At 42.9% G+C, this 72,089-nt stretch overlaps 1 protein-coding gene and 1 pseudogene across 3 annotated transcripts in view; both read left to right on the top strand.

Annotated features, from left to right (window-relative positions):
* Positions 1-25,904: 25,904 nt before the first annotated feature.
* Positions 25,905-56,389, top strand: ILDR1 (immunoglobulin like domain containing receptor 1; the record flags this gene model as incomplete). 2 transcript variants are annotated; one of them, XM_080918745.1, is made up of 8 exons in its annotated part: positions 25,905-25,959; positions 38,788-38,958; positions 40,024-40,173; positions 44,992-45,111; positions 45,914-46,060; positions 51,559-51,690; positions 51,898-52,679; positions 56,348-56,389. In XM_080918745.1, the coding sequence occupies 8 exons, from the start codon at positions 25,905-25,907 to the stop codon at positions 56,387-56,389; spliced, it is 1,599 nt and encodes a 532-aa protein (XP_080774871.1). The 2 variants fall into 2 exon arrangements, with proteins under 2 accessions (XP_080774871.1, XP_080774872.1); XM_080918746.1 differs by lacking the exon at positions 51,559-51,690.
* Positions 56,390-70,310: 13,921 nt separating this feature from the next.
* The window catches only part of LOC308422340 (mRNA-capping enzyme-like), a 1,782-nt pseudogene continuing 3 nt past the window's right edge, over positions 70,311-72,089 (top strand). The window contains exon 1 of the transcript in view: positions 70,311-72,089. This exon is cut by the window's right edge and continues 3 nt beyond it. The product of the transcript in view is annotated as an mRNA-capping enzyme-like (transcript).

Below are 72,089 nucleotides of genomic sequence, written 5' to 3'. Positions count from 1 at the left end.
GTCTATGTGGGTTATGGTATTCAAATATACAGTAAGCGCCAAAACCAAAAGAGCATAATTCAAAACAAAACACTGAATTCCTTGGCAGAGGGTTGCAACAGAATTTGAGTGGTCACAGACACCTGAAAGTCAGTGTTGCCGCTGGTTTCTTCTTCTTCTTCTTCTTCTTCTTCTTCTTCTTCTTCTTCTTCTTCTTCTTCTTCTTCTTCTTCTTCTTTTTCTTTCTTTCTTTTTTTTAATTCTACTTTTAATTTTCTCCCTACAGAAATGGTCAAGGCTGAAAGCAAACAGTGAAGAGTAAAAGCCCTCACACGCCTGGTGAATATTGTACAAGCACACATACCGCTTACAAAACAGATAGCACCATACCTCCTGCTTTTTCCGTGAGCTAAGCACATTACAGACTGCTCTTCGGTCGAGTTTCTCTTTTTAAAATGATTGCATAATATTCCATTATGGGTGTTTCGCAAATAGCCATTCATCTATTTTTAAACAATTGTTTCTAAGATTGTCCACATTATAAAAACTAGCAAGAAAAATATCCATGTCATGGAAGCTTTACTAACATATATCATCGTGTAGCAAAAAATGAACCATTTTTATCAAACAGCATCTAACCTTGAGGTTAGCTACTGTATTTCAGCAGAGTTTTGCTCAGAGGAAATACATAACCATTAAGGGACAATATAGTTATATATTCTTCTCTCCTTAGTAACACGGGCAATTCTTGTTTGCTTTTGAAATTTAACATTTGTCATTTTGACCAAAAAAAAAAAAAAAAAAAAAAAAAAAAAACCCTGATAATTGACTGTTATGACTTGCATCACTTTTATTTCTAAGCCCAACATTGTTTATTGCTGTTTATGGCTCATAACTGGGGCATTGGAACAAAGAACATCTTAAACAAGCATCATATAGACAGCAGTGGCCCTATAGCAGTCCCAGCACAATCAGTACCGCTCACTTCTACAGTTCCGTGAAAGCTCTAAGTTATGAACGTTTTTATCAATATTTCTACATGAAAATTTTAAACTATTCTGGCTAGGAAAGATTTTTTTAAACTTGGAAATTAATCTCTAATCTTTTGAAATAAAAGCAGCAAAAGCCCTTCTCAAACCGGCTGGTGCTGGGTAAAGAAGAGAATCTCAAAGTGCAGTAACAAAGGATGACGACAAAGAACCAAGCCGGCCAGCTGCGGAGACAAAAGAAGGGCAGGCATGGCCGCCTCCAGGAGACAAAAGAAGGGCAGGCATGGCCGCCTCCCATAAGCCTGTGCCCTGGGAAGCTGCCACAGCAAAGTAGACAAGAAGGATTTCACTTCCATCCTCAGGAGCCCCGGAGCCTAGCATGATCTGCGGCTTCGCTTGGCTCAGCTATTAATTAACAACGATACCGCCTGACCTGACACTACTGTGACATTAATAAAGCAACACCAGTAAGGCGCATAGTGTGGCAGCATCCCACAGACCCCGAGTAGCTGAGTTACTCCCATCGCCCTTTTGTGTCTTAATTTTTTGTTGCTGTTTTCTTGCATGAGGTCATCCTTGAGAGCTGCACAAACGCCAACATCTTCGGTACTCAGGCTCCCGGTATAAAGTGAGGCGGTAATTTGCATATTCCCTTGTACTTTAAATTATCCCTAGATTACATACAATGCATACACAATTACATATAATCACACATGCAACATAAACGAATGACAACAAAAGCCCTGAGCCTGTTCGGTATAGGCACTGCGGTCGGAGCCACATTTCTATCACAGGTCCGTGGATGTGGAACTGGTACATTCAAGGAACTGGCTGTGCCCTTTCTCTGCATTAAAAAAAAAAAAAAAAAAAAAAAAAAAAAAAAAAGTGTCTCCTCTCTTTTCTTGTACTTATACAGACATTAAAAACCCCATTCCAGACTTAAAAATCAATGACTGTAGATATTCAATATCTGAAACACAAATCAATCACCTTTGGGGAAAAAAAACCTTAGAACTATCAGCTGCTTTGATACCTCAGGTAAGTCTTACCCCCAAGAATGAAAAAGAAGTCATTGCAGAAAAAAAGAAGAAAGGGGGGAGGGAGAGAAAGGAAGGAAGAAAGAAAAGAAAAGAAGAGAAAAGAAAAGGAAAAGAAAAGAAAAGAAAAGAAAAGAAAAGAAAAGAAAAGAAAAGAGAAAAGCTTCCTGACGTGGGAGCCATTGGCAGTTGCCCGATTCACATAAATAGCACCCTCCCTTCTTGGCGGTCTTATTGTGAGTCATCAAATTGACATATTGCGCGTGAGAGCGGTCCAAAGACTTAAGTGAGATCGGAGTCTCCAGTCTCAGCCTCCCGCTGAGGTCGTAATTCATAAGCCACAATGCAAAGAGTAGAAGCAATCGCTCACCCTCTGAGATCGATCTCGGGACTTCTGCACCTTCTGGAACACGGCTACCGCGAGTCTGGCTGCTCGGGAACTGCTGCCACAAGGAGCCACTCTGACGCGTCTGCGTGCTCCTCTCTTCCTCAGCAATGACTGTGTACCCGTTGACTTTTTCTTATGAGTTGTTCCTCTTTTCTTAGACTTGAGGAAGATATTTTTAACCCTTTCTTTGCTTTGCAGATTATTTGAGTTCAGTTTAAATCTTGAGGTTTTTTTGGTTTTTTTTTTTTTTTGTTTTGTTTTGTTTTGTTTTGTTTTTAAACAATTCAGTGCTTTGAGTGCTCGATGTTCAAAAGAAACTGAGAAGCCCAAGATAAGCAATGCTGTGAAATCAAATCACCAACTTTGTCTAGATAAAGTGTCCACTTCCTAGAGTGTCTACCGCAGGCCCTAGACATAACTTGGAGAAGCCTAGTATGGCTGAGAATTGCTTAGGTGAGTGTCCCTAGCCCAGATGAGGGGTGTAGGAATGCGGAAACAGACTTGCTAAAAGTGACTTGTATAACAATAAAGAGGCTTCTGCAAAGCAGTTCTGGAACTCAGTGCACCAGAGCCGCTCCACCCTGCAGCCTAGAAGCCTATCACATCCTGCAGTGTCCTTCTGGCAAAACTAAGAAGACTGACCGTTTCTTAATGCCATCTCTTTTCATTCACACAAGGAAACTTCATCTTACATGGTTTCTGCTTTTTTTTTTTTTTTTTTTTTTTAACCTATATACCTATTGATTTTACAACATCGCTTGTCTTGGACTTCTTAGTTTCTTTAGAACATCCTGCCTGAACTCATGGCACTAAATTGTTTACAAACAAAACAAAAGTCAAGATTTAAATCAAACATAGCGTTACAAAAATGCAATAAGACCAGGCACAAAACCTCTTGTCAAGACTGGACAAGGCAACCCCGTAGGAGGGAAACAGCCCATGAGTAAGCAAAAGAGTTGGGGACAACTGTACTTCCACTCTTAGGAGTCCCACAAGAACCCCAAGATAAACGACCACAGCACGTAGGCTGAGCACCTTAGCAAAGACCCAGACAGGTCCAGGATTGTTGCTTCAAGTCTCTGTGAGCCCCCATGAGCCCTGCTTAGTTGATTCTGTGAGCTATGTTCTCCTGGTGTCCTTGACTCCCCTGACTTCTAAAAGGTCCCTCTTCTAAGCGATTGCATGAGTTCCTCCTAATGTTTGGAGTGGGTCTCTGTTTCTGCTCCCACGAGCTGCTGGTGGAAATGTCTGACAGTGATTGGGCTAGGCACCAATGCGTTAGTATAGCAGATAATCATTAGGAATCATCTCATTGACTTGGGTTTTGCTTTGGTTTGGTTTGGTTTTTTTTTTTTTTTTTTGTTTGTTTTTGTTTTTGTTTTTTGTCAGTCATGTTTGGCTCTATCCTAGGGCTCTGTGCTATGAGTTTCTGGCCCTCCAGGCCCAAGGTTTCTCTCCTAGCTTGGTCCTCAAGTTGGACCAGTCATTGGTTGGCCACTCTCACAAACTCTGAGCCTTCACTGCCCCAGCACATCTTGCAGGAGGGACAGGTTGTATATAGAAGGTTTTATGTCTATGTGGGTGTCCCAGCCCCACCACTGGAAGTCTTGTCTGGTTACAGAGCACGGCTGGTTCAGGCCCCATATCCTCCATTTCTCAGAGTCCTTGCTCTGGTCATCCTTACAGGTTTCAGGAAGTTTTTACTGTGCTAGGTTTGCATATGGCCACCTAAATGCCCCCTCTGTTCCCGTCATCTCTTGCTATACTCTCTCCCTTCCTCCTCCACCCAATCCCTCCTGTTCCCATGCCCATCTACAGCCAGTCCACCATCAACATCTTGTAAGACCCCGACCCTCGATCAGTGGTACTTACTTCGGGGATGCCCCTTGAGTGAGACACCAAGACGCAGATCAATGCAAAATCAAGAGGTTTATTTCCCAGTGCGTCGGGGTCGACGACCCTCAATCAGTCCCTCAAGAGGAGTGACTAGAAAGTGGTCCCAAATGGCTATCACAAGAAGTTTTTATACTTTTTAGGGGGACAGGTTACATCAGCAACATTACAGCTCAAACGTATTGGCTAAGCATATTGACCTTTAAATCTATTGACTAGCAAGCATCAGTCAGCATATTCTGAGAATTTTCTACTGAAGAATGTTCCTTTGGGTGGAGAATGGAACTTGGTCTAGCCTTGACTCAAGGCAGGAAGCTGGTACCTGGCCTAGCTGAGGTGGGTGGGTGTAAGGTTGGTGAAAGTCCCTAGGGTCCTTCAATCTATTCTATTTTCTCTTCCTGGGGAGACCCATGTGTGCTCCTAGAGCCCTCCTTGTTACTTAGCCTCTCTGGATCTATGGATCATAGTGTGATTATCTTTCACTTAACAGCTAATATCTACTTATAAGTGAGTACATATCATGTTTGTCTTTCTGAGTCTTGTCTCACTCAGGGTTTTTTGTTTTGTTTTGTTTTTGTTTTTGTTTTTCTAGTTCCATTCACTTATCTACAAATTTTATAATGTAATCTTCTTCCTAACAGCTGAGTAACACTCCACTTTGTAAATGTACCACTTTTCATTATCCATTCTTCAGTTGAGGGACATCTAGGTTGTTTACAGTGTCTGGGTATTATGAATGAAGCTGCTATGAACATAGTTGGAGCAGCTTTGAGGTTTGTGGAGTGTATACCCAAGGATGGTAGAGCTGGGTCTTGAGGTCGATTGATTCCCAGTTTCCTGAGAAACTGCCATATTGATTTCCATAGTGGTGGTACAAGCTTGCACTCCCTCTAGTGATGGAGAAGTGTTCCCCTTGCTCCACATCCTCACCAGCATAAGTTGTTACTTACATTATGGATCTTAGCCATCCTGACAGTTGTGAGATGGAACTCCAGAGTCATTTTTATTTGCATTTACCTGATGGTTAAGGGTGTTGAACATTTCTTTAAGTGTTTCTCAGCCATTAGAGTTTCCTCTACTAGGAACTCTAGGAAGTGAAATCTTAACTAGGCAAAGTTGGTTAGTTGACCATGTGGTCATTGTTGTGTTCCATAAGCATTACAGCTCGGCAAGTGTATTAACTGCTTTCCTCCTTGGAAGCAATGCATAGCACCTCTGACACCAGGAAAACCAGTCCTCAGGTCAGATCCAGTTAGGCTCTTACATTGTGCCCAAAGTGCTTGTTTTCATCAACAGGGGACTTCATCTTCAGCCTCTGAGAGGCAACCAAGAGCAACAACAGCAACCCCCTATATTGTTTGGGGGTTTCTTGGACTGCTCTGGGCAATTAGAAATGGGTTTCTCATGCCTGACATTGGGAATTTTGCTAGGTAGTTTATGGTTCTGGTGGGGATTACTGTCAGGTGAAATAACTTCAATTGTGTGTGTGTGTGTGTGTGTGTGTGTATGTGCATAGACTTACATATATGCAATTATAGGTAAATAAATAATAATATGGTTTCTTAATTTATTTGAAATGTATTTCACCATTTTTATATATTTTTAAAATAGGCTGAAATATAGATGAAATTACCAAATTTAGCTTTCCCATGTATTAGTTTGAAGAAAGAAAGCAAGCTATTGCTTCTTTATTCATTCCAGCTAGCAGTGATGAGTTTTTAAATATATTAAAATAGTATAGCTAGCTCACTTCGAACATTCTCTTGCATTCTGGATGAGATTTACAATAACAATTCCCCCACCCACACCTTTAACTCAGCAGTTTCAGTTTTGTTTCTGTTCTGCTCCAGCTTCTTCATCTTAAAGCTTTCTATTTTAAACCTCTTAGGTCGGTTTTGTTAGTGTAAAAGAGACTAGAAGAAATTGAATTGATGTCACAACGTTGATGTCACTGGTAGCTTTGCTTAAGTTACGCAAAGCAGAATCTGACTTAAAGATCACTGCCTCCAAAATACCCCAGAAGTAAGTATTCTGCTAACCAGCCATTAGGGTCCATTCCTATAACAAAAGGAGAGAACTCTGACTCTATCTCCTTTTCCCTACCTGAGGACAAGCCTCAGCAGGCCTCCAGTGGCAACTCAATGGTGCAGCACTTGGTGACAATCCTTATTAAGTCCTATCCTGTCATAAAGCCCCAGTTCTTTACTTGAGAAAAGGGTAATGCTGCTAAGTGGGCAAGATGACCCTGGGTAACAACTACTTGAAAAAGAGTAACACTTAAAGCATTCTGGCTGTGGGCTGTGTGATCTACCATCTGCCCAAGTGGCCAGGCTTGTGTGTCTTGTCTCTGTTTAAATTGTTCAAAGAATAAATTAGGGGCAGTACCCAAGAGAGATTAAGGATGACAGCATATATGGAATGCATAAGCCTAAGGTATGCATGTACGTTAGTAAAAAGTTCTATTTGTTCCTCTTTAGACAGTAGCTAGATCATCACTTCTCAATCAATGGGTCATGATCTCTTTGGATGGTGGGGTGTGTTCCAACGACCCTATTACAGGGCTTTCATATCAGATATCCCACATATTAGATATTTACATTAAGATTCATAACTAGCAAAAGTTATGAAGTTATGAAGTAGCAATGAAAATAATTTTATGGTTGGAGGAGGGATGGGTCACCATAATATGAGGAACTGTATTAAAGGGTTCCAGCATTAGGAAGGCACTGAGCTGGGCCCAGACTCGTGATATTATTAATGAATATTATTTTTTCCTGAGTGTGTGGAGTAAATTCTCACTGTGGAGAGGGGCATGGTTTTGCTATATTAATATATTTTTTAAAAGATAGTATCTATCATAGGTGGTCTGGGGCAGGCCTTGAACTTGCTATGTAGCTGAGAATGACTGGAACCCCAGTCTTTCCAGCCTCCACATTTCACAACTTCATCCCTACTTCCAGCTTCCCTGAAACACACCCTCAGATGATTTAGGAGGAATACTGGCAAAAAGATTTGTTGTAGGTTTTTCACCAGCTTGGTGATATATTGCTAACAGCTTCACACTTGCCAGGCATTTCATGTAGGTAAAGAGTCGGTAACTCAGAAGTATAGATACTTTCCTGTTGTTTCTGCCACTTGGGGTTGAATGAAAGGCCAAGTTGTCATAAGGAGGGAAATTGTGCCTGGTACCGGAAATCTTCCCGACTACATGAGGTTAGTGGGGTCACAAATCTTAGAGCAAAGTCTCCTAGTACCACGTCATTCAACCAGCACTGATCCTGACTAAACTTTCCTTACCCTCGTGCATACAGGTGAGTGAAATTTCTCTTTGCAACAGAGAGCATTACAGAAAACAAGTGATTTGCGGATGTAGAGACCCAACGGATACGTGTACAACACAACTCCTACACCTACAGGATCCTAGAAGAGTGTAAGAGCCGAACACTAGGATCAACTTTGGGCGAGTGTGTGTGTCTCATGGAGATGATAGGGAAGTTTCATCCACCAGACCCAACAAAATGGCTGCCTAAGCGAGAGCTAAAGAGGTATACTGATAGTCATACTAACAGGGAAGTGAGCAATCTCACAGGGCTCCACACATAGCTACAGGTAACTAAGAAATGTTAAAAGCAGGAGAAATGGCTTTCTCCTAGCTCCCCAACTCATTATCCAGTATTAAGTGGTCAGTCCCAGGGGTGTGTATATATATATATATATATGTGTGTGTGTGTGTGTGTGTGTGTGTGTGTGTGTGTGTGTGTGTGTATACAAACACACTCACTCTCTCACACACACATATACACATACATATTTATATAAATATGTATTGCTACACATATATGCATATATATACATATACACATACATATGTGTGTAACAATAACAATCATTGGCTAAAAAGGACCTAGATTTCAAGAGGGAATGGGAGAAGGGGCACAGGAGAGGTATTGGAGAGAAGAAAGGGAAGGGGAAATGATATAATTTTATTTTAATTTTTAAATATTTTAAAATTCGGCTGGTGCATGGCTTTAATTTCAGCACTCAGGTGGATTTCTGTGAGTTTGAGACCATTCTGATCTACACACCAAGTTTCAGAATAGCAAGGGCCATGTAGAGAAACCCTGTCTCAAAAAAAAATTTTTTTAATGAAAAGATAGCAAAATACATTTTAACATGCTTGTATACCTTCCAATTTATTGAAGGAGAATGAATAAAAATGTATATGTAACTAAATGACATTGGATATAAAATAAAATATCATAACAAAATAACCCAAAAAGTTCATCTATACTTTGTTATAAATACTAAAAAATAAATTTTTTCAGTTTCTTAGCATTAATCTATAATTTTATTTAAGACTGAATAATCATCTTCTCATAATATTATAAACCTCTTGGTAGTTTTGAGGTAGTTTATTAATTGTTGTGGTCTGACATAAAATGTCTCCCGTAGACTTATACATTTAAATACTTAGTCTACAGATTGGAAACATTTGGGAGGAACAGCCCTGAGGGAGGAAATGGGCCGCTGGGGTCAGCTTTGGGTGTTCACAGTCTAGCCCGTCTCTCTATTTTCCGTTTGTGGTTGAATATATATATGTTCTCTCAGCTTTCTCCTTCCACCACCATGTTTGTGTCTGTGCCTGCACTTACTGCCATGCCTCCTTGCCGTGACAGATTCTTATCCATCTGGAACTGGAGCCAAAACAAACTTTTTTTTTCTATAAGTCGACTTGCCATGGTGTTTTATTACAGCAACAGAAAAGTAGCTAAGAGGACAGTGTATCAAATAGAAATATCATAGTAAAATTCTCCTCCGAATGTCAGGCAGTATATAGCTTCTAATATTTCTCAATATTAATTTTATTAAGATATTTTTGTATGAACTTCCATGTCAGCCATTGCCATGTAAACAGATTATTCTAAAAGTTAGTTGCTCAAATCCAGTAATGTTTAGGGACTGATATCCAGAATAGATTCAGTTTTAGAATAACGGGCTTGAACAGCTATTTCTCTAAGGAAGATATACAGATAGCCAATAAACACATGGAAACATGTTTCATGACTACTAGTCATCATGGGACGGTAAACCAAAACCACAGTGAATGTCAGCAAGATGGCAGAATAGGAAGCTTCAGCCCTCCTTCCTCCCACAGAGATGTCCATTCAAGACTATCACACATGGGCTGGCTGAGGAGGCTCAGAAAGTAAATGTGATTCTTTGTGGAAGGAAAGGAGCAACTCTAGAAAGCTGTCTTCTGACCCTCACACAAATGCCAAAACACACATGCATTACACACACACACACACACACACACACACACACACACACTACACACATACACACTACAGATAATAATAATAATAATAATAATAATAATAATAATAATAATAATAAGTTTAAGCAATAATTGTAAATCACAGTTCTCTGTGTGAGAAAATCTGGAAGTCAGTTACGGAGCTCCTTCATACGTGAGCACAAACCCAGCACTACATCAAAGCCAGAGGGAACATTTGCAGCACACTGGTGTAGGAATTTGGTTGTTTAGTGGAGCGCCACACAGTTGGAATGATTTCCTAATACTTGGATAACCCTAGGAGAGACAGAGATGGACCGCGCATGCTCTAACTCAGGGGAAGGACTACATGAGGAAACCGCTTCTGCCTTGTCCATCTCACAGATCCGAGCTCTCACAGACCCAGAATGCTTTAAATGACCGGACACAGAGAGCAGAGCGGTGACCCACTACTTCAGAGTGCCCTCAACACACCAGCCACTGGCAGAGATTGCATCAGACTTGCCCTCACGGAGAAGCCTAGAGCAAGTGTCTAGTTTCTATTTTGTGGGGGATGGGTATTGGCGAGGTTTGGGTTTCCTTTATGAAAGCCCTTGAGCACTAACAGGACCTAGCGTACTGTAGATAGATACTGAGGGTAGCTGGGAAGAAATAAACAGGTCGCGCTGTTCCAGCAGACATGGGGTACAGCGGGGAAGGGGGGTGCAGCCTGGGGCCCCCTTCTTTGCGGGAAATAATAGAGTATGTATTCTGATAGTTTATGAGTCTGGCCAAGACACTCTGTATTAATTAATTTTCTTACTGTTTTAACCAAGACCCCAGAGGGGAAAACTTCAAGGAAGAATAGTTTATTCCTGACTCATGATTCTAGTTCTGATTCCTTAGCGTTGTGTACTTCAGTAGACCATGTTGACGGTGGGAGAACAAGTGGGGAGCTGTTAATTTTACAAGGGACAGAAAACAGAGTAAAGGATGATACTGGAAGAGACCAGGGCAAGATATACCTCTAAGATATGTTGCAGTGTCTTACATTCCCCAACGAGGTCACAACCTCTTACCTTACGGCCCCGGCATGACGGTCTGTAGGTGATATTTCATATTCAAGCCACAATACTGCATCCCTGACCCCAAAGGCTCACGTTCATATCATGCTGCAAACATGTATTCGGTTTATCCCTACACATCTCCATAAACACACAGCTCCACCTTTTCTCAAAATTCCAAGTTCAAAGTCTCCTTAGAGACCAACTTTTAACTGTGATCCTCTGTTAAAAAAAAAAAATTACATGCTTCCAACATATAGGGAAAACATCTCTGTCATAAAGAGAGCCAGGCATAATGGTACCTGGACATAAGCATTATCAAGCGGTTGAAGCAGACACCTGTGAAGGAAATCCCCTTTTCAGACACATGAACGGTTTCCTTCTTAATTTCTTACTTTGTACTCTCTACTTTTACTTTCAGCACCCCCTCACTCCTGCCTACCCCTCCCCCCCAGAAAAAAATTCGAGTTAAAATGACAGGATACTTTCACAGCCAGTTAATACTTCCCCTAAAGATGTCTGCCTCCCTTAGGGACGAGTAAATCACCAGTCCTCTAACATTTTATTCCTCACCTTTGAGGGGTGCTGGAATAGAGATTATTTTTCTGAAATTACTTCTATCTGACTGGGGTTGGTGGTGGGTCTGCCGCATCTTCCTAACATAGAAGGATGATGAAATGTCACAGTGCTGACGTGAAGATTTAGGAGAGTCTGGAACAATGGGCAGCATCATAGTGAGAGTTCTCTTGGCTATAACAAATCATCCTGCTCCTCTGGAAACAGTTTTCTGTGTTGGTTACATTTACATTTCTGTGTGAACTACAAGAGGAAATAATCTGAAGCCTCAGTTTCGGAAGGCCCAGGCTGTGTGCACCTTGTAGTACTGGGCATGCATGGTAGGGGAGTTCCTTCAGGTCATAGCAGCAGGAAACAAAAACCAGCCAGGAAGAGGAACATGAAAAAAAAGATGGAGTCACTTAGCATACTGTGAGCTGCTTCTCCAGACACACCTCACCCCTAATGTTCTCAGAGCTTCTGAAAACAATGGGCATTATGTACTATGATCATTTTTATATGTTCTTTGTCAAGTATGCTGACATTAAAATCCTGACTTTTTTTTTCCCCAGCCTCCCTTTGTCTAGCAGAGTCTTTTGTTCTTGGTTAGAAATGTAACTTTTTAATTTCTAGTTTCTGAGATTACACTTCAGCATGCAGTTTAGCTCCTGGGATGTTGGCCTCACTACCTGGCCATGTTAAGGGATAACTAAGTTCTTAAGTTGGAAGCCATTTCTCCCGGCTTTCTCGTCCACTGACTTAAAGCACTTCCTTACTAATGGAATAAAATCTTTCATTCAGACAATATTAGAGGGCTTTCTGTTCATTTACACTCAAAGCTGCATTCTGGTTGCTGTTGCTGGGAATAAGTCCAAAATCTCCCTAGCAATGTCCGTGCTGGGGTACAGGCCACTTACCCAAGCTGTTCTCTGAATGTTGTCTTGGCTTTGGGTTCCTCTGTATTTTTTTTTTCTGAGCCTTCACTTTGCAGTGCTCCCATAATTCTGAAAGAATCTGAATCCCATAATCTATCTAATTGCACCCCTTTCCTCCTAGTTAGGATGGTTATCTGACGCAGTTTATTTCAAAGAATCAGTCTTAAGGATCAGAAACTCTTGTGCTTGATCTAGGTTTTTATTGAAGTTGTCAGCTATACTTTTTTTTTAAAAAGTGTTCTATTGAATTCTTCAGCTGGTGATATTTCAGTCTGTTTTTTTTTTTTTTTTTTTTTTTTTTTTTTTTTTTTTTATGATCTCTACCTCTGTGCTTAAGTTTCAATTCTGATCACTTTCCTGATGTTTAATTCAGATGTATTTTCTGGTGCTGTTGAATTGTGTGTTCCGTTTGGTCTTGAAATGTTTTCTTGGGGGCTGGAGAGATGGCTCAGTGGTTAAGACTGCTCTTCCAGATGTTCTGAGTTTAATTCCCAGCAACCACACAGTGGCTTATATCCATCTGTAATGGAATCTGATGCCCTTTTCTGGTGTGTCCGAAGACAGGGATAATGTACTCACATAAAATAAATTAATTTTTAAAAATTCCTAATTGAATTAAAATTTTTTAAAGAAATGTTTTCTTGGACTTCTTATTTTGAATTATTTCCAGGCATTTTTATGAATGTCTTTTTTTCTTTTGTCTGTCCCTCGAGTTACTGAGCTCCATCTGAGGTGCTAATGGATTTTTGAGGGTTCTAGTGTCAATGAATTAGCATTTGGACACCTGGCTGACCCGTTATCTATATGAATTTTCTAGGGTGGCTTTCATAGCAAATGGCTGTCTCTTGAAGATTTTAGGGTATCATTTTGGTTGGTTACCTCTTTTGGCTTTAGCTGGACACAGTAATATCATGTCCGTGGCTTCTTTAGCTGCAGTTGCTGGCTTTGGGTGCAGCTTATATAGTAACAGGGCAAAGGAGGCCTTCAGTTTCCACAGGGCGCGCTGGGATAGGATCACCCCAACAGAGCAATACATACAGTACCAGACATTCCGGGGCCCAGACAGCTATAATGCAGCACTCCTAATGGAGAGAACAAATTCCCATTGGCCATGTGGTGTTAGGTGCCACTAAAGGTTTTCTGTCCACAGGCTCCTTGAATGCCTTTGCAAAGCTTTGTGGGTAATGATCTACTTAGATACAGTCTTCCCAGCTCCTTCCCTCAGCTGAGGATGTTGATCAGGGTCACCCAGCTGCTTCCCAAAGGCTGGGTGGTGGGGGTGGGTGGGCTAGTTCTCAAAGGTAAGAAGAGCTTGAGTTAGGTTCTCCTAGGTGGTAGACAGGGCTGACTGAGCTTCTGCAACAGCTTTTGCCTACTGTCTCAGAGGACTGTGAAGAGGCAAGCTCTTAAGATAACACTGCATCAGGGGCCTGGGATGGGGTGGGCACAACATTGCTTTTTCTCCATCCTCAGCAGCATCCCATACTTGGCTAGGGGCCTATGAGTGCAGCAGGCCTCTCCTAAAGCAGCAGGCTCGGGTGTTCTGTAAGAAAAATCTCTTGTGATTCAGACATGGTCCTGACTTGGAGGGTGGGACAGGGACTACTGTGTGTGTCCTTCCCTCGTTTGTAAGGTCACCACGCAGCTCCGTGTTCTGCAGCATCTCTGCCTGGCCTTCGCTGTAGCCGGGTGCCCTGCTACAGACCCTGCCGCAGGATGGGTCTTCTTTGGTTTTGGTCCTTCCTAATTGACGCTATAATGGTTCCTCTTGATTGCCAACTGCCTGACTGGCTCTAGAATCCCTTAGAAGGCAAGCCCCCAGACACACCAGTGAGGGATCATTTAATTTAAGTTAGCTTTTGGGCTTGGCTGTAAGGGATTATCTTGATTAGTTTAACTAAAGTGAGAAGAACCACCTTAACTGGGTCTAGTACCGTAGCTGCCTCGGGATAGAACTTATCCCTTCAAACTGTAAGTTCAAATACATTTGTTTCCTCAAGTTGCTCTTGGGAAGTATTTTGCACCAGAAACAGAAAATGAAACTAACCAGAGAAATTGCACCCGCCATAGCTCATTGTTTATTCTGCTGTGGCTCAGCCCTGTTGGAGTAGCCACAATGGCAAAGGGAGGGTCTCTGATATTCTAGACAGGTTTCCATTTCAACCAGACACTACTTCTTAAAAGCCTCCACTGGTGTTTCTAAACTCTGTTCCTTCCTTTCTCCCGGGTGCAAACACTTTTTCCCTTTTGCTCCTCCCAGTAGCAGTGGGTCTTTAAACTTCCAAAGGAATACAATGTTTCTTTCCACTTGTCTTGCTACTTAGCATTCTGTCCTAGGGGGATACAATAACACCTGATAGACCAGGATTTTTGGCAGAGGTTGGTGGTTACTGTTCTTCTTATCTAACCAAGGAAATTTTTGTGGCTAATGGGGAAAAACTTTCTCAGCGTCTTACATTTTTTCTTGTGAGCTCTCACTAGGATCCTTACAAACAAAATTCTGCAAAAGGGTGTAAACACCATTGAGTTCACTGTTTCCACAGCCACACCCAACTTTTAGCAACTTACTATATATACATTTTTAGGTGAGGAGCTGGAGAGATGGCTCAGTGGTTAAGAGCATTCACTGGCTTATTTTACAGAGGACTCAGGTTCAATTTCCAGTACTCAGATGAGAGCCCACAACGATCTGCAGCTCCAGTTCCAGAGGATTTGATACCCACACACATGAAAACAAATGTTTATTTTTATTTATTTCTTTATCATAATTTCCACGCAGTGTTTGTTGCTGGTTTAGATGACATCTGAAGGAGCCCATGCCTGGTTTCCCAGGTAAGAACTGGTGCCTTCGCAGATGTTGCTAATTTGTTTGGTCTGTGACCTTAGTTCTCTTAAGAACTCAAAGTTTCATTAGCTTGCATTTTTTTCCAACACATTTTTGGAAGGGTGGGAGCAACTCTATTTCTAGCTCTCTATATCTTTAAGATAAAGCCAGAATTAATATCCATGTTTCCCATATATATGAAAAAATATATGGAAATAAATATATAGAAATAAATATGTAAACTGATACAACCACTCTGGAAATCAGTCTGGCGATACCTCAGAAAATTGGACATAGTACTACCTGAAGACCCAGCTATTCCACTTCTGGGCATATACCCCAGAGGCACTTTAATATACAACAAAGATACATGCACCACAATGTTCATAGCAACTCCATTTATAATAGCCAGAAGCTGGAAAGAACCCAGATGTCCTTCAGTAGATGAATGGATACAAAAATTGTGGTACATTTACACAATGGAATACTACTCAGCCACCAGAAACAATGACTTAACCAAATTCTTAAGAAAATGGCTGCATCTAGAGAATATCATCCTGAGTGAGATAACCCAGTCACAAAAGAACAGACATAATATGCAGTCGCTGATAGTGGGATGCTAACCCCAGAGGCTCGCACTGCCCCAGAAACAACTCACAGACTGTGTGAAGTCCAAGAAAAAAAAGAAAAAAAAAAAAAAAGTCATGCTCAATCCTTACACACCAAGAACACATTGACAAATTCCGGGTTACACCATGTATTACATGTACTTTTTGCTCATTGTAAAAAAAAAAAAAAAAAAAAAAAAAAAAAAGCCAAGCACTGACACAGTTGTATTTGTATACATTTATGCAAAAATGTTTAAAAATTTTTTTATCTTTGTTTTTTAAAATAAAGTCTAAAAAAAAATTGTCCTGGATTACAATGAAGTTAGATGCGCGTATATTTTTTTTAGTTCTAGTTCAAGCTGAGAAACTTAAGTGTTGTACAAAAAAAAAAAAAAGAAATAAATATGTAGTAGAAATAAATATATGAATATATATATGTATATATATATTACACCCCCTAAAATCTGACCAAGCATGTTGCATGTCCCTAAATCCTAGTAGAGGCAGTTGCATCTCTGTGGGTTTTAGGATCAGCTTGGTCTACACAATGAGATTGACCGATGAGACCATGCAAAACCTTTTTTGATCAAAAATATATTCTGACACAAGAGTTTTCTGGATACTAAGTCGATGCATAAAATAAGATGTTTAGATGTTTTCAAAAACACAAGAAACAAAGGTTAAATGTCACTAAAACAAAAAGTGTCAGCTCATCAACCAGGATTGGTAAGAAAACAAAAAGGCAAGCCACAACCCAGAGGGCTTTAAAAGACTTATTTTTTTATTTTATATCTATCATCCTTATAGGAAGATAGAAAACTTAATAGAAAAGCCTGCAACAAATGATATCTAAATGTCCAAATCTCAAAAAAAAAAAAAGGATATCTATAAATGCAAAAGCCCAGTTACCACAAAAAATGAACTCAACTTACTTAGTCATCAGAAAAATGCAAATTATAACCACCATGTAGTATAGTTCACACACCCTATAGGGCTAAAACTAAAAATTCTGTTGGTTTTGAAACAGTGCATAGACAAAATCTCAAACACAACTGATTGAAGAAAAAACAATATATCCACTAAGGTTTGAATGTGAACATAAAAAGCATTCGGGTAGCAAACTACTCCACAGCTTAGTGACTGAAAACAGTGCATGTGTGTTCTCACTGTTTCTGTGTGTCAGGACTATATAAGAGGCTCAGCTGCATGCTTTGGGGCTAATACTCTCTCATGAGTTTTCAATAGATATCTGCTCTTCTTCAGACTTGAATATAGTTGGAGACCTTGCTTTTGAGATGACTCAGTCACATGACAATCCCCAGAAGGCCTCTCTAAAGACCAGCTCAAATGTTCTCCTGAAATGACAACTGGTTTCCCACAGCTACAATGCCTATTTGATCTAGTATTTACACAACACACCATGGCTTCTATCCTGTTCATTAGAAATGAGTCACTACAGCTCATATGTGAGGGTTATGTATTTGGAAAGCTTCTGAAGGGAGGAAGATTGAAGAATTTATGGGCTTACCTTAAAATTACCACACATATCCAATGACCCATTTTTAAAGCTTTATCTACAGAAACAAAAATAGTTTGTACCTAGAAAGATGTACAAAATAGTATGCGATCATTCATAATAGTCAAATAGAAACAACATCAATGTCTGTTAATAATAACTTGGCCAAAGAACTTTAGTATACTATAATGGATCACTATTCAGAAATGAAAATAAACTATAAATACATCTAACCCACCTCCACCCCCCTTTTTAAGACAGGATGTAGCCTTGGATGTCCTGAAACTCACTCAGTAGATCAGACTGGCCTCCAACTCATGGAGATCCACCTCCCTCTGCTTCCTAAGTGTTGTGATTAAAGGTGTGCACCACCACCACCTGACAATACATTTTAAGCATAGATGGATCTTACTAATATATAATTAAGAAAAAAGACACACCCAAAATGTAAACTAGATTATTTTTATATAAACATTAAAAGGACTCAAAACTAACCTATAATGTAAGATGTGAAGATGGTACTTACCTTCAGAATAAGAAGGAAGGACTGGTTAAGAAGGCTTATGTGGAAAGGACGGAGATGTAGCTCAGTTGGAAGAGTGCTTGCCTAGCATGTACAAAGCCCTAGATTTGATTGACAGCATCACATAAAACAGCTGTGATGGAGCATGCCTATGATCCAAGTACCTGGGCAGGAGAGGCAGAAGGGTTAAAAGTTCAAGATTATCCTAAACTACACAGTAAATCTGAAGCCAGTCTTGAATATACAGACCCCGTCTCCAGATCAGGACAGTGCAGTACAAAGCAATACTTAGAATGTAATGTAATACAAGACAAGACAAAGCAACACTTACTGAGGCTACTAGAAGCTTCCTGAATGGCGAAGCTGTTCTACATCTTGCCCCCAGTGTTTGTGGCAAAGATGTTTTTACATCACAGAAGGTCTCTGAGCTATTTTGTCTCTGATCTATGTATGTTTACACACACAAAATAATCACTAGGTAAAACAAAATAGATGCAAACATGCCGATTTGGGTTTCTGAGTAATCAGCTTGTAATATCTGATTTTGAACAGGGGGTTATGTCTTAGTCTGACTGTGTTGTTATAAAAACCCATTGTAGGTCAGTGATATGTTTTGGCTGATAGACACTTGCCATCAAACCTGGGTTGTATGAGGTTGATACCAGGACTCACATGTTGGGAAAAGAGAACAGATTCCCTTAAGCTGTTCTCTGCATAAACATATATATCCTCAACCCCCCAATCAGCAAATAAATAAATGTAATAAAAGACATTTTTTAAAAAATTATGTATGTAGAGCAGGTAATTTATAAACACCAAAAATGCATTTCTCAATATTTTGAGGGCTGAGAAATCTGAAATCAAGGTGCTGACAGATCTAGTAAAGGTTGGCACGCAGGTGTCCACCCTCTTGCTCTCTAAATGGCAGGACTTGAACAGGAGCTCTCTGGGGTGTGCACTTAAAAGGGCACCCGTCTCATTTGTGAGGATGTGGGTCACCTCATGGCCATACTACTTCCCCATTTCTCTTCATGATTGTATCTCCAAGGACTGCCACATTAGGGGTTAAGTTCCAGTAGAGAGTTTGTTCAGAGACATAAGCATCCTGTTAATGGTAGTAGATAAATAGTCTTCTGAGGACATCGAGGCATAAGGTTTACACCAAACTCTGGTGGAATCAATCTGATCCCCTAAACTTTTACCACAGTAGAGTGCTGGTTCCAGAAACAGCTGTTGAATCATCTGGTCCAGGGATTTTTCAAAACAATCCTTCTGCAAGAGTTCAAAACTGCCTGGAACATAGTGTGAAAACCACTGCTGTACCTAACCACCCAATGCTACAAATAGAGAACAGAGGTTGGTTATACAAGTCTTTGATGGAAAGATCCTGAGATTCACTCCAGTCTCGGTGTATGAGGAGTGTGTCACATTGTTCTGGAAGAGAAGGAAGAAGGAGAAAGTTGCACACTACGTACAAGTCTTGAAATTCTCCATTCTGTCAGCAGAGAAGTTGGCAGAATGGCTGCCATTGAGAGCTGATACTAAATGTCTTGGAAAGTGTTCCATCTGGGGACTGCCCTGGGGAATGCCCTAATCGGATGCAGATACGCGGGACACTCATTCAGTTCTCTTAGGTTCTCAGCTCTGAGCATTGCAATGACCTGAGAACACTTTAAATACACTTGCCTGGGCTTTCCCATAGAATACATCAAATGCTCTGAAGCTGGCTTGACAGTCTGGCTACTCTGACCCTCCTCACACCTTACAGAAACTGTACAGTGTCTGCTCATCAAAAGGACTAAACAAAAAACCGGGCCCTGCCAGAAAAGTGAAAAGCATGGGGATGGTGGGGATGGTGGTGGTGGTGGTGGTTGTGGGTGGGTGGGGGTGGTTGTGGTTGTGTGGTGGTGGTGGTGGTAGCAGGTGGGTGGTGGCGGCAGTGGCAGTGGTAGTGGTGGTGATTGGTGTTGGTGGCGGTGGTGGTGGTGGCAGTGGTGGTGATGGCTGTGGTTGTGGGTGGTGGTGGCAGTGGCAGTGGTGGTGGTGGTGGGTGGCTGGGTGGGTGTTGGTGTTGGTGGCAGTGGTGGTGGTGGTTGTGGTTGTGGGTGGGTGGTAGTGGTGGTGGTGGCAGGTGGGTGGTGGCGGCAGTGGCAATGGTGGTGGTGGTGATGGTGGTGGTGGTGGTGGTGGTGGTGGTGGTGGTGGTGGCAGTGGTGGTGGTGGTGGTGGACATCCTTTTTGATCTTTTGTTCCAAGGATAAGCTCATAGACACTGACAGGAAACCATTAGAAAACTCTGTTTGCAGTGAGTGGTGGCAAGATTGAATGGGAGGAACTTATGTTCGCTGACCACATCTTCCATTTGGTCTAGTTGAGGACACAGACACACAGACAGGGGTGCAGGGAAACACTTAAGTGCCATTTGTTTTCTCTATGTGTATTCTCTGTGTATATAATCCCTCTGCGTGCATTCTCTCTCTGTACTCTCTCTCTCTATCTCTCTGTGTATTCTCTCTCTCTCTCTCTCTCTCTCTCTCTGTGTGTGTGTGTGTGTGTGTGTGTGTGTGTGTGTGTGTGTGTGAGACAGAGACAGAGAGAGAGAGAGAGAGAGAGAGAGAGAGAGAGAGAGAGAAAGAGATCTGTCTTTGTTGCTGTAACCTGAGAAGTCCAAACTCTGTAATTCAGCCACAGTATAATACAAAGGTTTCCTTTACTGTCAGTGAGATAGGAAAAATAAATATATAAAACATTTAACAAGGAAAGGTTTATTTTTGACTTCCAGTTTTGGAGATTTGAGTCCACGGTTGATTGCTCCATTACTTGGGGCTTCCGAGGCACCGCACATCATGGAAAGAGCACATGGTGACTCAAATAACTTAGCTCTGGCACAGAAGTAAAAGTGAGAACTTAAAGGCTCTTCCTTTCTATCTCCTTTAGGAAACCGTGTCTCATCTAAGATGGCTTTATCCACTCCCTTACCTTTCTTTGGCAGAAATTCCAGGTTCCCAGCATTTCCGATGTCCTGGGGTCTCCAGTGCAGCTGGGAGAGCATTCACTCCGGTTTCAGTTTCGGACTCTTTCAGGGGCATCCAGCAGGCACTCTGACCTTGCGAGCCTGTGCTTCGTTTCAAGACTTTCCTTAGATACCTAAGTGGAGCCCCCAACGACACTATAATACTTGCTTTCCGCCTTCCTAGAAAACCAGCACCCGTCCCGTGGATGATTCTTGGATCGTGGTTGTAGTGGGTTGTGAGATCTCTATGGCTGAACAACAGAAATGAATCACAGGGCGATAAATAACCTATGACCTCCTAGACATTCCTGGGCCAGCGAAGTACCGAGAGACACCGTCTTCAAAAGGAAACTTTACCCTGGAGCCTAGGATAGATGTTGTTTTGCTATTTTTCAAGATCTCCACAAGCATCTTTCTTACTGTTGTAGTACAAAGCACTTGGTTTTTGGGTTGTTTTTTGGTTTTTATTTTTATTTTTTTTTTTTTTTAATAATTAATGGTGTTAATCTTTTTAACACCCATGCCCTCCTTGCCCTAAACTTTAAACACAGTTCTTTTCTGGAAAAAGTTGGAAGTTTTTCAAAACTTTCTGTTCTGTTTTTACTTCCGATTCTCTCTGCAAATCTGCTAGAAGTAGCCACAAAACCCATGGTACCGCCCGTCTGCTTCACCACCTTGAAATGTCCTTGGCCAGATTAAATAGTACATCACCTTTGCAAATCTCAGGGCACAGTCTAGATGGACACAGGTCCTTTGCCAGAAAGTAGCACCCATGGCTGCAGCTCTCTGTAGAGCCATTTCTCTGTCTGAAGCCTCATGGCTGCCTTCACTGTCCCATTCCTGTTAACACTTTAGTCTCCTTTGCTCACAGCAGAATCACTCTGTCAGCGCTGCCAAGTGTGTTCTAAGCTTTTTCTTGCCTACTTCCCTAGAGTTTACAGTTTCTTCTAGAAAGCAGTTCCAAAGGCTTCTGGTGGTCAGGAATGTTCACAGCAACAACTGGGTTCCTGGCACTGTTTGTCTGTCTTCCTCCCCTCCCCTCCCTCCCTCCCTCCTTCCCTCCCTCCCTCCCTCCTTCCCTCCCCCCCTCCCTCCCTCCTTCCTCTCTTCTCTTCCCTTGGAACTAAGAAGTGCTTTTTAGGGGTACTCTTGGCATTCTAAACCATAATGTTTTCCTTTGGGGTCACACATATGTTCTCTCATATTTTATTCTTAAAACCTGAAATGTTTTATTTTAGCCTTTGGAAATCAATCAGTTGAAAATTGATTTTGCATTCTATATGAAGATATATATTCTTTTGACACATAAAAAGCTATTTGTCTTGGCATCCCTTACTGGACAGTTTATAGTGTTCTCGTTGAATTATAATACTACCTTTGGATAGATACATACATATATATTACATACTATATATTACATATATATGTTTCTTACTTTTCTGTTGCTAGGGAAAAAAAATAATGTGACCAAAGCAACTTGTGAAAGGAAAGCATATTTGGGCTTATGGTTTTAGAAGAACAAGAATCCTGTATGTTGGGAGGCATAGCAGCTGGCAGGCGTGACGAGCAGAGCTCCAGCAAAGCCGAACCTCCCCCACACTCTTTCTAAATCAACTAGGGACCAAGGGTTCAAATGCATGAGCGTCTACCTCAATTCCCATGGCTGTAATTTCTGGAATATTTTATGTTCCCTTTGTCTGTCTATCCAACATCACACTGTTCTCATGGGTCAGACTTTTAGCTTTGATGTCTGGTACAGAAAATTTCCCTAGTTCCTCCTTCTTGAAGTACATGTTGGCTAATTAACCACCTCTAATTTCTATTCAGCTTTAGAAACAATCTGTAAATTTTTTAAAATTGTTTTCAGATATCTTACTACAATGATACAGAATTTACCGATTTAGTTAGAATAATCATCGTTGGTCATGCCAAGTGGTCTTCTCCAAGAACAAAACACATTTTTGGAATTATTCTTCTTTAAAAAAGGTTTTCACCAAGTTCTTAAGGTTTTAATTAAGATATTCCACATACTTGTTAATTTTATTTCTAGTTACCCTTAGGTTGTTATCTACCATAAATGTATATTTTAAAATAGTATCTTCCAAATGTACTTTGTTAACATATATAAACTTCAGTAACATTAATTCAGTATTGACCTTGTTCTAGCAACCTCTCTTGTCAGCTTTTTATAAAATTTTCAGATTCTTGCTCGGTGATAGTGGTACATGCCTTTAATCCCAGCACTTGAGCGACAGAGGCAGGCAGATCTCTGAGTTTGAGACCAGCCTGGTCTACATAGCAAGTTCCAGGACAGCCAGGGCCACAGAAAGAAATCCTGTCTCAAAAACAACAACAACAAATGTGTGTGTGTGTGTGTGTGTGTGTGTGTGTGTACGAGCGCATATATGTGCACATACAAAGATTCTTTTTGTTCTTCTATATGGATAATCCTGAAACTGTAGCTAACACTTCCATTCTTCACTTTTAAAAGGTTTTACTATTTCTCACTGTGCTGCTGTCTAATATGATGCTAAATGGGAGTGAAAATAGTTCACACGCTTGTTCTAAAATTCCCTTTACTGGACCACACTGCCTTTTGACTTTGTTACATCCAGTAATTAAGTGCCTCAACCCACTACTGACTCAGACCTTCCTGGTTACTTACAAAGCCCATACCAATCTTATTCAGACAATTCCACTTAATGAAGGTATCCAACCTGAAGGACTTTAAAAGCCTTGTTATTCTTTCTGTGTATCTGTACTCTTTAAGGATGTCACTACTACCCAGAGTTCTGGGCAGAAACCCACACTCTTTTCTTGGTATCTATGCTAACTGATCTCATAAGTTCTACCTTCTTATATCTGCCCAAGTATCCCCTCAGTGGTGATTTAAAGAGCAATGGTTAACTGTTTGGGGCCTTGGTGTTTCCTACCTTAACTACAGTAGCAGTTTCCTAACCAGTCTCCTTATTGTAGGTGGCGGCTCTCACATGCCTACCTGACATTCTTCTTGTGACTGCCAAGTTTCTCTTTCTAAAATTTTCTCCTGCTCATGCCTCACCCAACTTAAAACACTGGGCTCATTGTCTACCGTATAAAGCTGTGGTTCTTTAGCTGCTCAAACAAAGCCCTTCCTGCAACATGACTGGTTTTCTGACACAGTTGCCTATCAAAACTGAAGTCCATGTAGTTCAGCTCAGCTGTTTCCTTGTGCCACGAATTCTGTACATTCTGGTGTCTCTGGTTGGTGAGTCTGGCAATGTTTTATTCTTTTAATCCCAGATCAGCCGTCACTTCCTCTAGGACCGACAGATAGAACTAAGCAAACATTTGTTAAGCACTACCTTTCTGGCAGGTATCATGCTAGGTCTAGCTATACCAAAAATGCAGGCACAGTCTCTGTGCTAGTATCAATGAACAGCTTTAGCCCTAAGCATCCTAAGCATACATGGTTTTACTTACACAATTCTGGTTTTAAATGTGGATCAGACAATTTTCATTCTTAATAAATGCATTTAAAAATAAATGCTGTGGGGTTAGAAGTCTAGGCACTGTGTTCGGGAAAAACACAGTTTCAGAATGCGTTATGGACAAAGTTTTCAAAAGAAGATTATAAAGGATGAGGTCACAGCTCAGGCCTCGGTAGTTAGGCCAGGCCTCAGTCAGCCCCAGGGATTATTATCTGTTAGAATCCTGTGGAACAAACGTGGAAAAGAGCTTGGCATGACCGAGAACGTATGGAGGGGCTCTGGAAGGTATGGCACCCCCCAGCCCTGCTGCTGCCATGGTGCTTTTCTGAAAGAACCATGCTCCTCCGCACTCTTCACAACCTGCCTTAGCTGCATACTTCCTGAATTTACTTCCTATTTTCTGGAAGAGACTACAGAAAATATATTTAAAGTGAAGAGGCCTATTGAGGGGAGCAGAGGATTAACCAGGAGTGTGTGTGTGTGTGTGTGTGTGGTGGGGGGGTGCCTTGGCAGATCTAGGACAAGTGTGCTTCTCTGGGCAGGATCAGGATGGAGAACACTAGCTGCAAGTGAAGAGAATGTCCTTGAAAGTGAAGCAGGACGAGAGAGAGAGAGAGAGAGAGAGAGAGAGAGAGAGAGAGAGATGCTCTTGAGAAATAAGAGTTGCATCCCGCATCCCGTTCAGTGACCAGGGTGGGGGCTACCTGAGCTCTGTTTAATGGCACTTTATAAAGCTGTCCTTGAAGAAGGTGATGGGCAGGGGAGGGTGACGTGGGAGGGGAAGAAGGAAGGACAACCTTCTCACTGAAGAACATAGCAAAGACAATGAAAATCCCTATAAGGGAAAGGTGTGTAAACTACCTTGCTATCTGTTTATATTTCTCCCAATGTATGTGACTTTCCAAGTTAATGTCTTGATTGGTTTCATAAGGGCAGTTTGCCTTCCTCCCCTTTCTTTAGTCGTTACAAATTCCCATGGCCCCACTCACTTCCTGCTAAGGAACACTAGAGATTATAACCTGGGTATGGTGGCTAAGAGAACTAGTTGTCCTCACAAAGTCAAAGGTCTAAACCTTGATCATGAGCTACCTGAGATCTGCGCATACTTGCTGAGCTGCAAGGGAAGATGGGTGAAAAACCCGAGAAAAAGTTCACCCAAATTAACCACATCTATGTACAGTGAGAGTCTTTTTCCGTCACTCTCTTCCTATTTTCCTGTGAGCACGTGTTCATTTTATAAGTGTGGAAAAAGAAAATTTGGGTCGCTGGTTCTTGCTCTACTTTTTAGAATCTTAACTTTCAAAAGAGAAAGTCAAGAAGACATTCTGTATAGACATCAGAAGTATATTTTCAGTAAGAGAGAGACAGAGACAGACAGACAGACAGACAGAGACAGAGAGACTGGGAGACTTGAGAGTGGTGCACCTCGAGAGAATTACTACTCCTCAAGAGGTTACAGCCATATAATTTCTACAACCAGAGAGGAAGAATTTCAAGGGGTGAGGGTGACTTAGAACTCAGGGGAGCCGTGACAAGTTTCTCTTAGCACAGGTAGAGTAGGTGGCTATGGGTCACCTGGCAGCCTGTGACAGGTAGGGCGGAGGCTTTCGGTCCCCAAGTAGGGGCGGAGCAGGAAACCACAAAGGCCCAGGGCTGGGGCGGAGCTCGGAGAGCCTCAGGTGCTGGTGGGCTGGGCCGTACCTGTGGGGACCCGAGGGGACGCCCAGTCAAGTCGCTCGACCTGCGGGTTCCTTGGAGATACCTGTCCCCGACAGATGGAGAAAGACCCGGCTTCCCGGGGTCCTTGAGCCGCTGTAGCCAGAGAGGGGGCCAGCATGGGCTGCGGGCTGCTCGCTGCTCGCCTGCTCCTCTTTACCTGGCTCCCAGCAGGTGAGCCCTGTAAAAAAAGGGGGGGGGGGGAGGATCCCATCGGAGGCCACAGGAAGAAAGACCGGAGACAGGAAGCCATTTGCCTGGCCCTGCAGAGCCGGCCACCCACAGGGCGTTGCACTTGGGTAGCTCTTGGCACCGGGAGGTGCAGGGGCCGGATCGAGTGTCCGCCAGTGAGAACCTGTTGTTTTCTTCCTTTATTAGTCCAGGGCCTTCGGAAACAGATGCAACTGAAAAGAAACCACAGCCTTTGGATTTATGCTCCAACCGGTAGTGCTCGGATGCTTGATGGTTGAAATTGAATAGATAGAGGCGAAATCACCATTCTTAAACTTCTTAATACCCTGTCCTCTATCCTGTGTCGTACTTGCTTTTAGAGTGTAGATGCGACAACCATATTGGCCCAGAGTGCATTTATTCTTTCCTGACAAGTTAGATTATGTCCTTAGTGTATGAAGGAGTTTTGGTCATAATCTCGAGTCTCTTACATGCCATCCGCTAGCACCTGTCATTTGTCATTTTTTCTACTTTTTGTGTCCACCTTTCCCCTCATTTTTCACCCCCTCCGGTTGCCTAGTCACCCCCTGTCCCAGAACCATTCTTTTTACCTCCACACTACGGGTCTCATTTGAAATCTGCTTGTCTTAAGGTATCTTGGAAACAGAGCAGAGGTCTTGTCTGTGAGGCCGAATAGGGAAGGAGAGAGGAGAGGCTCTCTTGGCTCTGCTCACATTAGCATGTAACTGTGACTCTGCAAACAAGAATCTTAATTTCCTTTGGATGGTCCACCCAGTTTTATATAGTCTCACGTCCCATTTGCTTCCCTTTGGGAATATCAGTTTGCTCACAGATCAACTGGAAGACTGTATGGTTCATTCAAGCAGATGTGGTATAAAAATGGAGGGAGAATTTCCTTTCTCTGAGCTAGTTAGAGAGTTGCTCAGATGTAATCAAATCTCACGGAAACTAGAGTCTACCAGAGCTTAATGTGGGGAATAAAAGGAGGGAGGTTTGCAAAAGGGTAGGGAACCGAGAAAAGCCAGCATTCCTGAGGCAGGCTGGCTTTCAACTTGTTCTGCCAGACGGAGGTTTTATAAATTGTCTAAAGCTAACAAGACTAGATGCTGAACATACACAGTGGACAAGAAGCAAATGAAGCCTCGTGATGTTTGGGTACTCAAATGCCACCAGAATAGTTAGGCAGCTTAGACCCTAAATGCAAATTTATAAGGTTTCTGGAGTCATCTACAGTCTTTTCTCCAGTGTGTTGAATTTTTCCTCTCCCAAGTCGATGGCATCTGGGGCCAGAATTCCTATCTGAGCTGTCTTAGGAAAATAGAGGTCTGCTTCTATCAGCCCCTGACATCCTGTTTCCCAATCCTGGACTTCTGATGTAGCAGTCTTCCAGACAGAACCTGCTGATGAAGAACCTAAAAGAACTATAACCCCTGGTGCCTTAAATATTTTAAACTGTACAGTTTTGTTTGTTTAATGAAGAACACTGTCAGTGGGGGGCATTTAAAAAACTACAGCCACTATAGCCAAATATATATTAGAGGACACAACATACTAACTGTAGAAAGCATGGCCCCAAGTCTCTGAGCTAGCCACTCAATGTTAGTAGCCAGGACCCTGAGTCAAGACAATATTACAGGGTGTGGTGCTAGCCTGGTCTTCCCTAAGTGGAAGTTGGTCGGTGTTTTACCAGAGTGTGGAAAGTGAAGTCTACAGTGATTGTCCAGGTTCACTTTCATTTCATAGATGAGAGACTGAGACCCCGGAACTCTGAGGGGAAGTAACTACTTTGATAGATATTATCCCTGAATGTGTGTGTGTGTGTGTGTGTGTGTGTATGTGTGTGCTGGGGAGGGGGGCTAGCAGTAATACTGTATCTGCTGTATAGACCGGTGGTTCTTAACCTGTGAGTCAAGACTCTTGGAGATCAAATGACCCTTTCACAGGGATAGCCTAAGACCATCAAAAACACTGATATTTATATTTTTGATTCATAATAGTAGCAAAATTATAGTTATGAAGTAGCAACAAAGTTATTTTATGGTTAGGGGTCACCACAACACGAGGAACTATATTAAAGAGTCACAGCATTAGGAAAGTTGAGAACCACTGGTTTGGATTATGGTTTTGTGTGTGTGTGTGTGTTTGTCTGTATAGCTGATGTCTGTGTGACTCTGGTAATTCACCCAACTGTTTAAAGCCTGCAATAAACAAGGATAATAATATCACTTCATAAAAGTTTTGTAAGAATTAATAAAAAAGCTTTAAAGTACTTTCTATACTGCTTGTACAAAATGAAAGAGGGATTAATAGATATTAACCATGGTGATAATGATTTGGACCCAACTTAGACTGTTTAAAAAAAACTAAGTGTAAAGAAACTAACTTGTTCCTCTCTTGTGGCTAGGAAACTGAAGGAACAGTGAGATGCCTGTTACTGTAACAAAATAACTGAGACAAGTTCAAGAGAGGAAAGGTTTATTATGGCTCACAGTCTTAGAGTTCTCAGTCCATGGTTGGTTGTTCTCATTGCTTTTGGAACTGTGATCAGGTAGTGAGTGCATTCATGAAGGGCCACATGGTGGAAGAGGCTTCCCTGCTCTACATGGCTAGGAATAGAGACAAAGCAACAGGATAGGGCCAAGGTCCCAATATGTCCCTCAAGGGTACTTTTCCAATTATCTTTCTTGAGACCCCACCTATTAAAGTTATAGCACCTCCCACTGGTGTCAAACTGGGTCTAAATCTTTAACACTTGGACCTTTGGGAAACACTCCAAACCCAAGCTATAACACTGCTGAGGAGCTAGAATTCAGACTCTACCTCTTAACTCAAAGTTATATTCATAACTTTGGATGAGTTGCTTCAACTCTTTTCATGGAGAAAATAGGTGAAGTAGGTCCTTTCCACCATTACTGCCCACACTCCCAGACAGAACATCTCTTTTCGGTGGTGTCCACTCAAGCACAGTAGCTGTGGCATGGAGGTGCCTCAAGCAGTTCTAGGAATGAGCCCATTCCATTCCCCCTGGCCTTTACCTTTTTCCTTACTTTTTAAACCATCACAAAATGCCTCTTCAGATAAAACCATAGAGACATTGCTTGTTTGCAGTATCTCACAAAACAATGCTTATCAAGAACTCCCACAGCTTGCATTAACAGGATAACATATGTGTTACATATGTAGCAACAGCGTAGCAGGGTGTGTACTTATGCTAGGGTTATAACCTAGAAACAAAAGATTCACAAAATTCTGTTACTGTGTCAGGCAGAATGGTAATTAGCATGAAGTATCACTGATGTTAAGACTCAGAGACAATAATCTCCACATAAGACCTGTTGAATAGGAAACAGTTCAGTCAGTTTTCAGAAGACCTATTCCAATCGCCATGTATTTGTTGGAAAACCCTGTACTTAATCGAGTTCCTTTGTGGTCTGGCAACTTGTTCCATTTTGCTCGTTGAGAAGTGTCAACCTAACCCCCTGATTAGCATCTGAGTTTCCACAGTTGTGCAGTTCAGGTCAGCGATAGAATTGTGAAGTTCCAGAGGAAGGTGCTGAGGTCAGGGAGTCTTGTGAAGTTCCCATCACCCGGCCCTGCACTCTGAAAAGATCACTTGGCAGTTGTGTGTTCTTTTGCTATTCTTAGAAGTCATTTTTAGGAAGAATTTTTTTTTTAAATCACATAAATGATATCTCAATTCTTGTTCCTTAAACTAAAGTATTAAGTGAGGCTGAAATAAGTACGTTTGCCATTGGGTGTTGCTGCTCAGAGTGTCACTTGCCTTTGTCCATTCTCTGAGTTCATCTTTAGAGCCAGGTTTAGCTTCCCTCTTATTCGAAAAAGGTTCTTGTCCTTTGTACTTTAGTATAGGGTTTTCCGTTTTGATTTTTTTTTTTTTTTTTTTTTTTGGTTTGGTTTGGTTTGTTTGTTGAGACAAGGTCTCTCTGTAGTCCTGGCTGTCTTGGAATCTCTTTGTTAACCAGGTTATCCCTCAGCTCACAGAGAACCTCCTGCCTCTGCCTCCAGAGGAATGACATTATAGGCAACTGCTGCTTTGCTCCACTTGTAGAAGAGTTGTATTACTTTACAGAACCATAAGCTGTTCAGCCATATTCTTACAATTTGGGAAATCCAACAGCTGACACACGGGGACAAGATCTTTAGACAAAACATCAGTGACTTCCCGTAGGTGCTGGGGTGAAGGGGTGGATCATACTTCGAACTAGTGAAACCTTACAAAATCCCCAATATGGTGGATAGCAACCCTGAGCCTCTCAGAGTGAAAAGGTTACGTGTGCTGGAGTGGAGTGTCCCTTGGAACCTCTCTGTACCCTGGATTCCCAGGATTCTCCTCCACTTACCTCACAGCCGCCTCCAGCGGTTAGTACAGATGGAAAGTTTGGATCCAGGGAAGCCTTGTGTGTTACCGTGAGACACCACACAGGAGAGCTGGATAGTGCTCCTTCCCCATCTCACACAGTGGAGCAGGTTGGTTTGGTGGCGTTGAAACCTCATGCACATTAGAGCAGGAGGCTAGCCCTCCGTAACTGACTAGAAAACCAATTTAACTTCTAATTCCAAATGCAATGGAATAGGGTGAAATGTTGGGTAATTAATATACCTTCTACCTGGATTTATTTCAGCATAATAATTTATTTTGTTCAGAAAGCCTTGAGAAAAAATAAAATGGTGCACTTTCAGAATTACAAAGATTACCTCATCTCTGCTTGCAGTCTATTCAGTTTCCAGATGTTGGTGGGTAAGGCAGGGTCAAGGGACAGCAGTTTTGAGACTTTGTTAATTTCTCATTTTTAATCACCAGCTTCTGTTGCTTAGTTCCAGGCTTGGCTTTTTTTTTTTTTTTTTTTTTTTAATCCTGGGTGCCAACAGCCACCTTAGCTCATAGTCTGCACAGCTCTTTGCCTGCAGAGCACCGTCTCTTTCCTGCCAGCCATTCTTCATGTACAGAGTGACAGGCAGCCTGCCACGCCGACCTTTTTCTCATTCACTTTAGCCCTCCATTCAAGAGGCTTCCTATAGCTTAGAAACGCCATGAAGTTCAAGACCCTGTAGTGTCAGGGCTCACTAACGGGCAGCCTTATACTCCACTGCCAGGAGTCTGGGTTAGTATGTCCCATTGCCAGACAGTCTTTGTTTCTTTTGTATGGCTATGTCATGAATGGTTAACTCTGACTTTTTTTTTTAAATAAACTTTTAAAACATAAAACATTTGTTCCAAGCAATTTAGCCTATATTAAGTTAACTCCTTTTCTTTTGGCCAGCGTATACATAATGCATCATTTTATATGAGGCACCTGTGCTGGCAAACAAACGCAGTCATGGCCCTGGCTCCTAAGAGCCATATGCTGTAAGGACAGTACACACTGGTGCAGACACAGAGCAGAGGGTGTAAAGCCCCGGTTAGAGAAGAACACATAATGAACGGGATTTGTACCTTTTCAACCAGAAGGCCCTCCCCAAAGACCTGTTTGAGTTGAGGAATGATCATCCAAAATCAAAGGAATAGGAGCACGTGTCAGACCATCAGATAGGAGCTCAGTGAGTGTGAGGCAGGAAGAAGAGTGCCGGTGAGGCCGAACAGGGAGAGCTGCGGTGAGGTGAAGACAAAGACAGAGAAGGACCGGGTGTGAATGACTTCATGGGTCAAGGTGGGAAGGAGTGTGTGTGTGTGTGTCTGTGTGTGTTGTTGTTGTTGTTGTTGTTAAGAGCAGTGGAAAGCTGTTAGAGGATCTTAAGGAGTGTGAGTTGGGAGATGAACAGCACTATGGAATCCATACATTGGGGGACCCACAGAGACAGCTGGAGGTGATGGCTGAGGTGTCCTGAGATGTCTATGAAGAGTAACAGAGATCTCAGGGATACTTAAGAGATTAGTAAGCCCAATGTGGCAAGGCCGTGTGTGAATAACAAAGGAGAAAGATGTTAAAAACGTGGTCCTGAGTTTCGGTCTTGGTCATCCACTGAATGGGACCATGGAAGAGGCCCACGTTTATTTAGGACTTGGGCTTGATTTGTAATTTGAAACATCAAAGAAGAGCCATCAGGAACATCTGGTCATGGATCTGTCAGCCCCTTGGTATACAGCGGGAGGAGTTGGCCACCAAGTTCCGGGGATTTCTGAAAACCCTGCCAGACTTTCTCATGCAGGTATTTCACCCGTGTGTTTTATTGTTTATTACAGAGACCCCACCAAGAGGGCGGGTTCCAAGAACACAGACCTTGTCTTGTGGAACAGTGTCTGGCTAAGAGTAGGCACTCAAAAATAAATGTATGTGTGCATTCTGGTGGGGCCCGAATTTGCATATGCTCTGAGATTAGCCTGTGGGGGCATGAATCACCAACCTGGGCAGATGACCTTGGGAAACTCCAAGTGTTTGCCCCTCAAACAAGCCTTGTCCTTCCCCACTAGTAGCCAATGGGATGTCAAGTTCAAGTTACCTAAGTGGGTACCTTTTTAAAAATTTTCCCCCATTACTATTTTTTTTTTTAAGATTGTAAGTTTCCCCTTTTGGAAAGGATATGGTAATACACAATATTGTCATTTACTGTTTAGGGGACTATACATTTAATTTCTGAAGTAGCTATTAAAACATAAAAAGGCTTATTCCTTCTGACTGGGCAAACACTGTGAAATAAAAATCATGCAGATAAACAGATAATTATATTAAAATGTTTATTCCAGCAATTCACGTCATCCTTGTTTCTAATAGTGAAAAGCCAGAAGCAATCCAAACTCTTACTGTTAGGAAAATTTGCAATAAGTTATACTTCCCAGAGTGATTTTCACGAAGTCACTGGAAACAAATAGGTCTGTAGATACTTACGTAGAATATGTTGGTCATTTGAAGATAAGACAAAGTTGCTAATCAATGTGCATATTAAATATGAGAGAAAGACACAGAGAGGTGCTCACCAGACTATCAACAGTGACACCTCCACACAGTGACATGAATGACAAGCAGGGAGGGACATTTCTACTTTGACCCTTTGTATTGCTTGAAGCTTCTTGTTTATTTGATATTAATAAAGGGGGGGGAAGGAAAAGAAATTCTACGTGCAATGGTTAGAATACATTTGCGAATGCCTTTTAAATTTGAGAATATTTTTCTTTAACAATTAATTTGTATTTGTGTGTCTGTGTATGTGTGCCCCCATGTGTCTGGGCACCATGGAAGTCAGAAGAGGGTATCATATCCTCTGGAGCTAGAGTTACAGATGTTAATGATTCACCCAAAGTGGATGCTGGAAACTGGACTCTGGGCGATCAGCAAGTGCTCTTATACACAGAGCCATCTATCTCTCTAGCCCCGAGAATATTCCTTGAACGGTTACATCTCAACCATCTTTGAAATTATCTGGAAACTAGGGTGATACAATAAGAACAGTGCAGAACTTAGGATTTTAGGAGATTTGGGCTAAAATGTACCTTTGTACTTTACCATCGATGTGCAATGCATATAAGGAATGCCACTGAAAAACCTGAGAAAAATGAAGAAGAGCTTCTAACTGCCTGGTTTTTCTTCAGAAGTAGAAGGAGATGATGCGTGATAATAAAGCCCCTGATACCGAGTCTGTGTTCAGGGGATGCTTCTCCTTCCCTGTTCTCAGTGAAGCATAGTGGTTAGCTTCCCTCCCCCAGCCCAGCTCTGCAGCAGGGACCTAATTCCTCCTCCACCCACATTCCTCACTCACTTCTCTCCCAGTGTTCCCTGTCCCTTCCTGTCCATTGCTTATGGCTGGTCCCTTTCCTTTCAACCTCTGTCATATTTGCTCTGTTATCTAAGGGAATGTAGCAAGTATGGACGGCAAATACACTTACGGAGATTGCTTGCTGGGACATAAACTCTGATAAGATTGAGCCTGTGTGCTTTCTGTTAACTTGCTGAGTGGAGCTGAGGTTCTGGTACATTTGCAAACACTTAACGGACCAGACCTCCACCAGTGAGGCACCAGGCCTTATATCCCAATCTGGGCACTGTGTCCCTATTTACCACCTTGTGTGGGTCAACTTTGCATTTCTGTAACCAGAGAATCTCAGCATGGGAAGGGAAAGGTTTGTATTGGCTAACAGTCTTGGAGGTTCCAGCTCAGGGTTGCTTTGGGGATTTAGGTGCGACTGTGGTGGAGCCAAGTAACTCACCTCATGGCAGTGAGATGGTTCAGAAGAGAGGAAGACCAGCATCTTCCGATCTTAGTCTGTCCTCTTTGATAGAGTGGTATAGGGGTGGAAAACCTTTACTTCCCCTTCTCAGAGTTTTCACCATCTTAGGAGTCAACCTTCTAACACATAGGCCCACTGGGACATCCCAAGTACATACAAACAATAGTTTATGTCCTTCAAGCAGAGATATATGGGGTAGAAGGGGAAATAACATCTAGCCCCGGACTCCCACTATAAAGTCCTGATTCAAAGGAAAAGAGTGGCATCTCTGTTCTGTATGGATAGCATCATTTAGAAACTGCAGCCTCGTTTCCCATTTGGTACCATACTGTATTAAGAAATACAATACATTCTGCATGCACTTGGGGATCTATGGCCTTTGACTAGTGAGATACTGTGCCTCCATTGGTCTGCTTTCCTAGTACTTTAGGGTAGATGGCAGTCCCCACTTGGCACAGCAAAATAATCTCGGAAAGTACCTGGTGGCGGGAAACAAAGAACCCCCCCTTCTCTTCCCTCCTTCCCATGTGTTCTCATAGCTCATCTGAAGTTTCCATTTCTACCCTTAAATGACAGGTCTCTCCGCTCCCTTCCTCTTTCACAGAAGAGGCAAACTGCGAATGGGTTTGCCAGAGTGTGGTGCTGTAAAGCACTCAGTCCAAAGGTAGAGACTATCATGATAGCTTACCAATTCTTTCAAGAGGATTTTCTTTAAGATTCTGGTCTTAGTTGACATTAAACTCTTAATTCAGATGAAATAAATCCCAAAGGGTCCAGCTGATACCTGATGCTCATCCAATGTCTGTAATGTGACAGACTCTTTGGTCACTGGGGACATTTATAATTCTATTCTGAAACAGATAATGCCATTGTCTGATTTCCCAGCTTAGAAATAATGCATCAGTTCTCTAGAATGGGAAGAGGATGTGTTAGATTCAGATTGAAGGCAATCAGGCCATAGGTTTTAGAGTTCTCAAGAGAAAGAGAGAGAGAGAGAGAGAGAGAGAGAGAGAGAGAGAGAGAGAGAGAGAGAGAGAGAGAGAGAGAACTTAGCCAGGCATGGTAGCATATGCCTTTAATTCCAGCACTCTGGAGGCAGAGGCAGGTGAATCTCTGCAAATTTGAGACCAGCCTGGTCTATAAAGCAAGCTCTAGGACAGCCAGGGATATAACAGACAGAAACCCTGTCTCAAACAACAACAAAACAAAAAACCAAAACAAACAAACAAACAAAAACCCCACAAACCAAAAAGCATTGAAAACTTCAGTGCAAAATTTGAAAGAACAAACAGGTAACCAGGCTGTTCATAATCAGAGCATCTCTCATTTGAATATAAACTTTTCCAACCCTGATTCTGCTGGTTCTTTAGGTCTCGCCCTAAAAAAACTCGTGTGCTGATCTCTGCGGATGTCCAGTGTGATTTGTTGTGCAGAGTAAAAGTGAGAAGCTAAAGAAAAAGGAAGATGGGACAATCTTACTTGAGAGATGAACTGATTACTACTTCCTTTCTCTCTTGCCCAATCTGAAAACCCCCTACTGCTCTTAGGGGTCTAGTGCACGATATCCACTTTGGAAGAGGTCCTTTGCCTGTTTAGGAGACATGGTAGTTTTAAGTTTGATTCTAACACTGATACTTATTAAATTAGATCTGTGCTGGTAGGCACATGGGTCTTGGTTTATATCCTCTGAACTTTTGTCCTTATGAATGACCAGAGCTAAACCCTATCATGAAGGTAAGTGCTAGAAATAAAGACCATCCATCCATTACTGGGTGCCTAGTAGATTCTGAGGACCAAGCACACAAAGGTACAAGAGTGTTCTGTATCTCCTCTCCCTGAACTTCCATATCTCCCCGGATATGTGTGGCAGGGCAGAGGTGAAGGTTTGTGGTCTGATTGGGGTATTGTGGGGTTGGTAGATCTCTGGAGGAAACGCAAACGAGGTTAATGCTCAGAACCTGTGAAGGTCCAAAGCCTTGAGACTCACAGGAGATGAAGTAGCAGAGAGGCTTGGTCTCCAGGCAACAAAGCTAGCGCTGACGTTAGTAAGGGTGCCTTGGCCACTCCAGGTATGGCTTACCCATAATAAGGGAATTCATGTAAGAGGAGCTGGGTGTGTATTTGGCAATCAGGGCCATCACCTGAGATCCCATCTTCTCCCTCCACGGGTTTAGAGTCGGCAGTCTTCAAAGCTTCCCCCAGAGCACCTTCTGGCTGCAGTCAGATTCCCTTTCCTGACCCTCAGCAAACACATTCTCCTCTCTCTCAAGTGCTCCATCTTTGCACAAAAGCTGACTGGAACTTGAGTAAGTTACTCATACCAAATTACCCTTCAGCCAAACAGAGAAGTAAGGGCTTGCCAGTGCCTCTTCTTCTAACCAAAGGAGAGCCAGAAAGAACATCAAGAACCCTGCACGAGGAGAGAATCCTGAACCCCCCAACCCCGTTCCCCTCAGAATCACTGTAGGCAAGCCACAAGTCCACATGTTGTCCACGTGTACCTTCCAGGATCACATTTATTGTGTAAAAGAAAACATCGGAAGGGGCCACTTGAAGCAAATTGCTTAGAACTTTTAAGCCACAGCTGCTTCGAGGAAGAAGGAGCAGAAATCATTATATGCAAATGTAAGGACAGCATTGTATTGTCTTCCCTGTAAGGACCTAGAGGTTCCATTCTGCCTGAGTTCTTAGAATTCTGCAGCTGGCAAAGCCCGAGGTTCTTTCCTACCAAACTCTTGAAGGTTTACTCTGAAAATATCCTTTTTCCATTCATAGTGAGAAATGCAGCTAAGCACACCCCGCCCCTTCTCCAGTGGTCTTCTGTTCTTCTGGCTTGCCTTCAGTGATTATCCTTGAACTAGATAATAGATGTGTCCTGACTCCACCCCATACGCCCATCACCCACTCACAACCTGTCCTGCCTAATTACCAGCCTGATTGGTTCCCTTCAGGCTCTCTGAACAGAAAGCCTTCCAGAAAAGTAGCTTGGCTCCTTTTTTCTTCCTTCCTGAAGAAGCAGCCCCCCACCCCTCCCACTCGCTGCTTTTGATATGTGGCACTCAGAAAATTTTAGGTGTGCTGGGGAGATGGTTCAGTGGCTAAAAGCATGAAGACCTAGATTCAGAGTTCTAGCATCCACGTAAAAACCAGGTGTAGTAATCAATCATGTACTTTTAACCTCAGCACTGAGATGGGTAGAGACATTTGCTGGGGTTTGTTGAATTCCAGGAAATGGCAATTTCCAGGAACAGAGAGATACTCTGTCTCAAGGGAATAAGGTGATACGGTAGAGAGAAATAGACAAGACACCCCTCCTCTGGCCTCTACATGAAGTCCGCAGATATGCACAGCACGCATATACAGGGCGAAAAAAAGATAAAAGCAAAGTTAGGCTTTCAGGACATTTCAGATTTGGGGGTTTCCAGGTGCAGGATTCTATCACCATCCCCCACTCAATAGCTGAGGAAAGAGAGAAGAAGCCAAAGGTTTATCTAGTATAAGCCACAAGTTCATCTAGTCCGAGTGAATAACAAAGCGTGGTTTGTGTCTGAATACAGAGCCTGGAGAGGTAACCTCTAACATGTAACCTGTTCCAGCTGTTCTTTCTCCCTGTACCCTAGCTTTGAATTCCATATCTCCTGCACATAGCTTTTCTTACTTTTCTCTTGGAAATCTGTTTGAAATGTAAGTTCTTGGGCCTCACCTAAGTCCTGCTGAACCGGAAACTCTCTGGACTATTCCAGTCCTTACAGTGACGTAACTCAGCCTTGAGTACCATTGCTCTACACTAGTCCCACCCCTACCATCCAAAGAAGACCCCCCTCAAATTCAACCCATGGAAGCATTCCAAGATGCCGGCTGTGGATGGGTCTCTTAGCCACTCCACCATCTCATCTGGTGCCTGTGCGCCACCTAGTTCTTAGTCAAACTGTAATCTGGCTACAGTTATGAATTTTAATGTAAATAAATATCAGTGTATTCCGAGGAGTCATGATCCACAGAATGGGAAGCATTGAGCCAGATAATAGAATCTGACTTTTAGGAAAATGAGAAATCATCTTTTCTTTTCTCTCTCCTCCCTCCCTCCTTCCCTCCATCCCTTCCTCCCTCCCTCCCTCTTCCCCTTCCTTCTGTCCTCCCTCCTCCCCTCCCTCCATCTCTTCCTTTCCTAAGACAGGTCTCACTATGTAGACCTACCCAGCTGTCTTGCTGGGATGAAAAGGCTGTGTTACCTGATCTTGGCCACAAATAAGAAAGCACTTTTGGAAGAAAAGAGACTGGGGAAAACTGGTTTTAACTGGATCACTCTACTTCAACTGTGGCCTTATTTAAATACAGTTCTTTTATTGCTATGGGTGTGTGGTTGTTATTGTTGGACTGGCGTTGGGTGTGTTAACAGACTGACTTCTGGGAAGTTTGCTTTACTCCTTTTCCCCCAGGACCCCTACCTCCTCCAGGTACGTAGGGATCCTTCCTTCTGCAAACTCCTCAGCCAGAGAGTGTCTTTGAGCTCCCGGCCAGTGGTGGGCAGAACAGCTGCTGTGCAGCTTTTGTTCATTTGCATGGTTTTTATTACTCAGAAACAAAAGTAGGCCACCTTTAGCATTTTCTCCTGCTCTTGCCTTCAGGGTGTCTGTCCTTGCTGGTCACAGTCCAGCACACAGAGCGCTATGTTACTCTGTTTGCCTCCGTTACCCTCAAATGCGACTACACCACCTCTGCTCAGCTCCAGGACGTGGTTGTGACATGGCGCTTCAAGTCCTTCTGCAAGGACCCCATCTTTGACTACTTCTCTGCCTGTGAGTACCCCCTCCCATTCTTGTTCTGCCCATGGTCCCAGGCATCTGCAGGCTATCATTGGGGCTTGGTGGGGGGGGGGGGGTCATTACAGATTACTAATTGTCATCATGAGAAAAACCTGCTGGGCCACTATCCCTTCATTTTTCAGATAAACTGAACACAGGTTGTACAACGAGTTGTTCAAGGGCAAATGTTAGCTTGTTTATCCCATGTTGTTCTAGAACTATTTCAGATAGCTCGGACATAAAAGACTCAGTGTGTACTTCCTCCTATACCTTCCTCATACAGACCAGCTCTGAGCCATGTGGGACCTCAAGTCAGCAGCCATTGTTTGGAAGACCCTAGCTCACTGTCACACTTTGGGTAGTGGAGAGCCCTCTGCATCCGTACCCCCCATTTGCCCTTGGACATCTCAGACCATAGAGATATACACAGTTCCTCCTTAGCTTTAGCCAAGTCCTGCTTCTCAGTAAGGGCTGGGCCTGCTCCTGTCACTAGGTGCTCCTTCCCAAAGATGCTCATTTCAAGCTTCTTTCTGGCATCAGAAGAACCTGGAGTCCCACAATCAGCCTGGGTTGATTAGACCCATAGAGAGTTTGAAGGTACAAACAAGAAGGCAGCCTGCTTGAGGGAAGGAAGTGGGTGTTCTCAGATGAAGCAAAGGAAGGAAGGCATGGCTGTGGCACCTGCGGCTCAAGTTTTATAGTAGGCCTGGACAGAAGCCCCCAAAATCATACTGAGCCTCCCCACTTAGTCTGATGTTGGCACCAAAATCTTTCCAAACTGAGGCATTGTTTTTTGTGGGTTACTTTTAAACACTTGAGTTAAGGGAGCTGGTGGGGAATAGTGGTCACCTGGAAGGTTTAACAGCTTTGAGTTCTCTGTTGTGAATAAAGGTTGGGCAAGTGAACCCCCATGGGAACAGAAGCTGGGGGTGGGCATTTTGTAAATAACCCAGTCAAGGGTCTTTGAATCTTATCGACGAGAGTGGAGTTCCTGACTGAGAGCCTACTCCAGACCCGCAGAATCTGAGTGCTCTGAGTGACTTGGTACTCTCTTTGCAGCATACCAGGCCGCTTTGTCCCTGGGCCAGGACCCCTCCAATGACTGTAGCGACAACCAGAGGGAAGTTCGCATCGTGGCGCAGCGACGCGGGCAGAGTGAGCCGGTGCTGGGGGTGGATTATCGGCAGCGCAAGATCACCATCCAGAACCGTGAGTATAGCAGAGGAGGCAGGGGAACTAAGGTTTGAAGAGGATGTAGATGCTGGCGGGGCAGGCTGAGTCAGCAAGGGATTCCCCTGTTCTGAGGCTCTATGACTGACTTGGTCATTATGTTGTTTAAAGCCAGTGCCAGATTCTTAGAATGTGTTCCACCATCTGAAGCCACTTCCCTGGAACTTGGTCTGTGTATGAGAGGATGCTCCGAAGCCTTGGTTAAAGGTCAGGGTGTCACTGGTTCCTTTGTTTCTTGAGATTCAGGCTAAGATCTGGTTCCTTTGACACAATTTTAGAAATCGCTTTCAGCCACACCCCCCACACACACTGGGTCCCTGTGGTCCCCTCTGCTACTCTTCATGCCTATACCAACGAAAACGGGAGCTGGAGGGCAAGCGGCCTCTTTGAGACCACTGCATCACCAGTTAGGGGAAACAGCCTGGGTAAGAGTCAGAGAGAGAGCCACATGGGATACGCTACACACACACAGACACAAACAGATACACACACAGATACAATACATACCACACATACACACACATGCACACACACACGCACACACACACACACACAATATGAAATGCAGGCATGGTCTGGGAGCTGGGTCTAATGCAGGCCCTTTCTTGTACCTGACACAGGTAACAACCCCCATGGCTAGATTCAGGTGTGGTGACTGATCTGCACTTACAGGGAACATGACATTGGGCAGGCACCTTTTGGTGTTGGTTTGCGTTGCCTCTGGTTCTCTTAAGTGAGACTGGCTGTAGAGCCCATCTACAGAGAATTGTGACACGGTGTATGAAAATCACTTATGGGACAGTCAACGTGGAGTGATCCTACATTATCTAGTCAGGATGTTCTTCTATACACAGGATGGGCTAGTGCCTGCCATCCCAGATTCCTATGACGCTACAGAGACAACTCAGAGACTATTGCAGTGAACTTTATATGCTGTGCTAAAAAAGTATTTGTGGGGATGGAGAGGTAGCCCAGCAGTTAAGAACACCAGCTATCCTTCCAGAGGACCCAAGTTTAATTCCATGCACTTGTATGGTGGCTCATAACAGTCTGTAGCTCTACTTTCAGGATATCTGACTTACTGGGCACCAGGTATGCAAGTGATACACTGACATATGTAGCAAAACACACACACACACACACACACACAAATATATATAAATAAATAAATACACAAAATCAAAAATTTTAAAGAAAAAACATTTATAGGGCTAGAGAGCTCACTCAGTAGCTAACAGAATTAACCCATTTTGTTAACCAGAGAACACAAACTTGGTTCCCAGCACACACTTCAGGTAGCTCACAACCACCTATAACTCCAGTTCCAAGGTGTCTAATGCCCTCTTCTGGCCTCTGTAGTACTGTACTCACCTGCACAAACACAACTTCGTGTGACTCCATTTCTACACACGCACACACACACACACTCACTCAAATAAAAATAATAAAAATAAATATTAAAAAATATTTGCTGATTATAAAGGAGAACACACAGTAGGGCTACTCAAGGTACCCAAATAACATAGGGGATTAGTGGACATTTAACGATCATTTAAATGGTCAATTTAATCATTGCTTCTAATTTTGTAACACTTAAATATGATCTTCCCACACTCATCCTCTGGTTTCCACAAGGTAACCCTTGAACTTATAGCCTAGGGGCCATCTGCATGTCTCTGAGTGTCCATGTGCATCCTTAAAGACATTGATGGCTTTGCTTCCTCAGAATTGGCTCTGGTCAGGCCTCTGGGCTCACATCTCTAATTAGGCGCCTCCTGTAGAGTATCTGAGGGATGAGAACTGCCCATGGAGAATCTGGAGGACATCTCTGCATCTAGTTGTGAGTGACACCTCTCACTACCCCCCCTCTTGACCACTTTTGGGTCACACCCAATCTTGTTCTCTCCCTCCTAAGGGAAAGCAGAAAATTTCCCTGGGTTTTATTTCTTCTTCCAGGCTCTTCCTGACTTCTCAGAATCCTTATTTTCTGACCCTTTCATGTCTGAGTTTCTACCGTTTAAGAGGACTGTGCCAAATAAAGTCATGGGTCGTGTAAACTCCTTGCCTATCTGAAGAGCCTTGCTGTGCTAACATTTCTCAGACAGTCTTTATGTTGCATGGGATCTGCACTGAGCAGATCATATCCTGTCATCGTAACCCGGTGGGGGTTAAACTTGTTCATGGGAAAAGTGGTGGCTTTAGAAAGTCATGGGGAGAAGAGCGTCTCGAGGACTGACGTAAAGGAGAAGGAAACAGAAGTCAAACTCTGCCCCAGTCTTTCATGACCTCACGTTTTTGTTTCAGTTCCTCTGCAGATTTTTCTTAACAATAATGAGTTACATGTATGACCACCCACTGTGCAAGAGCAAATCCATCAGGCTGAGGCCTGATCTCTAGTTTCTGAGATAAGCTGGCAGGCCATCTCTTTGAGCATCTGACTGGCTTTTAAACCTGCCAGGAAGGGCTTGAGAACTGTCTCCCTTTCAAATCTCCCACAGAGTATAAATGAACAATTTGAGCCTTTAGTGAACATCGGTCAAACTTGCTTACACTGAGAATGTACATTAAACGTTGATTGACCCTAATTGGGTAGCAGGTACTCGTGGGAATGTTGAGTCTTTTTCTGAGTAACACTGAAAATACTGGGCAGATTTCCTGTGCTCATTCAAGTTCAAGCTGCCCCTTAGAATACCAGAGTGACTTGTTCATCTTGGAATGGCAAAGGGTCCAGGTTGTGGAGTTTTCCAGCCACTCTGGAAAATATAGCAGGGCTCAGTGTTGAAAAGCATCATCTGAGGCATGTTTATGGGAGTGAAGACACATGTGGTGAGTGAGCACTGTGTGCTTCTTGTTGGTACAATCCCTTAACTTCTTTGTCTTCATTTTCCTTATATGAAATATAGTTAAGTAATCTTATGCTCTTCTCTATGGGTATTGCATTTGATTGCAAATAAGCAGAAACCAGAAATATTAGTGAAGTTTGTTTTGAGTCCATGTGTAAATCAGAAACTTACAGTCCAGACCTAGGCTGGTGACTGCATTCCATTAAATCCTCAGGGACCCAAGTTCATTTCAGCTCACCCAGACTGTCATCTTCTTTCTAGATGTCTTAGTCCTTTTTTTTTCTTCTTCTTCTAAAATAAAATGTCTGTGGGTAATTTGCAAAGAAAAGATGCTTATTTAGAAAAGAAATTTGAAAAAAAAAAAGAGTCTTATTTATCTCATTACTTTGGTTGCTGAAAGTCTAAGAGTAGATGATGCCATTGGTTTGATTTCATGAAGGCTCACGGCTGGATTACCACCATGAGAACATCATCACAGAAGTTCTTATAAGAAGCAGAGCTCACATGGAGATTACAGGAGTTACAACCACTTCCTGGGGGCTGTGTGTGTGTGTGTGTGTGTGTGTGTGTGTGTGTGTGTGTGTGTGTGTGTGTTGTAAGAATGACTTTACTCTCCTCTCAGGACAGCACAACCAAGAGACCTAATTACTGTTTTAATCTCCATCCCTGGAAGATGCCACTACATTCCAACAAGGCTAAAGGGAGCTACAGAGTCAGCTCAAGATACCCCAAAACAAGCTCTTAGCACAAAGGAAATTTATTTGCCCCAGAAGGAAAAGGGGCAGGAATAAGGAACAAAGACAGGGGATAGAGGAAGAAGGAGACAGGGAAGGGAACAAAGAAGAGGAGAGAAAAGGAACAAAGAAGAGAGGGAAGGGGTATTTGTCTTCCAGGGAAAAAGAACTGTCTCTGGATAGAGAGGAGCCAGACATGACTCATAGGCAAATGGCCATTTATAAAGGTAAAATGGGAAACCTTATGTTAGGATGAGGTATTTAATTTTAGTTGGGCATGTTGATTAGGTGAGCCAAAAGGGGCTTATAAAAATAATATTTTATTTAATATGTATTTGAGTACACTATCACTGTCTTCAGACATGCCAGAAGAGGGCCCCAGATCCCATTACAGATGGTTGTGAGCCACCATGTGGTTGCTGGGAATTGAATTCCGGTCTTCTACAAGAGCAGTCGGTGCTCTTAACCACTGAGTCATCTCTCCAGCCCAAGGGGGGCTTTTGATTATGGACTTCAATACTTTGATAGTCACCTTGGTAGTCAGCCTCAGGATGAGGAAGTGACCAAATAAGGGAATAGACCTTGGTGGCTAGCTTTAAGAATGCAAGCTACTGGTTTTTAGTGAGGCAGAGAGAATGGGGAAGAAGGGCAAAGCCTGTCAGAGTCATCTTTGTGAGCCGGCTAGAGTCCCTTCAGAGACCACACTGAGGACTGAGCTTCCTGCACATGAAACACATACTCAAACTTATCCAATCCCTAGCACCCAGGGAACCAAGTAAAGAGCTGAAGAAAGGGAAGGGCCTTCACACTTCCTGCAGCTCTCTTGCTTACATTCTGTTCATTGGAGCCAAGTCACCTGGAAGAGGGGATGGGAAATACTGACTTTATTCTACATGGTCTCTTAGTTTCTTATATGCTCTGTTAAAACAGAGCTCCTGAGACCAGGTAATTATAATTGATAGAAATGCACTAGTTCGCGCACACTGTAGCAACTTCAGACACACACTAGAAGAGTGTACTGGATTCCATTACACATGGTTGTGAGTCACCATGTGGTTGCTGGGAATTGAACTCAGGGCCTCTGGAAGAGCAGTCAGTGTTCTTAACCGCTGAGCCATCTCTCCAGCCCCATATCACAGGCCTTCTTAGGAAGCAGAATTCTGAGGTCCTGAAGATACCACACCCTGGTAACTGGCACTTTCCCCTTCTGTCCCACACAGGAGCAGATCTTGTGATTAATGAAGTGATGTGGTGGGATCATGGAGTGTACTATTGCACCATTGAGGCTCCAGGAGACACATCAGGAGACCCAGATAAGGAGGTGAAGCTCATCGTCCTGCGTAAGTGCTGCTGCAGCTCTCTCCGGCCAACTGTATATATACATATACGTATACATATACATATACATATACATCATATACATACACATACACATACACATATACATATACATCATATACATACACATACACATATACATATACATCATATACATACACATACATATACATATACATAATATACATACACATATACATATACATATACATCATATACATACACATACACATATACATATACATCATATACATACACATACACATACATATACATATACATAATATACATACACATATACATATACATACACATACACTTACACATACACATACACATACACATACACATACACATACATATACATATACATATACATATACATATACACATATATATTGCATGCAAAAGTAGCCACCAATCTGTGTTACTGCCATAGGCTGGAAGCCTCTGATGGCCTCTACCAGAGCTGAACTTTTGTTTTTGTTTTTGTTTTTTGGCAGTATGTCACTTGAACTTAGCATCTAGGTCAATAGATGCATTTACTAGTGTCTAAGATACCGGTTTCCAGCAGCTCGTTCACAGGGATCGCCTAAGACCTTTGGAAAACACAGATATCGACCTTGTGATTCATAACAGTAGTAAAATTATAGTAGGAAGCAGCAATAAAAATAATTTCAGGGTTGGGAGTCAGCACACTCTGAGAAACTGTATGAAAGGGCCACGGCTTAGGAAGGTTGAGAACTACTGGCCATCCCTCCGGTGAGTTAGTTCAGCCCCTTTTGGCTTCTTCTCTCCATGCAGATTGGCTAACAGTGATCTTCATCATCCTTGGAGCCCTCCTTCTCCTGCTGCTGATTGGCGTGTGCTGGTGCCAGTGTTGTCCGCAGTATTGCTGCTGCTACGTCCGTTGCCCCTGCTGTCCTACGCGCTGCTGCTGCCCTGAGGACGGTGAGAGAATGGAGAGGCGATGGGTCGGTCCTGATAGCACACATGCGCAATGCCCCAAGTATCTTAAGTCAAAGTTCCTGGCTCCTCTGGGATCCGCTTTATGCCTTCTTCCTTTACAGGTTCAGAAGACTTGAGCAGTTTCTGTAAATGATGCTCAAAAGCGCTCCCACAGGGGAGGGTGGCCAATAACAGGGCTGCTACCTGTAAAGTGTTCTTTTTAGTAAACAGATGGAGTTGGATCATCTGTTTTAAGTGGAAGTTTTCCTTTTTGTGTATTTGAGCAGTTCATCTCTTCTCTCCCAGGTCAGAAGTGGAATAGAAAGTTCCAACACTCTAACCATGCCTTGGTCCTTTGGGCAACCTGTCTCCATCCCAAAGCTCTTTAGAGACCCTAGTCATCTAATTAGTTCACGGAAGAAACTCATCCTTCTTGCAGGCCCAAGGATTTGAGGAGTAGTATTTCAGGAACCAGGGACAGAGACAGAATATGTATCTCATTCTGTTATAATTTCACAACACAGCTTAGAGATGGGATGAAAAGGACAGGGCAATAGGAAAGGTATTGAAGCATTAGTTCTCAAACTGAAGCTCACACTGGAATCATGGGGAGGACTTGGTCAAAATTAACTACTGTCCCCTCCCCAGATTCTCAGCCAATGGGTCTTGGGAAGTAGGACCCAAGAAAGTGTATTTCTTAGACATTCCCAGGTGTTGCGGTAAATATTAAAATGGAGAATAAACCCTCGATATTAGCATCGTTGGGCCATAGGCATTACTAGGGCTTATTCATCTCAGTGGCAGCTGGTTCCAGTGGTGGCTGCCCTCTTGGCTAGTCTCTCTGCCAACTGTCTCCCTGTCAGCTATAATTCTGCTCACATTCCCAACAAGCACCCCCTAGTTCCAATGGCTACCCTCTTGAGGTTCCCTGCTGCTGTTCTGTTTACATTCCCAGCAACTGTCCCCTGTGGTCCCCGTTACAACTCACACCAGGCCAACAAAATGAAAACCCTAGGAAATTATCATTTAATTTTCAGATTTATCTCAGCAATTATCTCAGTGAATTTTTACACTCCACAAAGCGTCCACACCATAAACTCAGAGCCAAATGATGTAATCTGTCCGCCTAGACAAGACAAATCGTCCTATACCAATCTATCCTTTATAAGATATTCATAACTACCCGTGGTCATAAAGAGCCACACAGAAATGGTTCATCTTTGCCCTCCATCTTGCCTTTCCCTGTCCTGGCTTCTCTCTCCTTCCCAAACCTCTGTCCCCGCCTTAGCTTTTACTGTCCAATCACAGCCCTGTCCCTGCTGCCCTCCTTTAATTTCAACCACATCCAGGTGCTGTGGATCTAGTGCTAGGGAACAGGAGAAGGAACAGAAGATCTGGCCCTTAGTGTGAGCCTTCTTTGAATTGAAATCTCATCCTTTAAAAGAAACTTTGGGCCAGCAAAATGGTTTAATGGGTAAAGTACTTGCTATTAAGCCCAACAACCTGAGTTCTAGCCCTAAAACCCACATGGGAGAAAAAGAACAGACTTTGTAGGTGGGTTAGTTTTTGTTTGTTTTTTTGACTTCCACATGTGCACCTGGGTGTGTGTGCGTGTGCACGTGCATGCACGCAAACACACACACACACACACACATATACACATAAGAATAAAAATAAGATGATAATATACCCTAAAATTTAAAGCAGCAGACTAGATGATAAAAGCAAAAGAATTGAAAGAATGTTCTATAAAGTTCTTTCCTTAGCAAATAGATGGCTGTCAAGTCAACTTTGTAACTGGAAGTTCTCCTTTAGTGTATTTAAGTAACATTTCCTTCTCTCAGTGATGTAAAGTATCATGTGGTAGAAAATCTGAGAGGAAAAAAAAAAAAAAAAACTAAGCCAAGTTTCCAGAGAAACCACTCTTGTCATCTTGGTTCGTGTGGAGGAAGAAAGTTAGAAAGGAAGACATGATGATTACTCATGATGCTAGACACTCAACTTCATCTGTGATGTCCAGGTCAGTGACGTGACCTGTGCTCAAAGATTGCCTGGTGCTTACAGGAAAAGAGAAATAGCTTTTATTGCATGTCTGTTCTATGTGTGTCCTTTAGATCCACTTCCCCACTGAATCCTCACCACAGCCACCAAGAGCCCATGTCATCACCATTTCATAAGCCAGGTCAGAGCAGTTTGGAAGCAGCTGTCACTTGCGCAGTGTGCCTCTGACCTATGTCTGTGTGTCCCGTGTAGGGGTTGCCATAGTCTCTGCAGACTAGCTGAAGTTATATAAACTCTGTGAAGAAGAGGAGATAGCAGAGGACTCAACTTGAGTCTAAGGGCTTCCTACCTCTCAGGGGCCTTCCTGGAGAAGTCGTGGGAAGACTCCTTAGAACAGCAGGCAAGACTGAGGCAAAGCCGGCATGGATAATGGATGCATTTCCTCAGTGAGCTGAGAAGCAAAGGTTTGGTTTCTCTTTGGTGGCTGCCATTTGCTCTTTCACTAAAACTGACGACCACGAAGGGCAGCCAACCATGAGTTAAGGTCCTTGGACTTGATCAGACAGGTTCACTTTTTAACTTTCCTGACAAATTTGGTGAGAAGATGAATTGCAGTGGGGGTGGGGGTGGGGGCAGGAAATGGTTACTGAGAGATCTCTGAATAGGGGAGATATTCAGTTGTTGTTTTTGTTTGTTTGTGTTTTGTTTTGGCCAAAATAGCCCCAAGAATGTTTATAAGCAAAGAACCCAGAAGGGAAGAAGTGGAAGGCCCACTGAAGGAGTTGGGTGATCATGGAGAAGTGTGTTTACCCTTGGAAGCAGCATTAGGTCTCTACCAAGAAAGAGCTAGCCTTAAAAAGGAGAGAGACAGAGTGGAGGCAGCCTGAACTCTGAAGAGAGAGCTCACTACCTGTGGAAGACAGTCAGTGTATAAGGGAGTCCATAGCAATTGAAAGAACCGTGCTGGAGACAGCTCAGTGGCTTTACAAGAGCCCTGGGTTCAGTTGCTGTGTCATAAACAAATAAATAAATATGCTAGATGCAGAAGGAAGCCTCTGGAAGGATGTCACAGATCCTTAACATCTCCCACCACAGCCCATGTCCCCAGCCAGCACTCACATTTCTAAGCTGTAACAGGAGGTTAGAGTTAACAGTGAATCGGTGCTAACTTTTAGTAGAGCCAGATGACCCTCCGAGTACTGGTAAACAACCCTCATAGGACTTTAAAAGGAATATTCTTAGAACTGAGCCTATTTTTTTTTCTATAAGAACTAGAGAAACTTGTCTCTGAGTTACTGGCCTCCTCTCCCCCAGAATCTATCTATCTATCTGTCTGTCTATCTATCTATCTATCTATCATCTGTCTGTCTGTCTGTCTGTCTGTCTGTCTGTCTGTCTGTCTCAGGACAGAGTGAAAACTGGAAAGATCTCTCCAGGTACACAGATCTTGGTGATCTAGAATCATAGCTGTTGGCTTCTGTCCTTAACAAAGCATAAGTACTATACTAGAAGTTCAAGGGGACCTGAGCAGCGGGGAGCCTGGGAGGAGGAGAGGCATGTTCGATTAAATGATTCCCCCAAAGAAAGCCCACCATGAGGAGGATTATTTGAAGTCCCATAGCTTGGCCAGGGCCAGAAAGTCTGCCTCTGCTGGTGGTTTCCTGAGGCTAAAATGGCAAGAGTTCAAAGTGGGTTTGGCTTTCCCAAAAGCTGCTGAAGTGTTTTGGGAAATGATTGGCCAATGAGAAAAAGCAGAGGACAGAGAGACCATGAGGTAAAAAAAAGGAGGGTAAAGATCAGGCCGGCTTCTGTAACTGCAGAGAGGTGGAGGTATAGAATGGTAACCAGTCATGGGCAAGGAAAGTTGGAAGGTCTCTGGGGACGCTGGGGGAGAAAAATGGGTTTCAGAGGCCGATGAAATGTCATTTCTGTTCCTAGTAGATGCTTTAAACATTATACCCTGGCTTTTCCCTCAAAAACAAAGACTCTGCATATATGTGTTTCTCCTGGAGCTAAGGTGAAAGAAACAACTTATGATAAAAATGAGGGTCTCTACTGATTCACCTGTTGGACATTTCATAGTTTTTTGTTTTTGGTTTTTTTTTTGTTGTTGTTGTTGTTGTTTGTTTGTTTGTTTGTTTTTGTTTTGTTTTGTTTTGTTTTTTGCCTCATTCAATGCCAGCAACTCTTCAGAAGATCTGTCTGGCCCAGAGGCTCTGAAAACTCCAAGTTCCACAGCTAGATGATTTCTAGCCCCCAGAACCTTTGTTTGAAGAAGTCTATCCCTGGTGGCCTCACTCCTCAGAATTGGTCTTGAATCCTCAAGCAGCCTGCTCCAAGCTGACAGAGAGGGCATCTGCTGTGGGATGTTGGGTTGGAATGCAACTTCTATGATCTCAGCTTCCTCTCAGGCATTAAAAGACATCTCAAGGCCAGGCGTGGTGGCCCCTGCCTGTGATCCTAGTTCTTGGAGGAGGGGGAAGGCAGGAAGATCTTTAAGTTTGATGCCAGCCAAGACTATGGAGTAAGATTCTGTTTCAAAACCCAGAGAAGAGGGTGAGAGGACAGGGTTAGCTCACTTTCATAAAATAGTCGTCATGCTGATGGTGGCCAGTAGAGGGGGCTCATAAACCCCTGTTCCCGTCTCCTTTGAGACTGGAGTGCTGCATGTTACTATTAAGGTGGGGCAGCTCTAGAAGTTCCTTCCAGTCGTGCATTTGATTTCTTCCTGGTAGGGCTGTGACTCACTAATGGGGCTGGAGCTCCGGACACTCCTGGGGGCTCTGAGGCAACCACTTCCTGCTGTGCTAGAAGATGACCTCTCAGTAGCCTCAGCAGACCTCCCACACTGTGTAGCTGGGGACAGAATACTGCCTTCTGCCCTGTTCTGAGCAGAACTGTGCCATTTTACAGCAAACCCTGAAGTCGGTGAGACTACCGGGGTGGAAGCCTGTCACAGTCTGCGTAGCAGCGTGCGTCTGATCCGCGCATGGGTAGGCAGAGCCTTTGGGAGTCAAATGGTACTCAGCCACAGTCTCCTCAAAATGGAAACTCAGGAGCAAAAACACAAATTTAATTGCATTTGCTGCAGTTTGTGTGCTTCAGAACAACTGTACCTGTGATACTGAAATCATATTTCAAATCATGGCCTCCTCTAAGCCTTTACTATGAGGGGTATTTCTGTGTGACCTGAAGTTTGATTGACTGCCTATGCCCTTTGTGTGACCTGGAGAGCAAGTAACATGGGGACATGTTTTGAGGCTGGAAAGTTAAGTTTTTTTTTTTTAAAGCAAACTTTTCTGGAGTGTGAGAGATGTAGTCTTTAATATATAGGAAATTCACTCCCAGCCCTTTGCTAAAGACACAGCCCCTAAACTCTTATTCCCGTGCAAGATAGGTAAGAACGGGCTCCAAGGTGAGAAGCTGGAAGCACAGACCATGTGGGGAGGTGTGGGACTCCTGCTGGCTAAGGGTCTGTGTTTCTCCTTCTTCCCCTGCAGCCCTGGCCCGCCACCGCTACATGAAGCAGGTACAGGCCCTAGGTCCTCAGATGATGGAAAAACCCCTGTACTGGGGGGCTGACAGGAGCTCCCAAGTTTCATCTTATGCAATGAACCCGCTGCTGCAGCGAGGTAAACTTTGTCAGAAAGTCGTGGGAGGGCAGAGGGTGAGGGCAGAGGTGCGGTCTGCTGAGGAGCACGCACACCAATGGGGTGTCTTTCGATGGAGGGTGGGAGGAAGTGGACTCCTACTTACTAATGTGACATTTTGATGCCCTGGTTCCTAGGAGGGTATTTGGGACCAGCAGTTCAGTGTGCTCCCTCCTTATTTCCACTCAGATCTGTCCTTACGGTCCAGCCTTCCACAGATACCAATGACCCAGATGGCCGCTCACCCTCCGGTGGCCAATGGTGTCTTGGAATATTTGGAAAAAGAACTGCGGAACCTCAACCCAGCCCAGCCTCTGCCTCAGGATCTCAGAGCCAAATCTGGCCACCCTTGCAGCATGTTGTCTTCCCTGGGCTCCGCAGAGGTTGTGGAACGCAGAGTCATCCACCTGCCTCCACTGATCAGAGACCCACTGTCCTCCAGGACCAGCAGCTCCTCACACCAGCAGCGGCTCAACCCTGCTCCTTCTAGACCCTGGGATCTGAGTGATGGCCGGAGGCAGCGGTATCACTCCGATTTCCTCCGAGAGCTCCAGGACCGGGGGATGAAACCCTGGGCCCCGGGGAGAGGGGAACTGGACCCACACTGGAGTGGGAGACACCACCGATCTAGGCCTAGCGAGTCCTGGTCAGATTGGGACAGCCTGAGCGAATGCCCCTCGTCCAGTGAGGCTCCTTGTCCCCCGAGACGAACAGAGCCCCGGGAAGGCGCCCAGAGACGTGGGAGACGCAGACATCGCAGCTACTCGCCTCCCCTACCCTCGGGCCCCAGTTCCTGGAGCTCTGAAGAGGAGAAAGAGTCACTGCCCAGAAACTGGGGTGCCCAGCGCCGTCACCATCGCCGCCGATCACAGTCTCCAAGCTGGCCTGAGGAGAAGCCACCCAGCTACCGTTCACTGGATGTGACTCCAGGCAAGAACAACAAGAAAAAAGGGAATTTGGAGAGGCGCTTGGTGAGCCTGGGGCATCCCGTGGAGGGTCAGGCTTGATCAGACCTCAGCTTGTGGTTTTGGCCACAGCTCACACATGTCCAACAGGGTCTTCCTAGTTCTGTGTAACTGTCCTGGCAGGCTGGAGTACTGCCTTTTCTTGGAATAAAAGGCTAAGTCAGTGTAGGGTGCAGAAGAGGCCAAGCCCAAGCACCCATGATGGTAAGGTGTACCTTGGGTCTCAGCTGCAGCCCTGGACCTTGACTTAGCAACTCGCCACCCTACCCCCCCACCCCACCCCACCCCACCCCACCCCACACAGGCCCAGGTTAGAAACAGGCAGGAGGGAGCTGTGAATGTTTACGTGAGCAGCAACTGTGCTGTGTGTGAGGATGAGGTCTTCCTGGTGTGCTGGGGAAGGCTCATCGGACTGATGAAAACTGACCCTGGCATCCCACTTACGAGTGCTGTGACCGCTGAGTCATTATTTAACAGTCTAAAGGGGGAGCACAGGAGGCTACATGCCCACAGTACCACTGGTCTTTCTTTCTTTTTTTTTTTTTTAGAGGTATAATTTTTTTTTAATGCAAGTATAGTGGTCTTTAATAATGCCAGCACTCAGAACTGCCACAAGTTTGAGGCCAGCCTGATCGACTGTATGAGATGCTATCTCAAAAGCACCGAGACTCTGAGGGACCGTTTGATTATTAACTCGCCCAAGTGACAGCTTATGATTTATAAAAATATCCCACCACTGCTCGAACATAAACAAACGACTTACTCAGAAGCATCTTACAGGCCACCTGTGACCACACCCTTTTCCTCATTTTCTTCTGCTGAGGCAGTTAAGTCTCAGGAAGCTCTGAGGGGAAGCCCCAGAGGAAGGGCATCATCTAAGAATAGCAGTCTCTTATGTGTTTTGTATGTATGTATGTGTGCACGTATGTATGTATGTATGTATGTATGTATCTCAAACGTGTGTACAAAGGAGCAAGCCCCTGCAACCGGGATGCACACTGAGCTGGAAGAGTGGAGCAGGACAGACAGTGTGGCCCAGAAGGAAGGGTATTTCTGAAATCGCCACCTGTGTCACTTTCTCATAAGTGTCCTGTGGATACCAATATCAGCAAGCAGTAGTGAGAACAGCCTGCGGCACAGGGCTGTATACATTTCCCATGTGTCCTATACTCCACACAGCAGCCCTGTACTGTAAGGCCCATTTGAGTTAAAGATTTGTGTGCCAATGCCCCGCTGCCCTGGTCTGGTCCCTCACATGTCCCTTTGACTGTCTCAGCAGACGCTTAAGGAGTGACCTCATCCACACATAATAAAGTTGCTTCTCTTACAGGTGCTCAGTAGAATGAATCCTGGAAAAAAAGCACAGAGCCCGTCAAAGCTAGGATGTCTAGAGCCACTGTCACATGGTGACCTTTCTCATATAGTAACCAAGTATGCCTCTTCTTTTTAGGAAAAAAAAATGTGTGTGTGTGTGTGTGTGTGTGTGTGTGTGTACACGATTTTCAAGTTTTTGGCTCTAACATCTGAGCCCCATTTTTCTCTAAGTTACTTTGTTCTTTATTTTCTTTCAGTTAAAGTGCATATCCCTTCTAAGCCTTAGACTCTAAGGGAAGGAAGGGTACAAGACATTATGCCCTAGACGACAGAGCCAGTCCTGATTCATTTAGTCCTCACAAGGCTCAGAAAGGTTGAATAACAAGGGCAAAGCACATAACAATAGAAAAAGAAGCCAGCAGTTGAACATAGCACCCTGGTTCTCAAGCCTTTTTGGTAACACACACTGTTTCCTTGGACAGAGGCAATCGCTGAGATCTATAATGACTTCCTAATTTTCCCCAAGCACCGGTGCTTCCTTTTGAACCACCAAGATGTGCACAAGAAGTAATTCTACCACCATGTTTCACTTCTAAAGTTGTCTTTGAGAAGCAAAGATTTTGTCTAAAATATCACTGAGTTGCATTCAACCTTCTTTGCATATTCTGACCCTGTCTATAGGCCCAGGACCAAAGCTTGAGTTTGCAGGTTGGTTCATCTTAAGGGTGTAGTTTGTTGCCTTATAGCTTTACTGTTATGAAGAGTCTGTGATGGTGCTGAGTGCTTCCTGCACAGGTTTCTGAAGGCACTGGAACTTGTCATTTTCAACACTGTGCAGAGTTAGGCCACTAGATGGTGACTTTTGACTGCCTGTCACTTGCAGTTTCTCTGGTCCTCACATTAAAAGAATGTGTTGTTAAATCAGGCTTTATCAGCGACAGGTTTACCATAACTTTCCAATAAAATAATCCATTAAAATACTTCATCAAATACTCAGAGAAATAGGAAACAAACTAACTATTTTTAGGCTCACATGGAACCTTCTCAAGAGTAATGTTTAATAAATATGTGCAAGCAAGTGCTTGTATGCACACTCCTGCCTGGTAATCTAAAATGGGTAAGATGCTCTCTCTGCTCAGTGCCCAGAGAAATACAGACCTTATGGTGTCTGCGGGAGCGCCTGCCCAGATGACTTCAGCTGAGTTCTTACTCATTAGAAGCCTTCCACTCAGTTAAATTGAAGCAGAGATTTCAAGCTTTCTACTCCAGTGGCTACGGGCTAAATGATCCTTGTGTTTCTAACGTCTTTCAGACTATCTCTCTTTCCAGTCTTGCCCTAATACAATGAGTTCCAAGACACTCTGGCATCTTCCAAACTTGGCCCATATACATCTAGTCTAGTGGGGAGAAAGCCATGGTGTTTGTTTCTGGGCTAACCTGTAATGCTGTACAGTGAATGCTGCTGGGTATTGTATATTTTTTTGTCTTTAAATTCTTTATTAGTAAAAAAAAAATGTTGTATTTGAATCTGTAATCTTTTCCTTTGAGTGTCCCTCAATCATGCCAGGTCTTCCTGAACAAAGTCCCTTTGTCTTTTCTCATTCTTGTATTCTGTTGCAGAGAACATCCACTCCAGAGTATTCTGATTAGAAAACTTGGCCCTTAACACTTACTTTCCTGATAATAAGAAACAATTGTTTTGAAGCAATACGGTGCGCATACCTATGCAATATCTTTAGGACTGTTCATTACAGGAAAGGTGCTTTTCCTTCTCAAGTGAGATGGGGATGGTCTCACTCCTGAATTCCAGCTGTAGATTTTCAGAAATGTAACCAAATGACCCCCTTCCTGACATGCACGGAGAGGTTTGAGAAACATATTGAATAAGAAAACAACAACAAAAACCCAAACAGACCCACAAATAACAAGAGAGCCTTTGAAGAAAAGCTGTTGAGTTTATTTGGGAAAAGTGTGAAAAATAACTCCAGAGGAATACTGAAGTATGAAGCTAATGCAAGGGGTGGAGAGGAATGGTTCAGAGTGTTACCAGGAACAGAGCTGTCTTTGTGGTTAAGTAGAGATGAACGGGGGAAGTGTAAGGAAAGCAGGCCTTCCTTCAGTCTACTGAAGACTTGGTGTTATTACAAAGACAACACTGATATAGGCAGAGCAAAGGTTAGAACATTTCAGAAGTAGACAGTGTTGAGGAAGGCCACTGAGAGGAAAAAGAATGGCTCCTTGAAAGGTCAAGAAAGAAATACAGGATCCGCCAATTACTGGGTTGGACCAGTTCACCTTGGGAACTGCATACATGGGCCATAGACTGAGCTGAATGTAGTTTTTGTGTTCTTGTTCCTCAGGAGAGAGAAAGCTCCCATAGTGGACGGAGTGTGGTCATTTAGTCTTCAGCATCATACTGCTTCTTGGATCACATGTGTCCTCAGCATTATCAAGATTTCCAGCTGCCTTGGAAGGGACACTATACACCTGTGTCTCACAGTCTGGGTGTAGATTCTAAAAATCAAAGAGAAGAGTTTTCCAAACAGGTGTTTGTGAGGATGAACAGCAAGCTTTCCCCTTGTTCATGACCTCTGTTTATTACATGGCCTCTGACTTGTAAGGGATCCTAGCTAGGATCCCTCAGAGACACAATAACCCAAAGTGTTCCAGGAGGTCATGGTGCTCGGGACCAAGGCATTCTCATAATGACATCTCAGGAATCTTTAAGAAGAAATCAAACATGTTCCAGGAACAAGAAACCTATGGAATATTATGGGCAAATTCCCATGGGAACTCCCTGTCCTCTCTTGAACTTCCTGAGGGTTTTTCCACGTTAAGCATCCCCACCTGTGGTCCTGAGTTTCCAGTGCAAGCAAATGAGCGTGTACAAAAAATCCACAGTTCTGTGCCTTCCACAGTCTGCTTGATGCAACTCTGGAAAACCACAGGGAAGCAGGTGTTCACGGACCATATTCTAGTTTTCTAATTTTTTTCTTCTTGCCCTTTTCTCCTACATTTAATTTATTTTCTTCTACATAATAATATAATAATACTAAAATCACTTTAACTGTTTTCAAGCGCCAGACACTATAACAAGAAAATTAATATAATGGGCTGAAGATTCCGTTCCAAATAAATTTCTGCTTTTCTACCCCGCGTTTCTACTTCTATTCATTGATTTAAGCTTATCTTTCAGTAAAGTTCAGAGAAGAATCAGGCCAGGATGGGTAGTTCCAAAACTGCCCTTCTCCAGATCTGCTGAATATTTTAGGGTTTTGATGTCCCAAGCATTAGCATCTAGGTGGAGTCCCAGGAGGAAAGAGCTGAGCCTTTGCTGTGTGTGATAGGGCTGTCACTGCTTCCCATTTTTCTGTATCTGCAGAGCAGGTATATTTATGATTGATGTGTACGCTTTCTCTGAGTAGACTGGAAGGAGATGGTTCAACAGTATTGATTTTGTACAAGATCAGCAATATCTCTGTCTGTATGGTCACGACCTCAATGTGGAGTTAATTGTATCAACCCATCCATTTTTCTCCCTAATTAAAAGTGAAGAAAAATAGGCTGAACTCCTGTGTTTGGCAGAGGTTATTTCCAGGATTTTTGAAATCTGAATTTAAGTTAGGAAACAGAAAAAAAAATAGCTAATGGAGATGTGTAAGTGAGTAAGCTGTGCTACTCTGAGATGAAAAATACCATACAATACAACACATCGCTTAAGGTTATCTCTTTGCAATGTGTGTGCATATATATTAGATTTTTCTTTTATACAATACATCTCAATCATAATTTTCCCTTCCTCCACTCCTCTTCCCACACTCTCCCAGGATCCACTCTCCCTCCATTTCCCATCAGAAAAAACAAGCCTTCAAGAGACAACAACCACACAGGACAAAACAAAATACAACAAAGCAAGGCAAAAGCCCTCACACTGAAGCTGGACAACTAACAAGAAGAAAAGAGTGTCAAGAGTAGGCAAAAGAGTCAGAGACACACTTGTTCCCACAGTTAGAAATCCCACAGAAACATCAAGGTAATAAGTTCAACATATACACAGAGGACCTGGTGTAGATCCGTCTAGGCCTGTGCTTACCACTTTAGTCTTTGAGATCATATGATCCCTGCTTAGTTGTTTCAGTGGGCCTGGTGTCCTCCATTCCCTCTGACTTCTAAAATCCTTCAGCCCCTCTCTTCTATAGAATTACCTGAGCTCCAAGGGTAACACTGTGGAGATCTATCTGTACTCTTTCTCCACATAATGTCTGGCTGTGGATTTGCTCCCATCTGATGCAGAGGAAGCCGCTCTGATGACAATTGGATAATGCACTGATCTCTGAGTACAGCAGAGTATCATTAGGAATCATTTCATTCATTTTTTTTGACCAGTCATGTTTGGATCTATCCTAGGTCTCTGGGCTAACCAGTCTCCAGTATTCTGGCCATCCAAGAATTGTTAGGCCTGGGCTCCCTCTCATGGAGTGGGCCTCAAGTTAAGTCAGGCACTGGTTGGCCGCCCCCACAAATTCTGTTGTTACTGTTATCTCAGCATATCTTTCAGGCAAGACAGAATGTTGGTCAGTGGTTCTGTAGCTGAATTGCTGCCCAGGTTTCTCTTTCCATAGCCTGCAGCAAATCTTCTCAAGCCAGAGATTGGAAGGCGAGGGTGAGGACTCCATGTAGGCAGCAGCTCAACCTCTTTATGTTCAGTGAGCTGTATGGATATTGTCCTTGACAATGCCCCACCTCCCCTCCCCCCTCCCACCCACCCTCCGATTAGTTAGGGTCACATCATGACCAAGGCAACACTTATTAAAAACAACACTTAGTTGGGGCAGGCTTACAGGTTCAGAGTCAGTTCATTATCATCAAAGAGGAAGCATTGATAGCATCCAGGCAGGCATGGTGCAGGAGGAACTGAGAGTTCTACACCTTCATCTGAAGGCAGCTAGTGGAAGACTGGCTTTCAAGCAGCTAGGGTAAGGGTCTTAAAGTTCATACCCACTGTCAGAGACCTACTCCAACAAGGCCACACCCTAATAGTGCCACTCCCTTGGCTGAACATATACAAACCATTCCTTTCCACTCCCTGGCCCCCATAGGCTTGTTCAAACATATGAGTCTATGGGGGCCATACCTAATCATAGCATAATACAAAAGTACATTTAGTCCAACTTCAAAAGTTCCCATAGTCTATAGTAGTCTCAACAATGTTAAAAAAATCCAAAATTCAAAGACTCTTCTGAGATTCATCTAACCATTTAACTGTAATCCCCAAAGCAAGACCGGAAACCAGCTGGGCAAACTCCAAACTGCATCTCCATGTCTGATGTCAAAGTAGACTTCAGATCTCTAACTTCTTTTTCATCTTTGTTGACCGTAACAAACTTCTTTCTCCTGGGCTGGTTCCACTTCCTCTTAGCAGCTTTCCCCAGAAAAATATCCTATGGCTCTGGCTTCTCGAAGGCAACTTCAATGTTACAGCTTTTTGCTTCAATGTCTGGGATTCATACATGATCTTCTGGGCTGGCATCATTTTTCCAGCTCTGCCCTCTGTAGCACTCTAAGCTCAGGTTGACCTACTCCACTGCTGCTGTTCTTGGTGATCATCCCATGGTACTGGCATCTCCAATACACTAGGGTCTTCTGTTGCAACTAGGCTTCACCAATAGCCTCTCATAGGCTCTCTTCATGGTGCCAAGCCTCAATTTCTTTGCATGACTCCTTCAGCCCTGGACCATAAACTGCAACTGAGGCTGCACCTTCATCAATGGCCTTCCCTGGCCTCTCATAGTGCCAAGCCTCAGCTGCTCTCCATGACTCCTTTATGCCTTCAAAACCAGTACCACCTGGGTATTTCTTACAATACCACGTATAGCAGCATGAAGTACAACCCTGGCAATCTCTGGAACACAGCTTCTTTGTGCTCCCAGAAAACATTTCCCAGAAGATGTCACCTCGGTGATGCTGGTTTCTTTTTCATCACCGCTAATGTCTTAGCTCCAGCTGACCAGCATCAATTGTCCCAGTATTCTTGACTTTAAAGCCAGAGCCATATGGCTGAAGCTGCCATGTTCTGCTGCTTACTGGGGATGGAATAAGCACTCCCCACAGTCTGTCACCAGCTTTCTGTTTTACAACTCCCTCTCTGCCTAAACTTGGCTGTCCTGGATCTTGCTCTGTAGACTGACCTTGAATTCTGAGGTTTGCACGGCTCTGTCTCCAGGAATTAAAGGTGTGTACCACCCTGCCTGGATCTAAATTTATCTTGATGAGATCTTGCCCCAAGGTCACTACTCCCTTAGTTCAATTTAATATCCTTGAACACAGGATTCAGCTCCATTTCATTTCCTGGTGCCCCTTTAATACTCAAACCATATATTTTATATTTTTTTCTCAGCTTGCTACACTTGTTTAAAATGCTCTCTATGAGATTTAATTAGAGAACAAAGTCTATAATGGGTGTTTCTGAGTCTTCCTTTGTCAGTGCAATTACTCTGAATCTCTTTCCCTTAGCCTCAGGCAGACTCTTCCCACATGGACAAAATGTAGCCTCATTCTTCACCAAAATACCACAAAAACAGTCTCTAGATCACCTATTGAAATTTTCCACTGAAACCTCTTGGGCCAGGTCCACACAATTCAAATCACTGTCAGTAACAAAGTCTTTCATAGACCTACTAGGATATACAATTAAGCCCCATTTAAAGCCTTCCACTGCTTTCCAAATCCAAAGTTCCCAAATCCACATTCTTCCAAACAAAAGCATGGTCAGGCCTATCACAGCAATACCCCAGTCCCTGGTACCAACTTCTGTCTTAAACCAACTTCACATAGTTTTAATGTTGTGAACAGCCATCATGACCAAGGCAACTCTTATTGGGGCTGGCTTACAGGTTTAGAGATTCAGTCCAGTATCACCAAGACGAAAGCATGACAGTGTTCAGGCATGGTTCAGGAGGAGCTGGGAGTTCTGCATCCTCATCTGAAGGCAGCTAGTGGAAGACTGGCTTCCAGGCAGCTAGGGTGAGGGTCTTAAAGCCCACACCCACAGTGACACACTTACTCCAACAAGGCCATACCTCCTAATAGTGCCACTCCTTGGGCCGAGCATATACAAACTGTCACACACATGCACTCGAGTGCATACACACACATCATCATCATCATCATCATCATCATACTGTCAGTTTTTAGACAACAACACACTTTTCTAGCATTAGCCTGGGTTAATTAGGGTCTCTCCATGGGATCCCCATTGCCAATTGCCAATAACTCAATTGAATTCAACCAGTCTCACTACTAGAAGCCTTGCCTACCTATATACCTTATACATACCTATAAGATATAGCCAGTTGAGACTCTTACGTTCCCATTACTAGGAGGTCTCTAAAATCATCCTCATAAATCCCAGGAGGTTTCCACTGTGCTAGGTTTCCACAGGTCCTAGGGTTTGTATTCCTGCACAAAACATCATGACCAAGAAGCAATATACCCTCTTTGGGTCTACTCATAAATAAGTAAATACCATATCTGTCTTTCGGGGTTACTTCACTTTGGATGATCTTTTTTCTAGTTCTATCCATCTGCCTGCAAATTTCCACCATTATCTAGTAGACTTCATCCCAGAGATACAGGGATGTTTCAATATATGAAAATTGGTAGATGTAATCCACTCTATAAACATACCGAAAAAAGGAAACTTGCATGATTATCCTGCTAAATGCAGAAAAAGTCTTTAACAAAATTTAACACCCCCTCATGATAAACATTCTGAAGAAAGTAAGGATACAAGAGATGCACCTAAACATAAGAAAGACAATTTACAGTAAGCCTGTGATCAATATCAACTTAAACAGAGAGAAATTCAATGCAATTTCACTAAAATCAGGAACAAGACAAGATTGTCTGCTTTTTACATATCTACTCAATATTGCAATTGAAGTTTTAGCTAGAGCAGTAATATGACAAGTAAAAGAGATCAAGGGATACAAATTGGAAAGGAAGAAGTCAAAGTATCTATATTCAAAGTTGATATGACAGTATATGTAAGTGACCCCACAGCTGATAAACACCTTCAGTGAGGTGGCTGGAAAGAAAATTAATTTTTAAAAATCAGTATATAAACAATAAACAAGCTGAAAAAGAAATCAGGGAAACAACACCTGTCACAAAATCCTCAAATAATATTAAATATCTTATTGTAACTCTAACCAAGCAAGTGAACGACCTATCTGACAAGAAATTAAAGTCTTTGAAGAGAGAAATTGAAGAAGATATTAGAAGACGGAAAGATCTCCTATGCTCATGGATAGGTAGGATTTACAGCAAAATGGCCATCCTACCAAAAATGATTTATAAATTCAATGCAATCCCCATCAAAATCACAACACAATTATTTACAGATCTCAAAAGGATAAGTCTCAACTTCATGTGGAAAAACAAAGACTCAGGATAACCAAACCAATCCTGAACAATAAAAGAACTGTTGTAGGTATCATCATTTATGCTTTTCAAATTTTATAAATGTAGGAAATGCCATAAGACAAAACTCTGAATGCTAATAAAAGAGTGGGAAGGAGGTCTGAGAACCTTGGCCTGGAAGACTAGCACAATAAAGTCAGGGCATCAACATCCCAGTCAGCAGAAGGTAACCAAACCCTTGATTCTGGCTGGGCCTGGTGGAGTTACTCTGACAACCTCAAACTAGTCATGCTAAAGAAAAGCAACCAATGAGAGGCCTTCTGTTTCCACCCTCCCCCTTTGCTGAGAAGAGTTTTAGATGGGGAAAGTCAGGAAAGCTGTAAGGTAAACAGGAGTCTCAGTCAGGAAAGCCACTCTCTCCCTGCAAGCCAAAGACTTTTGCCCTGCCTGGAGGCACTAAGGCTGTTGGTTATAAGCAGGAAAACTGACCTGCCAGCCTGGTCCTAGAGCCCATTTAGAGGGAACAAGATTCTCTTTCCATACACTGACCTAGACAAACCTGGGCAGCTGGGGTCACCATCAACATTCTCTCTCACACCACTCTCGCCAGAGAAAACCCGTCCAGTCTCCTCAGAAAGCACCAGCTGATGCCAGTTAGAGACAAAGCAGAAGAGATAAATCACAATGACTCTATAGGAGCTTTGAAACTGCTGTTGGATAGCAGGAAAAGACTTGTATAGGAAACAGAACAGGATAACTATATTAGATATGACCCAGAGCCTCAGGTGAAATACCCAAAATATAAACCAACAGCCACAAAAAAGTGACAAAATGAACTAAAAAGGAGACCAATCGGTAGCAGTCATGAGGTGAGCCAAATGTTGGAACTGTTGGATTTTAGTTGTTTTGGCAGAAAGATACAATAAAGTTAGAGTCAAGAATAGAATGTGCCCTTTCTCATGGAATCGTAAGTAAAGGCTGCATGAGAAGAGCAGTGACCTTTCACACACTACAAGCACATAAAATGCACTAGAAAGAATAGGCTTGGAACAAAGTACTGATCAAGGAAAAAACATGCATTCTAAGTCTGGTCCAAGGATGAGGCCACAGGTGTGCATCATGATAAAGCAAGGCATATGAAACTATTACTGTGAACCTATAATGAACTTATAGAATAAAGCACTGCTTTGAATTTATAATTAATGTCCCGATGTAACTCACTCTTGTGTAACATTTTATCCATGAGGTAAATTTTTTTCTTACATAGAGGACTTTTGTCTAAAAAGCTATTAAAAAGCTGAAAAATAAAAAGTAAAAATAAAAGCACGGCGTAGCTCTTTTCTGCTTCATCCAGTGTCTGTATGTGTGAACTCGCACCTGACTTTCTCTCTTCCTTTTTCTTTATCCCCAGCTCATGAAGGGTGAATGAGCTCCAATCCTCTGGTGGCTAGTGGCCCCTGAATTAAAGAATAAAGAGCCTTTGGGTTGGTGGCCCATATGTAGCCGTACCAGAATTAATTAACCAGAGTTAATGTTTGAGACAGGGTCTTGCTGTGTAGGCCTCAGTGGGAGAGGATGTGCCTAATCCAGTAAAGACTTGATGCCCCAAGGGAAGGGAGAGGGAAGTTCTGTCCTCTCAGAGACAAAGGGGAGGGGGAAGAGGGATGGGGAAAGAACTCTTCAAGGAGGGACCAGAGAGGGGCAGCATTTAGGATAGAAAGAAAGAGGAAGAAAGGAAGGAAGGAAAAAAAGGAAGAAAGGAAGAAAGAAAGGAAGGGGGGAAGGAAGGGGATTTTTTGAAGGAAGGGAGAAAGAAAGCTCGAAAGAAAGAGTAAAGAGCCCTAAGTAGTTATGAAGCTTCTGCGATCAGCAGGAGTCAATTGCCAGAAGCATCAGCTCTGTCCCCAGAATAGTAAATGAGTGTTAAATGCCAGAAGGCAACATCTTTTGGTTTAGTCATTCCCCTTGACTCTACATCCTACCCTAGTTTACCTGGGTGTCAAAGCCAGTATCTGACACAGATGAGCAGATCGTCCCAATTAGCAGTCCAGAACAAATCCAGAAAAAGGTACAATGAGGCTGCAACATCTCTCCTGAGCATAGATGTAAGTGCTTTTATGAATGAATCGATGATCGGTTGAGTTAATGTTTGAGACAGGGTCTTGCTGTGTAGACTAGCCTTGTATTAGAGATCCTCCTCTTTGCTTCTCCTGAATGCTGGGATGACAGGCATTGGTCACCAAGCCCAGTCTCATGTATTCATTGTCTGTTTGTACTTTCCCATTTGAGAGCTATGTGTTCATTTCACCCTTCATTGATTGGACTGTTTGAGTTCTTTACATATTTAATCCTCTGCTAAGAAATAGTTAGCAAACATGCCCCTCCCCCATTCCACAGGCTATTTTCATTGTTAACTATTACCTCTACTAGGTAGCAGTTTTTAACTTCATGTGATCCCATTTGTCAGTTCTTGCTAATATGTCCTGAGCTAGTATTGTCATTTTGAGGAAGATTTTGCCTATGTCTGTAGCTTGCCTACTTTTTCGTCTGGCAATTTAAGATTCCATCTTACACAGAGGTCTTTGGTCCATTGTGAAATGATTTTCTGCAGCAAGCAAAAGGCTCTCTCTTTATTGTCCTGTATGGGGAATATTCACTATGGTAAGGTTGGGAGAGTTAAATAGCAGAGAAACCCAAGAGAAGTTGGAGGCAGAGGGTGAAAGGTAGACTTGATCAAAATAAAATGTATCCATATATGAAGGCTATCTTCCCTCGGACACATGTGTTTGGTACTTTGGCTGAGAAATAGTTGACTGAAGCTGTGTGGGTTTATGTTGTTCTATTTTATTCTACTGTGCCCATGTCTGGTTTTGTACCAATCCCATGGTGATATTATGATACAGTAGTATAATTTTGATATCCACAATATTGCTTTCTGGTGCATCCACGGGAATTTCAAAATACTTTTTCTATTTCTGTGAAAATACCATTGGTATTTTAGTGATTACCTCCAATCTGCCAACCGCTTTCAGTAATGTGACTTTTTTTTTTTTTTTTTTTTTTTTTTGGTTATATTGACTTTACTGACCCATGAACATGGGACATCTTTCCAGTTTTTAGTGTCTTTAATTTTTTTCTACTTAATGTTTTCCCCAACTGTGATGTCTATTTCTGGTTGTCAACTTGACTACATCTGGAATGAACTACTATCGAGAAATAAAAGGCACACCTGTGATCCAGATCTTAAGGATGGAAGACCAGGCTTCTAACCTGGATCTTGACATGGAAATCTTGAGACATAGTAGCAATGAAAAGCTTAGGCCCAGGCAAGACAGTACACACCTTTAATTCCAGGAGATTGAGGCCAGCAGATCTCTGAGTTTAAGGTCAGCCTCAGACAGATCAAATTCCAAATCCAGTCCTGATGGTACACACCTTTAATCTGGGCCACACCTTCTGCTGGAGGCCTACATAAGGACATTAGAAGAAGGAAATCTCCCCTGCTTGCACTTACTTGCCAGCACATCTGTTGGAACCGATTTCTACAGAAGACCAGCTGAAACAACTAGACCGGCGTGAGTGATCAATAACTAGTTTCTAGGACTTTCCATCCACAGATACCCATTGTTGGGTTAGCTGGAATGCAGACTGTAAGTCATTACAATAAATTCCCTTAATATACAAACACATGCCGTAAGTTCTGTGACTCCATAGAACCCTGACTAATACACAAACCCTGTTGTTAAAAACATTGGTATTTTTCTCCTGGTTTCCTTAAAGATTTTAAGTGTAGTTAGATGAATATCATTAGAAGTATTATCTCTGCACATGCATAATGAGAGTAATACACATCTCTTTTTAAGATGTACTTGTGAAGATACTATTTTTAGTATTTTTGTTTTGGGGTTCATGTGTGTATTATGTGTGTTATTGTGTAGTACATGCATGGTAACATGGGTGTGTGTGCACACATGCATATAGAGGCCAGAGGAGGCTATCTGCTGTCTTCTCTCACTCATTTCCATTTCAGTGGGAGACAGAGTCTCTCAGAAGCTATTTTGTCTAGGCTGGGAAACCAATGAGGTCTTAAGATTCACCTGCTCTACTACTTACTGGGCTCACAAGCACATATGGCCATGCCTGGGTTTCCACGTTAGTGCCAGGGATTTGAACTCAAGTCCCCATGCTTGCATAGAAATTGAACCCTGGTCCTCTAAAAAAAAGCAGGCACTCATGAGGCTAGAGAGATAATTCTCCAGCACTGACCATACTCAGTGGTTAAGACCCCACACTGCTCTTCATGGGACCCAGTCTTGGTTTCCAGCATCCACATGGTGGCCCACAACCATCCGGAACTCCAGTTTCAGAGGTTTTGACTCCCTCTTAGGGCATCTGTGAACACTTGGCATATATACTGTGTACAAATAAATGCAGGCAAAATAGAGATAAACAAATCTTTTCAAACCAAGACCACCAGCAAGCACTTTTAATTACTGAAACATCTTTCCAATTCTTACTAAAAATGTTTTTAATTCAGGCATTATGTTGTAATTTTTTTCTGATAATAGGATCTAGGAGCACTATAAATTTATGAGCTATCTGTATGAAGAAAGCTAATATTTACAAGCTAATTCAGGTAGAGATAATGTTCCTAGAATATGAAACCTGACCATAACTTACCCAGTGTTTTACTTTCCTTCCATTTAACATGAAAAAAAATTAAGACTCTTATGTTATCAGACTGCCAAATGGCTTATTGTGAATGTAAAACCATATCCTTGTCAAGTGTTGTAAAATATGCTTAACATAATTAATTAATTCATTTCTTGAGGTGCCTGAGCTTAAAGGGAGGTCTGTGAGCTTTGTCCTCCGTGAAATTCCACAAACTAAGGGCAGGGTTTTGTTTTGATTTCCTGTAGAATTATAGAAGACCAAGCAGCTTTTAATTTTTAAGGTGATGATCAGAACAGAATTCTTTGTTTCCTTTCTGTAGAAGTTGAAGAAGAGCCTTGGATAGACACAATAGTTTTAGGGTTTTAAAGAAAACTCTCTCTCTAAGTCTCTGTCTCTCTTTCTCATCCTCCTAGCTAAGGTCCCTCTTCATTTTCTTTGTTTTCCTCTTCTTTTCATCCATTTGTGCTGTCAACTGCTTCACTTCTTTTTTTTCTCTCTCCTTTCAGCACATGGTTCTAATTTCACTCCCCTGTAACTTCTGCTTCTACATGTGTTACCATAGTGCCGACACCTGTGCCCACCCCCAGCGGTTTAATATCTCACAACATATGATTGATTCTGTTTACTGTGTCTTAATTCTAAATTACTGAGAGACTGGTAAGTCTATTTGGGTCAATGACAACCAGTAGTTGAATCTTCAAGAAAGGTGGGAGTTACTTGCTAGCTGGAGATTCCCCTCTTAATCCAGGATTATGGATTGTGACGGTTGGCCCAGGCAGTGGCACTATTAGAAGGTGTGGCCCGGTTGGAGTAGGTGTGTCTCTGTGAGTGTGGCCTATAAGACCCTTATCCTAGCTGCCTGAAAGTCAGTATTCTGCTAGCAGCCTTCAGATAAAGATGTAGAAATCTCAGCTCCTCCAGCACCATGCCTGCCTAGATGTTCCCATGTTCTCTTGCCTTGATAATAATGGACTGAACCTCTGAACCTGTAAGCCAGCCCCAATTCAATGTTGTCCTTATAAGAGTTGCCTTGGTCACAGCAGTAAAACCCTAAGTAAGACAGAAGTTGGTACCCGGGACTGGGATATTATTGTCATAGTCCTGACTATGCTTTTGTTTAGAAGAATGCAGATTTGGGGACTTTGGATTTGGAAAGTAGTAAAATGCTTTAAATGGGGCTTAATAGTCCGTCCTACTAGAAATATGGAAGACGTTGTTACTGACAGAGATTTGAATTGTGCCGACCTGACCCAAAGGGTTTCAATGGAGAATTTCATTCAATATGTGGTCTGGAGACTGGTTTTGTGGGAATTTGGTGAAGAATGTGGTTAATGTTTGCCCTTGTGTGAAGAGTCTGCCTATGGCTAAGGGGAAGAGACTCATATTAATTGCACTGACAAAGGAAGTCTCAAAACAGTCTGGTGTAAATTCTGTTATGTGGTTACTAAAGTTCATTCTTATGAAAAATATTTTAATGAAAAAGAACAAGTTGAGAAAGGAAAAATAAATTATATGGTTTGAGAATTAAAGGGGCACGAGGCAGGGAAATGGAGCTGAATCCTGTGTTCAAGGATCTTAAATTGAAATAAGGTAGTAGTGATCTTGGGGCAAGATCTTACCCAGCTAATTATAGATTCAGATGTGGTAGCACACACCTTTATTTCCAGGAGATAAAGCCAAGCAGATTTCTGAGCTTAAGGCCAGTTTGAGACATAACTAGTTCTAGAAGAAAAGCTTAAATCCAGGCATAGTGGTATACACCTTTAATCCCAGGAGACAGGCAGGCAGATCTCTAAATTCAAGGTCAATCTACAGAGCAAGATCCAGGACAGCCAAGCTTAGGCGGTGGTGGAGTTGAAAAAGAGGAAGCTAGTGATAATTTAATAGAACAGGGGGGCATGTTCCAACTCCTGTAAGCAGCAGAACTCGGCAGCTTCAGCCATGTGACTCTGGCTTAAGAGTAAAGAGGAGAAAGAGATTACCAGAAGCCTGATTTTATTCCGGGACTGAGTTACTCTTTCTTCTCTTTGTGTGGTCAGTATTTCACCAGGTCCTTTCGACTTCCACCTCCTAAATGTTTTTCAAGTCCATTTACTTCTTTCCATCTTTACGACGACCACTGTAGTTCCGCTCATTTCCTTGATTCCCCCAACCATCAATACCAGGTCTTCCCAACTTCATGCCCTCCCTTTCTCTCAACTCTTGTGTCCTCCTGATGCTGCCAGTGTGTGTATGGTCATAACCGTAGGTCACTGAAGCAAGGTCAACCTTCCAGGGCTGCATCTCTGAAGATGACTGGGCTTTCCTTCCCTAGAGGCTGGAGATAATTGTCCAGCACTGACCATACTCAGTGGTTAAGACCCCACACTGCTCTTCATGGGACCCAGTCTTGGTTTCCAGCATCCACATGGTGGCCCACAACCATCCAGAACTCCAGTTTCAGAGATTCTGACACCCTCTTCAGGCATCTGTGAACACTTGGCATGCATACTGTGTACAAATAAATGCAGGCAAAATAGAAATAAACAAATCTTTTCAAACCAAGACCACCAGCAAGCACTCTTAATTACTGAGACATCTTTCCAATTCTTACCACAATTTTTTTTCATTCAGGCATTATGTTATAATTTTTTTTTCTGATAATAGGATCTAGTAGCACTATAGATTTATGGCCTATCTGTATGAAGAAAGCTACATTTACTAGCTAACTCAGGTAGAGATAATGTTCCTAGAACAAGAAACCTGATGATAAGAAGAATGTAAAAGAATGATAAGACATGGTCTTTGTCATTAGGGAAATTAACACCACATGCTCAGGATCTTCTGTGCCTCAGTGGCTCCTTTTAAGTGCCTGTAAACAAGCATCCTGGTGATTATAGGTAGTACTGTTCTAGAGTAGGTTTGCAACAACAAAGTCCTAATTTACAAAGAACTGAATTTTCTTGTCTACTTATTGCATATAATATAGTAGATTATATTTGTTAAACTCTTGGAATATCTCCAATGATTGGCCCCATTTTATTATCTTGATAACTATTAACAAAGTTATTATCAAACTTTGATCCTAGGCTCAGAGAAATTAAGGATATTTGTATAGAAACCGAAGAAGTAGATAGCAATCCAAGTGACTGAGTGAAGGTGTCACACTGCTGAAGACCTGGTTGGAGCTGCTGGTGTGGAACTGCTCACTAAGGAGCTGTCAGCAAGCTGGCAGTGTGCACAGTAGACATGGCTTACAACAAGGTCCCACCGAGGTGGCTGAACTGTCCAAGGTGTGGCCAGCAGGTGGCAGGAAGATTCTTACCTCTGAAGACAATGCTGGGGCCAAGGTATGATGATCAAATTGCGGGAGAAAACCGGTTCCACCCCAGAATGTTCACAGATTACCTAAGGAGTGTGAAGATTAAAATGAGCTTGTTGGTGGATCTGACAAATACTTCAAGGTTCTATGACAGAAATGACATAGAAAAAGAAGGAATCAAGTATATCAAACTTTGGTGTAAAGGACATGGTAAATACCCCACTACTAAGAATACTAAGACATTCATTCAGCTGTGTGAGAGGTTTAATGAAAGAAGCCCATCTGAACTTATAGGTGTTCACTGTACCCATGGTTTCAACCGTACTGGTTTCCTTATATGTGCGTTCTTGGTGGAGAAAATGAAATGGAGCATTGAAGCAGCCATTGCTTCATTTGCCCAAGCCAGACCACCAGGAATCTACAAGGGTGATTATTTGAAGGAACTTTTTCATCGCTACGGACATGTAAGAGAAGCACCACCACCACCTGTATTACCAGATTGGTGTTTTGAGGATGATGATGAAGATGAGATGAATATGAAAAAAAAGACTCAGAACCAGGGTCAAGTGCTTCCTTTGGTAAAAGGAGAAAAGAACTGTTAAAACTGGGAGCTATTTTCTTGGAAGGCATAACTGTGAAAGGCATAACTCAAGTAACAACTCAACCAAAGTAAGGAGAGGTACAGCAGAAATGTCGACAGTTCTGTGGCTGGGGAGGGTCTGGGTTCCCTGGATCACAACCTATCTCCATGGACAAGCAAAACATTAGACTTCTAGAGAAGAAGCCATATAAAGTCAGCTGGAAAGCAGACAGTACTCATTACATGATGTTGATTGATGGCATCAATGAAGTCTTTATGATGGACAGAGATAATTCAGTTTTTCATGTATCAAATCTGGAGTTTCCATTTCACAAAGATCTGCAGATGCATTTATCAAATACCCTTTTGGATGGGGAAATGATCATTGGTAAAGTAAATGGACAGGCCATTCCAAGATATTTGATATATGACATCATTAAGTTCAATGCACAACCAGTTGGAGATTGTAATTTTAATATTCGGCTCCAGTGTATTGAACATGAGATTATAAGCCCACAACATGAAAAAAAGAAGGCTGGGCTTATTGACAAAACACAGGAACCGTTTAGTGTCAGGCCTAAACAATTTTTTGACATCAGTATTTCAAGAAAGCTTCTAGAAGGAAATTTTGCCAAAGAAGTCAGCCATGAAATGGATGGACTTATTTTTCAACCTATTGGAAAATACAGATCTGGTCAATGTGATGACATTTTGAAGTGGAAACCTCCCAATCTAAACTCTATGGATTTTCGACTTAAGATAATGAGACTGGGAGAAGAGGTGCTTTCATCGGATGTTGGCCTTCTCTACGTTGGAGGTTATGAAAGACCCTTTGCACAAATCAAGGTGACAAAAGAACTAAAACAGTACAATGACAAAATCATAGAATGCAAGTTTGAGGACAACAGGTGGGTCTTCATGAGACAGAGAATAGACGAGAGTTTCCCAAATGACTACAACACAGCCATGGCTGTGTGCAATAGCATCTCCAACCCTGTCGCCAAGAAGATGCTGTCTGAGCTCGTTTACAGATGTGCAGTAGCTGCCCAAGGACAGAAGAGAAAATATTCCCTGGACCGGGACATGGACCCCACCCCCACTGCCCAAAAGATGGCACTGGCCAACC

The sequence above is a fragment of the Micromys minutus genome (assembly GCF_963924665.1).
Source record: "Micromys minutus genome assembly, chromosome: 7".
Classification (NCBI taxonomy): Eukaryota; Metazoa; Chordata; class Mammalia; order Rodentia; family Muridae; genus Micromys; species Micromys minutus.
This window is presented reverse-complemented; position numbering and strand designations above follow the sequence as displayed.